The sequence below is a fragment of the Pteronotus mesoamericanus genome, unplaced genomic scaffold (genome assembly GCF_021234165.1).
Source record: "Pteronotus mesoamericanus isolate MK-2021 breed Mesoamerican mustached bat unplaced genomic scaffold, CSHL_Meso_final contig_20, whole genome shotgun sequence".
NCBI lineage: Eukaryota > Metazoa > Chordata > Mammalia > Chiroptera > Mormoopidae > Pteronotus > Pteronotus mesoamericanus.
Window position 1 is genome coordinate 62,633,228 of NW_026555085.1, and position 72,089 is coordinate 62,705,316.

At 39.8% G+C, this 72,089-nt stretch overlaps 1 protein-coding gene and 1 pseudogene across 1 annotated transcript; one reads left to right on the forward strand and one right to left on the reverse strand.

The window, feature by feature from the left end:
* Positions 1 to 3,495: 3,495 nt before the first annotated feature.
* Positions 3,496 to 41,469, reverse strand: OSTM1 (osteoclastogenesis associated transmembrane protein 1). The gene is made up of 6 exons (XM_054569793.1): positions 40,987 to 41,469; positions 33,573 to 33,687; positions 17,821 to 17,918; positions 15,507 to 15,674; positions 13,162 to 13,327; positions 3,496 to 5,813 (listed from the first exon to the last, which is right to left on the reverse strand). Exons 1-6 carry the CDS (start codon positions 41,386 to 41,388, stop codon positions 5,758 to 5,760), a joined length of 1,005 nt encoding a protein of 334 aa, XP_054425768.1. The 5' UTR covers positions 41,389 to 41,469; the 3' UTR covers positions 3,496 to 5,757.
* Positions 41,470 to 41,914: 445 nt separating this feature from the next.
* Positions 41,915 to 42,502, forward strand: LOC129067161 (MICOS complex subunit MIC26-like; annotated as a pseudogene).
* The last annotated feature ends 29,587 nt before the right edge of the window (positions 42,503 to 72,089 follow it).

The following is a 72,089-nucleotide window of genomic DNA, read 5'->3' on the forward strand; positions in this document are numbered from 1 at the left end:
TATATAAATATTCAGGGATCATAGGTTAGAGGTAAGAGGGCAGAGGGGATTCAATCTGGAGAGCTTCCTGTGCAACCCAAGCTCTTTACATCCTAATGCGAGCTGTTTGCCCATACCACAGTATTTAATTCTCCAAATCCATAGGAGAAAAGCATGAAAGTATGCACGTAAGTTGTTAGGAGGAATGTCAGATTTTGGCTGGTAAGTGTCCCTGTACGTTATTAGGTGGAGAACAGCCAGGTGTAAAGATTTTAAAAAGCCAAGGTCAAACCCTTTGTATCTCAGCTCCTATTATTACATTACTGACAATACACTACAAATATATGTAGAAAATGAGGTAGAAATAGGAGAAAAGGGAAGAAATAACTCTGGTCCCCTCTGGAAACAGGGATGACTGCAAGGCTTTCTGTTGTAGGTCCTTGCCCCTAAAGTGACACAATATAGGCCAGAAACCTTCTCCTAACTTATTGTTTACTCTTGTGTTTCAGAAGTGAAAATAGGATAAGGTGATAATTTTCAACCTTGCCTATCCACACTGTAGTTGTCTACAATTATTCCAAAAATTACAACTGTTGAAATGCTTTTCACTTCCAATGCTATTGGGCAAATCTTTTTGATACAACCCTGATATTTAAGTTAAGACAATGGAAGAATTGCTATAATAGCTAAAATGGACTCTTTTTAAAAAGGCTTGAAATATTTTAATTGCATCTGGGTACTACAATAGATTTAAAATACCTGTTTATCATAAGAAAAACATGTTTTAAAATCATATTGAAAAATTCCGTTTGTTTAGAAACATGAATCTGTCATACTGTCTTTTAAAAGACCTCTTAAGTTCCAAGGAAACGAAGAAAATCACTTGTCATTAAATGTGATACATACACTTCTGGCCAAGACGGGGGCATAGGTAAAGGCACAATTTACCTCCTTGCACCAACCATAAGGATCACAACTAACCTCCAAAGAAAAAGCAACCACAATTGCCAGAAAATTGAACTGTATGGAAGTCCAACAACCAAGGATTTAAAAAAGAAATATTCATCCAGATGGGTAGGAGGGGTGGAGACAAGGAATCAGGGCAGAGAGGAAGCAGTGGCAGCAGCAAGGTGGAAGTGGTTGGCAAGGCAGTGGTAGTAGCAGCCAGTGGAATGGGTGGTCCCACATTCACAGATAAAAACCGGAAGGGACACATAGGGAGAGAGCAATCCCATGCCCAGGCCGGACTGTGCAGTCCAGGGTTCCAGCACCAGGAAAATAAAGCCTCATAACCTCTGGCAGTAAAAACAAATGGGAGCTGGGGTGGTGGAAGAAATGCTGGTCTCTTAGGAGAGTCTGTTTAAAGGATCCACACGGTCCTAGAACATATGCAAACCCACCCACTCTGGGATCCAGCACCAGGGCAGCAGCTAGAAGGGCGCCAGTCCCACATAGGAATTGGGGCAAGTAACTGGAAATGGGACAAGAGCAGAGAAAGCAGCACTGTTACCTCTCCAGCCCCTCCCCCACGCAAAGCACCACAAAGCAGGGAAGCAAGTTGCCTCACCCTACAGAATACCTAAGGCTCCACCCCTTACATCATAGCAGGTATGCCAGAACAGGGAGTCAAAGCGGTTCTACATAATACACAGAAACAAACACAGGGAGGCTGCCAAGTTGAGGAAATGAAGAAACATCGCCCAAATGAAAGAACAGATCAAAACTCCAGAAAAAGAACTAAGCGAAATGGAGGTAGTCAACCTATCATATACAGAGTTCAAAACACTGCGTAAGGACGCTCAAAGAACTCATTGAGTACAGCAAACACATAAGGGAAGAAATGAAGACTACACTAAGAGAAATAAAGAAAAATCCACAGGGAACCAAGAGTGAAGGGAGGGAAGCCAGGGTTCAAATCAATGATTTGGAACATAAGAAAGAAATAAGTCAACCAGTACAGAATGAAGAAACAAGAATTCAAAGAGAAGAAAAGAGAATAAGAAGACTCTGAGACATCTCCAAATGCCAGAAAAAGAAGAGGAAGAAAATCCAAATGCCAGAAAGAGAAGAGGAAGAACAAGAAATTGAAAACTTATTTGAAAAATAATGAAAGAAGACTTCCCTAATGTGGCAAAGGAAATAGGCATACAAGTTTCCAAAGCACAAAAAGTCCCAAACAAGTTGGACCCAAAGAGGACCACACCAAGACACATCATAATTAAAATGCCAAAGGTTAAGGATAAAGAGAGAATCTTAAAAGCAGCAAGAGAAAAGCAGAGTGTTACCTACAAAGGAGTTCCAATATTACCAGCTGATTCCTCAAAAGAAACTTTGCAGGCAAGAGGAACTGGCAAAGACATATTCAAAGTGATGAAAAGCAATGACCTGCAACCCAGATTACTCCATCCGGCAAAGCTACCATTTAGAATGGAGGAGCAGATAAAGTGATTCCCAGACAAGGTAAAGCTAAAGGAGTTGATCACCACTAAGCCCTTATTATATGAAATGTGAAAGGGACTTAAGAAAAAGAAGATCAAAACTATTAACAGTAAAATGACAACAAACACAACTAACAACTGAATTTAAAAAACAACAAACTAAGCAAACAACTAAAACAGGAACAGAATCATAGAAATGGAGATCACGTGGAGAGGTATCAGCAGGGTGGGGGAAGAGGGAAGAATGGGGGAAAAGAGACAGGGATTGAGAAGCATAATTGGTAGGTACAAAATAGATTGGTAGGTACAGGGGAATGTTAAGAATAGTATAGGAAATGAAGAAGCCAAAGAACTTATATGCATGATCCATGGACATGAAGTAAGAGGGGTATCGCTGGAAAGAAGGAGGGTACTGGGTGGAGCGCTGCAAAAGGGAAAAAAACTGGGACAACTGTAATAATCAATCAAAATATACTTAAAAATTAAAAAATGATACATATGACTGATATTTATTATACCAAATGTAATAGTTTAGAATACGCAAACTTGGTAGAGTGGTCACTTTTATGTGCTACATATATAATTCAACATGGAGCAAAGCCCTTTTTATAATCAATAGAATCATCTTACAGCATTTTTATAAGATAAAACAGTGGAACAGTGGAAAAATATCTGATTAGGCATCTCAAGTCTCAATTTTAGAACTGTATATAAAACAATGGCTCAGTCATGAATATGGAGCTCTACAATGCTCTGCTTCCTTGGTTAAGAGGATAGGAAATAAGCGATCAACTTTTTAGAGGGAACCCATGCAGTAGAAAGAAGGTTGCAATAAGTGGTTTTTAGGGCTCCATTCAGCTCTAGGATTCCATGACCAGATGACCTCTAAGGTTTCTTCTATCTCAGAATAAATATATATATATATATTCAGGATATACATATATTTGGAACATAATTTTCCACTTTAAAATGTTACATAGGTTACTAGGATATTTTTGCTTTCACAATTCATTGCTGGTGATGTCTATTATTTATCTGATGTCAAGTCTTTGGTCAGAAATGCAACGCAACTACAATGTTGTTCTGGGAAAACACTTCATTTTAAGGAGTACATTGCAGTAAAAAGTACAGCCCATCCATAAAACACTGCAAAATACTGGTCCCATTAGAAGTAACATTTACCAACTAAACCCTGGTGTTATTCATTAATTTAGAGTTACACTTTAACATAGCTGATGCTATTCCTACCTCTTAAATCCAACAACAACAAAATCCAAAAGTATATTTTTATTTGCAACAAAATTATAAGATAGATGGTACCTTTAAAGTAGATATTCAAACTAAGCATCTGGAAAACTGAAATACGATGTTCACAGCTGAAGTTTTAAAAATGTATTTCAAATCAAATATGGTACTATTAATTTCCTTAAGCTAATTCCTTTATTTGAAACTGTCAAAAAACTAAAGATGTTCTTGTACACACATAGGCTATGCATCTAAGAATTCACAACTGTGCAAAGAATTCCCAGTGACTAAAAATGAAATGTTTACATACTTCAGTGTAGTACTTAATACTTATTTTTGAAATCTATTGCTGATGCTACTTCTAAAGAGCAACGACTCAACCAGAAAAATAGTAAAGGCTGCCTTTTTCTTTTTAAAAGTGCTTATTAGCAGCCATTTCCAAAGCAATGATTTTTAGAAATATGTAATATTCAAAGTGCTCAGAGTCACTACTTACAGAATCAAATATGCCATTTTATACCTTTGCACATGTAAACTGGTTTTACCTGCATTAATGAAAGATTGCTTTCAATGGCCCTCAACTATATGCTTCAAAGCATAATAGTGCTATTACTATCAGCAGCGGGAACAGTAAAAAAAGAACAAACCCTAACACATCTTTAATGGATCACAGCAGACCAGAAAAACTGCAACAGCTTGTGGATATGTTATATATCCAAGGATGAGCCTTTTCTTTCATCTGTCTATATGGTAAACATTAAAAAATAAAATAAAAATGCTTTCTTATCTCTCTCTAGAGTATTTTTACAGTACACTAAGATATTCAATTTTTTTAAAATATTTAACTCTTGTTTTTCAACATTTAATACAAAGCCTATTCACCAAGAAAGCAAGAAGAAATTAACAAATGAAATACTTTAAAAACCTGAGGGGAAAAATTGTAAACAATTCTGACATAAAGGTTTTTAAAAAATAAAGAGATTGATACGAACGTTCCAAAACAGAATGTTTTCTAAGAGTAAAATATTTGACTTCTTATCAATCATGGTTAACTGATTTAAATAATTTAGGAAAACATAAGCATCCTATTAACCTAAATGCTTTCTGTATCAGGCTCCCGTTCTCACTCGCACCTCCAGTATGAACCATTTAACAGCCTTACACTGGTCCCCTCAGGTCCCTGGCCATTTTCTAAACCTTAAGCTCTTCTTGCTACTCCTTTTTCTCTCCTTCAAAACCACTATATATCCTAAGAGAAAATCTCCATTAAAAAGTCACCACTTAAATACAGTGTGATAATGCTACATTTGATTTAAAATAGCAATAAATTATAAATTGCCAAATAACTTAATGTGATTCACAATGCAAATCCCTGGTATAAAAAGAATCATCTTGCCCTGAATATAATAAAGCAGTCCAATGATTTCAAATTACTTATGAAATAAAGGCAAAAATAAGGTGTAAAATTCTATTTATAAAAGTCAAGTAAGAAACCAGTTCTCATAAATCTTTTTACAAAGATAAATGTAATGTGCTTTCCCACTTCTAAAAATTGTTAGGGTGGCTTATAATTAGTGGTTTCAAAAATGACTCTAAGGAAACCAGAGATTGAATTACATATTATTTATAACATATGAGATATTAAGTATATAGTAACAATAATACTGTAATGGTAATTTAAATTAATTTTTGGACCTGTTACTTTTTGGCAAGTATATTTCTTTTTCAAAGTCTTTACTGTAACTGATTTTTAAATGTTAGTCTTCAAGAACTTTGCTACTTGAGATACTGTTAATAAAGATACCAGAAGTCTCAAATAGTAATAATGTGCCTATAAAAGAAAACAAAGATTGTTCTTGCATCTTTTGTTATTATAACAAATACACTTTAAAATAGACAACATTGTTATGGCTGTAAATTAAAAATACCCAAATGCTTAAAAAGGAGGTGGAAAAGGAAAGAAAAATTGAAAATTCTTCTTTAAAAATAAATATGAAGTCCTTGCATTTCTTAAGAACTTTATCTTCTTTTGGACCAAGCTGTATCTTCCATCACTCATCCATGGGATATGATGTTAATTCCCCATTTTCTGGCTTCAGTTAGAATTTTCTTGAAGGTTTGCAAAGCTGGTATTGGACTTGAGACGTTTGGCTATATAAATCAAAAATATTAAATTTTAACTTAAATTTAATTCTCTAAACATGATAATTCATTATTTTTATGTAAGCTATAGCATTAAAAAAAACTATACTATTCATCTATTACTTCTATATTTGAATCAGAATAGGTTCAATCTTCTGAGAATTAAGACCCAAGTCTGTTTTTATCTACCAATCTCTAAAACATAATTTTGCTGGAAGCTGCATTTGACTTTGTCAGAAGCAATACCAAGTAAAACAGATATAATTTATATCATATTGAACATCACAATCTTAAATATGTAATACAGGTGAAAGTACTCGCAAAATGGAAGTGTTATAAAGTATAATAAAATTACATATTCAAAAGTCTAAGTTAGAAGTCCAAATCTAAATCTCTCTTAAAAGAATTCAGTTCATAGACACAGACAACAATATGGGGATTAGCAGACGGAAACAAGGGGGAGGGAGGTAGAAGAGGGTAAAGGTGGGGTAAATACTAGCAGAAGGAGTCCTGATTTTGGGTGATGAACACACAATACAATACACAGATGATGTATCATAGGACTGTACACTTGAAACCCATATAATTTTATTAACCAATGTCACCCCAATAAATTCCATAAATTTTTTTTTGATTCAGTGAAATAATTCTGCAATGTAAAAAAAAAAAATTTCAGTGATTTACAAAGAAGAGTTGAAAGGAAAAAGTGAGTTGTATATTACACATGCACAAATACATATACAAACACATACAGCTGTTAATAAAACATTTACAATCAATTTTGATTATCATGCTAATGGGACTGAGCCACTAGGGTTAAAAAAAAAAAAAAGGTTATTTGACCTGGTAATATATTTTGTATTTACAGGTAAATATGAATGTTTCTCCTGTTCCAGAAATGAAAAAAAATCATGCCATGGTGAAAGTATCTTACACTGGACAAGTAGAAATCTACATACTTTAGAGGTTCTGAACACTAGAGTAGAGGTCATGATTTAGAAGGGACCTATGCATCTGGGTTTTTTGTTTGTCTTTGTTTTAAGCTTAGCAGATAACTCTGATACATGGTCAGGACTGAGAATCAGGGTGCTATCAGGGTTTCCGCTGACCATCACTCTAAGTGCAAGATGACAACATGACAACATGACTTCCTAGAACAGTGTCTTGCTTCAGCCTAAGCTAAAAGTATACTTAAGTCTTCAGGGGTGTGAGAGGTAAACTAAATCAAAAGGATTTTTATTCCAATTATCTTGTTGAAAATTACTAGAAGTAATCTAGTTTCTACTAAATACCAAATCTACTAAACTAATCAGGAATACCAATGAGTACTTTTACCTTCTTTGCCTGCTTCTTCTGACAAATCCCTATGTCCTTCAAAACTTTTACACCAAGAATTGTCTAACGGTGACTTCCGACACCACTTATGCAGAGTTAATCTTATCCTCATCTGTGGTCCAATCACACTATATAAAACTCTACTACATTTGTTGTAATAATTGGATTATGGTCAGTGTGTCCTTTGAGGGAATGTACAGTAGGTTCTGTGACTTAATTTAAGAGAAGCAATGTATAACAAAACCTAGTTTAACATAAGTTAATTATATAAAAAAGAGTTGAGTTCCTATGGCATCTCATCATTATTATAATAAAACAACAAAGTTATCTGAGGACCTGCTTTATTGTACCTTGTTTTTTTTTTTTATCCCTAATTCTTATCAGAGGACTTGATGAATGGGGACATATAAAGTGATGGCATAAATAAAAGTAAATTAAAATGTACACGAAGTAATAGCACAAGAACTGTTTGCTTATACTAACATTCCCTTACATTTATAATTTAATTCATAAACAGTGCTTCTGTGTAACATTAATAGCTATTACACAAAAGTTCTACTGTCAAATTTTGGGATTGTAATGAGTCTTTAATTTATATTCAGCTATATTATGAAGCTCATAAAAAATAATTTACAGGACTAGTATTTTGATAAATACCCTTTAGGAAATGGTAATATTAAATAAAAAGTTTTTACTCAACAAATATTTTTCAGCACCTAATATGGCAAAGTTAATTTGTAGATGCCGGTGATATACTAGTGAATAAGACAAACAAAATCTTTGTTCTTATGGGATTTACAGTTGCGTCAAGGGAGACAAACAAATAAGGTAGAAAATAAGTTAAGAATTTAATTTAAATAATCATTAAGTACCATTATAAGAAAGATGTTACAGAAGAATTAAAAGAAGGGTGTATTCTAAGGTTGGGGTGGGGCATAAAAGGTCTCTTTGAGTAAGCAACCTTTGCTCTAAGACCTGGACGAAAAGGCACTAGTCAAAACAAGTGGGGAGGACAAGTACTCATTGCCTTGGAAAGAGGTGCTGTGAATGAGTATTTGAGAGGCACAGAAAGAAGACCAGACTGTCTACATACAGTCTCTGCGCAAGGAGAGTAGTGGGCGCCATAGAAAGGTAGATAGGGGCAAGGTCACAAACAGCTTGGAGAGCGGAACCTGGAAATAAGTTTGGATTTTATTCTAGGGAAACATGAAGGGTTCAAGTTGGAGGGGAGCAAAATAAAATTTGTGTTTAAGGAAGTACTGTAGCCATTATATGGATAATGGGCTGTAGTGGGTCAAGGTGCAAGCAGGGATGCCAATTAAGAGATTCATACATTAGTGCAGACAAGAGAGGATGACCTGGGCTAAGAAAAAACATTTAAAATATATTTTTGGAAGTAGGGTTGGTAGTACTTGCTGATGAACTGAAAAGAGGTGGGGTGGGAAAAAAAGAGAGGAAAAATCTCATGAATACATACAACAGTGTGGTGATTGCCTGGTGGGCAGGAAGAAGTGGAGGAAAGTATAGAAGTGATAACTGGCAATGGAGAGTGACTTGACTTGGGGTGGTGAACACACACTACAGTGTACAGATGATGTGTTGTGGAATTGTGTGCCTGAAACCTGTATAATTTTGTTAACCAGTGTCACCCCAATAAATTCAATACAAAGGGAAAAAAAAAGAAGTGGGAAGAGAATGAGGAGATGGGGAAATAAAGAAAAAAAGTTAAGGAATTAAAAAAGAACATGATTTGTGGCTTATACAAGCAAGCAAGTGATAATGATTTTTACTGTGAGGACAACAACAACAAAAAAACCTGATGAGAAGCAGTAAATATTTTCATAGAGTTAAACAGATTTGCAAGGCAAATAAGATGCTAACTTAAAAATTACACCAAGCCAAGAATGAATTAAGATGTAAGAGGAGTGGAAGTCACACTGACCTCCTCCCAGGACCAATCTGGAATTACAACTAAATTGTGGAGAAATCACGTGGAACAAACAACTGGACAATAGTGAGAGAGGAGCCTTTTAACCTCGGACAGACAGAAGAATCAGCTTTAGCACAATCTAACTGGTAAGGAGTGCGGTAGAGACTTGAGAAGGTGGGCAGGATGCCCATGGACAGCAGCACTGGAAGGATATTGAAACGGCCAGTTGGATCCCCCTGAGAAGAGCAGGGTCTAAACCATTAGTGTGGATCTCCAGCCTACAGCACCAGAGTCCAAAAAGCACACAGATAACAGCCAGCTGCAAAAAGCAGCAGAGTTGCTCTCTGCCAAAGACTGGCGGCTGGAGATGCAAAGAGCCATTTAAAGGGCCAACACATACATTTTTATTTGCAGTCACTTACCCTGGTCTCTGGCAAAGGCGGGGGCAGAGTGGGCTGCAGACACCTGAGGAGAAACTGGGGAGGGAGGCTTTGGAAAGAAGACTGAGAGAGTGGACGGCAGGATCCCGGTGCTGACTCATCCCCCATAAGGCAGGAGCCATCTAGATCAGGCAGACCCTGAGTGGCAGCAGCATGAGAGGACCCAATAACCTTGCCCCCAGGAGGAACTCTGCCCTGCCCTGAGCTGTCTAAGCCTGACTCCTGAGTGCAGAGTGACTAGATTAACAGCTGAAGGAGACAGCCACAGACGGTAGATTCCTGGAAGTCTCAAACAGACTGCCTAAGGTCAGACAGGGTCAGCATCTGACATCATCAGAGACAGACCCAGAAAGAAAAAAAAAAGTCATCTACTACCACAGAAGTTCACACCACAAAGTCAGGAAATCAAGGCAGATCAATTTAAGAAGCAGAAGCAAAAAAGAAGAGTCTCACAAAAAATGAGAAGACAAAGAAACACCCCCCAATCAAAGGGAAAGGAGGAATCCCCAGAAAGGGAACCAAATGAAATAGAGGCAAGTAAACTATCAGATACTGAGTTCAAAACAATGGTTCTAAGGAAGCTCCATGAGTTCAGTGAGCTCAGAGAGAATTACAAAAAACTAGAGAGAAATTATGAGGACCTTACTGCAAACTACATCAGCATGAAAAAGGACATAAAAACTATCACAAGAGACAAGAGGAAATGAAGAATACAATTTCTGAATTGAAGAACACAGTAGAAGGAATCAAAAGCAGGCTCGATGAAGCAGAGGAATGAATCAGCAAGCTGGAGGATAAGGTAAAAAAAAGCTCCTGGAAAGAGCAAGAAAATGAAAAAAGACTCAAAAAGAATGAAGAGGCATTTAGGGAAATGCAGGACAACCTGAAACGTAATAATATCTGTATAATAGGGACACCAGAAGGAGAAGAAGAGGAGCAAGGGGTAAGAGAACCTGTTTGAAAAAGTAATGATGGAAAACTTTCCTAATTGGAGGAGAGAAAAAGTCATACAAGTCCAGGAAGCACAGAGTGTCCCATTCAAGAGAAACCCAGTGAGGCCCACTCCAAGACACATCCTAATTAAAATGGCAACTATCAAAGGCAAACAGAGAATCCTAAAGGCAGCAAGGGAGAAAGGGGTAGTAACATACAAGGGAGCCCTGATACGGCTAGCTGCTGACTTCTCAACAGAAACACTCCAAGCCAGAAGGGAATGGCAAGAAATATTCCAAGGAATGGAAAGCAAGGCCTGCAACCAGACTGCTCTACCCAGCAAGGCTCTCAATTGAAATGGAAGGCGAAATAGTTTCCCAGACAAAAGAAAGTGAGAAGAATACACCTCCACCAAACCACCACTGCAAGATATGCTAAAGGGACAGGGACTACATTAAGAAGATGAAGAAAAAGAGTCTATGAATACCCAGTTCCTTTCACAGTCACCAATACTTGATATTACCAATGTTTTAATCCTTATCAATCGAATAGTGGCAATGATGTGTTATTTTAGTTGTTACTTTATTATCTGTTGAAACGAAACCTGTTTTTGTATATTTCTTGCCTATTTCTATTATTTTTAAAAGCTTTAAATGACTTTTTAGTATTGTTTATCCATTTTTTGATTAAATATTTGTAGAATATTTTCCCTAAAAAAAAACACCCAAAAACTATTAACCCTTTTTTAGATGTGTTGAAAATACTTTCCTATTCTATTACTTGTCCTTTAACTTTTTTATATGTATATTACTGTATATATTTAAATGTTTAATATAGTCATATTGTCAATATTTTACCTTAACACTTCTGGGTTTGAATATTTTACTTCAGGGTAAGAAAAATATTATTTTGTATTTTCTCCTAAAACTCCTTAGATTTTACTTATTAATTTTTAACTCACCTGAATATATTTTTTGTATAATGTGGGAAATAGGGCTCTATATTTGTTTTGTTTCAAGTAATAGTGGTTCGTGCACTTTATTTGTTGAATAAGCCTTATTTTCCCCATTGATTTGACATATCAATTTAATTACATATTACATTGTTAGAGATATATGTTTGTTTCGAGAATGCTCATTTCATTGATCTACTTGATTATTTCTGTGCTGATGTCATGTTGTTTTAATTGCTGAGACTTTATAATGGATTTAAATTTTTTAATATTTTATAATGGAGTTTGACATTTAAAAAATAAATAAAATCAAAATAAAATAAAAATAAAAAGAGAGAAAGAAGGAACTCCTACCTTTGCGACAACATGGATGGAACTGGAGAATATTGTGCTAAGTGAAATAAGTCAGTTGGTGAAAGACAAATACCGTATGATCTCACCTACAAGTGGAAGCTATTCAACAAAATAAACCACAGGCATGGAAACATGGAGCAGACTGAAAGTGACCAGAGGGGATGGGGAAGGAGGACAATGGTGGAAAGAAGGAGAAGGGACTAGACAAAGAACATGTATGAATGACCCATAGACATGGAGAACAGTGTGGGAATTTACTGTGGGAGTGGCGGGCGGGGGGGTGGGATGGGTGGAGGAGGGCAAAGGGGGAAAAATTGAGATGACTGTAATAGAATAAACATGATTTAAAAGGAAAATCAAAGAAACAAAATAAAACAAAGACAGACTTATGGGAAAAAAAAAGTACACCAAGCCCTGTCAAATAAATTTTCTCAATAGCAAGGTCCCTGCAATATTACAGTATTATTCTAATTAAGTGTTTTAGGACTGAGATATTACATGTTTACTGAATGCTGGCAATCTTCAAAAAGGTTTACTAAATATACCCATGATAGAGACTCTCCCCTCCAGTAGCTAGTTTTTTAAGGTGATAAGACACTACAAATTTCTTTCAAACCAATGTACAAGTAACCTTTTTAAAAAAAAAATTAGACATATTAGAAACAAAGTTAGAAAAACCATGAAGTGCTAGAAAGAAATTTATAGATGAAAGAGTTTTTATGTCATAAGTTTCTAGACTACGAATAATACGTGAGAGAGGAAAAAAAGCCTTTTTTCTCAAAATAAAAATTCTTTTAAAAAACTAAAATTACTGAAAGATAAGCTAGTACTTTCATTCTGATAACAAGAAACTCAAGGGACTTAGAGTTGCTTTTCTTCCACTAGATGGGATCTTCTAGTTAGTGCTTTTCCTGCTCTGCTTTATTTGATGGGAACAAAGGAAAGGAATCTGTATCAAGCACATGCTGTATGTCAAGTAATATTCTTGCAACTGCAATGTCAATTCTTCATAAACAAACTGTGTGTAAGCTTTAGTTTATCCTCGCCTGCTGTACTTTTAGGTGCTTCTGCCATGGCTCCAATGGGCCCTAAGAGCTGTCTCTATCTCCCCAGTGTGGCCATTTCAGGTCTGGAAAGTCTTTGTTGCTTCTTATTCTCCTGCTGCCAATTTTTTTCCAGGGAATCTAGCTCTCTTAATTAAAGCATCTGAAAGACACTGCATGTTGACTTTTGATTATCTGCTCTTATAAACTTCTTACACATCTTTCATTAGTAAGCATAATTATAAAATTTGAAGTACAGAACTGTCTTAGGTGAATATAGTTTGAGTTCGTCCCATTTCTAAAACAGGCCTAAATTTTTAAAATACAAGTTTTTAGCTAAATAAATGAACAACCGCAAAAAGACACTTACGCAGAATGACTTTGCGTTTCTTTTGTTCCGAGTGAAGAAAGCTACTAAGGTAGAAGACAACAGGTAGAAAAAGAATGAACACCGAAACAGCAATTACAGGCACAGTGTCACTGCAAGGGACTGAACAGTTGAAAGTTCGACTCCAAAGTTTTCGAGTAATGTTCATCTGAAACAATAACAAATACTATTACTCCATTTTATATTTAATTTGTATTCAATTTCATACAATTATTTTGTTAATAACTAAACAGGCACTCAGAATTTAGACTAAATATACACCATAAAAATATCTATGGATAGTTAAGGACAATTTCTTTTGTCAGGAAAGAAAATGGTTCACAGTTAGTCATTGTATAAATTTATACCCAAACAAAAATTTCATATTCTAAATTCATAGTACTGTCCATCTAATGTCAATCTTTCACAGAATTCAGAGAAACTATCAATAAGAATATAGTTAGACCATGCTTCATTCATTGGAAAAGATTTTAAAAGGTAACTTATAGGATGTGATGGATGTGTTAACTTGACTGTGGGAATCCCTTCACAATATATACATATATCACATCATATTATATAACACTTTAATATTTATACCTCAATAAAGCAGGGGGAGGGGAAAGGCTCACAAAACAAACAAAATTTTCATGTTACATAATGTAATCTCTAAGTTTATTGCAATGTTTTTAGACAAAAATAAAAATACCAACTTTATAAGGCTTCTCTATGAAATGCTTAATATTTTATCTGAGATATCATGAAAGATTCATACTTGTGGCAAATAATTTTTAAGTACATAATACCTAATGACTCATGGAAGTTTTATTAGATAATATTAATATCTTATTTAGCAAAATACAGTAGATACAAGTTAGGGGCAACAGGACCTCACTTTCACTGAGTTCTTCGTTTCTGTCAAACAGGCTGACGTAAGGAAACTATCAAATCATATGCAGAAAGCTGTTCTCACCTGGATTTTGTTTAACTGAGATATGTTTTACATATCTAACTCTAAGTTTGCTTATTGCAAAACAGGTGGTCATGTTGATTTCCTGTGTAATCCCAGTTATGTCACAGAACCAATGTTCATTTTCCATCTTTATTTTAAAAACAGTAAAATAGACTATTATTTTAAATATATATTTATTATTTACTGAGAGCCTACGAGAAGCCAGGTACTATTCTAGACACTGGGAATAAAGCAGAAAAAGATAACAAAAATCCCCACAGTGCATTATTTTAAGTGCTTTTTGCCATCCTGAATATTACTGATCCACTATAGTTAACTCTGAGCTGCTATGATAATTCACACTCATCATTCTCAACCATTAAGTTTATCAAGTTAAACCTTAAGTTCTCTACTTTTAGCCAATAATTTCTCACTTTCCTATAATGAAGCAATTTTCAACCAGTGCATTCCAAGAATTTTGAAAACATGCAGTATCTGACTATTTAGTCATGGGCACTGACCTCTTTCCCTTAGATTACCAAATAAAAAAATGACAACAGGCAACACAACAGCTTCCTGGTGTGAATGAAAAAATTATACCTATTTTTTTCCTGCTCAGATCAGCCAAAAATATATATTTTTTTGGTGTGTCACAGAATTAGTTTTTAGTTTATGAGTACCACGAGATGAGAAAGGTTGAAAATCACTGCTCTAAAGCCTTGATACGCAGGCATCATACTCCCATAAAAAGGCATGATCGCCATCGTGTGGTAGCCTATGAAAAGGCAGGCTATACAATGGAGGAAAAGGCTTTTTTGTTGACCATCCCTTCAATCAATACATATAACTAATGGCCTGTTATATGCCAGGCACTGCTCTAAATACTGAACAGTGAACAAAAAAGGGCAGGAGGTCCTTATTCTCATGTGGCTTATATTTTAGACAGACTATAAACATACAAATAAAAAAATTTCAGATAGTAACAGATATAAAGAAATAAAGCAACAGAATAGGAAGTAATTGAGGAATGGCTTCAGAAACACATGATAGCAAAACTGAGAGAGTTCTTGAATTAGCAAAACAAACCTAAGAAACTAAAATGTAAGCATATTAACAAAGTTCACATCTTGGAAAATGACACACATTACTAAACTAAAAAAAACAAAATGTACCAAATTATCAACTCACTTATGAAAACTGATTAATTTCCATTTTAGTTTGACATATCAGCATATTCTAAAACTTTAGAGCTGATTATTTCTGGTTGAAGACATCAAATGAAGATTTCAATATCTCTGAAATGGGTAATAATACTGAAAGTACATTCAACAACATTGCGCGCTCTCTCTCTCTCTCTCTATATATATATCAATCACACTAGAAGCAAAGTACTTACTGCATCTTCCACGTCAATGCATAAATGTGTTCCAGGTTCAGCCTTATTTTCATGCTCATTCATTTTTTGCATTTCACTGAACATATTACTCAGATTTTTATATGCTTCGAGACAGTTTTTGCATACTTCTGAGTAATTTCTTAACTGCAGAGAACTGTGTATGCTCCCCTAAAATGTCAAAGACACATGTAATACACACAATAAACATTACATCTCTTTAATGTAAGCTGTTTGCCCTCCTAGAAAATAGGAAGCAACAGAGTATGATAAAGTGCTGAACTATGATGTTGGGCAGGTTGTAAACCACACTGAGCCTCAGTTTTATCATCTATAAAAGAGGCTACACTACCTGTATTAGATGTCCCAAGGATTAGAAACCTGGTATATAAAACACCTGACAAAATATTTGGCACTTCCCAGCTGCCCCTAAATTATGAAAACCACTGCACTAGCCACTGTTAACTGAGGACAATACTACCTCATCTTCCAAGTTACCGATACCTAAATACCCAAAATTTCCTAAATTATCTTGTCAGGTAATATATTTGCTCTTATCTATGCTACTTTCATCAAATAAATAAAATAGGCCCTTGCCTGTGCTGACTTCAACAGAGAGGACTTTGTTAATGGGAAAGGAAAAGGCACTGAAACTGTATCCCCACACACCCCTTGTACCCCAAGGCTTATAATCCAGGCCTTTCTACTCAACAAAAAAGGACTAACACCAAAGAGTTGTATAACCTAAAATGAGGATAATGGATATAACATATAATGTATTATGTTAGCAAATTTCAGCCTTCTCCCATTTCAGGACTGACACTTGTCATTCTAAGAACAAGTTTTCTAAAGAGTCAGTTCACTTTAGTCTTTACCTTGAAGCCTGGAGAAATGCTATGTTAACTGAATATCAGAATGAAAGAGAAAGGAAAATAAAAGGACTTAAAGTGATATAGCCCCCACAATGTTACCCGCACTATCTATTTCACAGAGAAACTAAGACTCCCTTTAGTTCTGCCACAAGAAATAGCCCATTGCTTGTCTTTCACAGAACAATCGAAAACTGAGCATAGACCCTTGGCGGGGGAGTGTAATTTGGCCATTTCTGTTAAAATTTAAAATGCATACATATTTTGACATAGCAATAAAAACCACAAAGGTACTAAAAGAAATCACACGGGAATTTAAAAGAATAATCTCAAAGTGGGAAAAGGCCTTCTAGTGTTTAACACAAAATCTGCAAGCCATTAAAAATTTTTTGCTAAATCTAACTACATGAAAATTAAAATTTCTTCATAGCAAAATGAAAAGCACAATAAAAAGACAAACAACGAACTAGGAAAAATATACGCAACTAACATCCCAAGGAAAGTGCTTATTTCCCTAAAATACACTTATCAGAATACTGATCTCTTAAACCAAAGAGTTTCTGGAAAAATAGGTTTAATAAATGCTGAATAGAAAAATTACCATTTAGAGTTTTACAACATACATTAGTCCATTAAAATTCTGAAGTCTTATAGTAAAGAATTTCCCAAACTTATTAGTACATGGGCCATCTATTAACATCTTGCAGAACATAGTTTAAGAAATGCTCATCTAATGGTTTTTATTATTGTCAGAGAAATACCTAATTTTTGTGTAATAAAGACGAAATCATGCGTATCTATATCCTAAACATGTTTACATCTATTTGTGGGGATTACTTACTTGTTAAGGAAGTTTCAAAACTATGATTTTACCAGAGTTCCAATCTCACCCCTCATCACCACCTGGAAACATCACCACCAACATTCAAGGATTAGAGGTGGCGAAACCAAAAATCACCAAGGTAGGTTTGTTGAAGGCTACCTTGGTGATTTATATTATAATTTAACACTCAAAGTTACTTACTAAAGATGTAAGCAAATATTGATGCAAAGAATAAGCTTCCTAAACAGAGAGAATCATTCTGGATTGCAAATACCTTTCCACATAAGCAAAGTCAAGGTAAATTACTGTCAGACAGAACACATTATGTTTTAGTTAAACAATCACATGCCTCAGTTAATGTGTTCATGCCCATTATCTCATTGGATCCTCACTACAAAATACTTGAAGGTAGGCCAGGTAGATCTTACTATCCCTGCCCTACAAAAAAGAAAACTGAAGTTTTTGTGATTTGCCTAAGGGCTAATAATGGAAGAACTTAGGTCTGCTAACTTCTCTACATTGTATGTACAGATAAATATCAACAATTAATGTCATAGAGTTGAAATTATTTATTATTCATTTGTACAAGGCAGCATTTAAATTTCAAGTAACATATATAAAATACCTGAAGATTATGCTCAAAGCAGGTCAAGGTGTTATTAAATTGATTGAGAAAGTGTAACGTGCTACTTGATAATTCTTCACTTTTGTTCGTTAAACAATCTGTCAAAAAATACCAAAAAAAGTATATTAATATATCTCTAACAACAATTATATCCTGTCAATTCTCTCTCAAGCTATCACCTTCTGTTTCATACAGTAGTACTTCTTTATCAAACAAGACTGACATGTTCTACATAAGAGAATTTTCTACATATATGAAGTTTACCCCATTTAGTTTCCAAAGGTTATTTTTCTATCATAAGCAGTTTCATGAGAATCTTAAAATAATCACACGTTCTCCTCCCTTTATAAAAACAATATACCAAATAAAATTTAAACTGACTTTTGACAGCACAGCATCTTAATCATGAACATCAGTTATCAAATGCTGCCTTTACTAAGCGTACTCTTAGTGCTGTTTAGGCATAATGCAGGATGTTTACCCTGTATTAATTTTACCTAAATTCATATGCTTTTTTGATCCTTTTTCTGTAGCAAACTTAGTAGTTCTGTGTCCCATCTTCACTAGTGCGTCACTTGTTGCATCTAACAGGGTAATGTTTTTTCATATGCTCTTTCTAATCTATTGCAAGTTGGGAGATCAGAGAAACAAGCTGGTGGGAATTTTGCCTGAAATACTGATACAGAGGCTTCAAGTAAAGTCTGGGGAAAAAACAGAACTGTTTTACATGTTTTTAAAAATCTTACATAAATGATATTCTGCCCTGAGTGGTGTGGCTCAGTGGATTGAGTGCCCGCCTGTGGGCAAAAGGTCACCAGTTCGATTCCCAGTCAGGGAATCCTGGGTGGCAGGCCAGGTTCCCAGCTGGGGGCATGTGAAAGGCACCCATGGATGTATTTCTCACACATAGATGTTTCTCTGCCTCTTCCTACCTTCCCATCTCTCTAAAATAAATAAAATCTTTTGGTTTTCTTTCCTAAAGAAAAAGCTATCCTAATGTCCACAATCCACTTCTGACAACAGTTTCAAAATTCTGTACAGAATACTTTGTTACATTTTCTTTACTTCTTAGCAGTCCAGTCATTCTCCACAAGAACTAGTTCCCACGTTATTACCTCATTACCTACCAATAATAATATCACTCAAAGACATAGGGAATCTAAAGATAAAAGAGAAGGGAGTAATACATGGTTCTACCCATTGTTTCTAATAACTGCAAAGACTTTGTGCCAACCCACAACAAGATCAAATAGTAAGAAAAGGTGGTTTGGGCAATATATTAATTTTAATATCCTTTAAAACAATATTTTAGCTTTAATACTTTACATTTTTAATAATATTTTTTTCAAATTCTAATAGCCACTTATTCATTTTAAAAGATTTTTACCTATATAATAAGATGAAAAACAAAGTCATTTTCTATCAAAAGATATATCTTACAAAATGGATCACATTGATTTAAGTCTCAGTTAAAAACAAATTTTTTTAATTTTATTTTTCTATTACAGTTTACATACAATATTATTTTGTATTAGTGTCAGGTGTACAGCATAGATAATCGTAGATTTTGCAAAGTGTTCCCTCCCACCACCAATATTTCCAGTACCCACCTGGCACCATACTTAGTGTATTACAGTACTATTGACTATATTCCCTATGACTATATTACTTTTCATCCCCGGGATTATTAGTAACTACCAATTTGTACTTATTAATCTTTTCACCTTTTCTACCCAGTCCCTCAACCCCTTGCTACTTTGACAACCAGCAGTCTATTCTCTGCATATATGAGTCTTTCAATTTGTTTGTTCATTTACTTTGTTCTTTAGATTCCGCATATAGGTAAAATCAAACTAAAAAGATTTTTGTACAGCAAAGAAAACCATCAACAAAATGAAAAGACAACCTACTAAATGGGAGAAAATATTCACCAATGATACATCCAATAAGGGGTTAATATCCAAAATGTATAAAGCATTCATACATCTCAACACCAAAAAAACCCAAAAAAACAATTGAAAAAAACCAATCCAATTAAAAAATGGGCAGAGGACCTGAGTAGACAATTCTCCAAAGAGGACACACAGATGGCCAATAGGCATATGAAAATATACTCAACATCACTAATCATCAGAGAAATGCAAATTAAAACCACAATGAGATACCATCTCACACCTGTCAGAATAGCTATCATCAATAAATCTACAAACAACAAGTGTTAGTGAAGATGTGAAGAAAAGGGATTCTCTGTATACTGCTGGTGGGAATGCAGATTGGTACAACCACTGTGCAAAGTAGTATGGAGAGACTTCAAAAATTAAAAATGGATCTGCCTTTTGACCTAGCCATCCCACTTCTAGGAATATATCCAAAGGAACCCAAAACACTAATTCAAAAGAATTATTCTATGCTCACTGCAGCATTTTTTACAATAGCTAAGATATGGAAGCAACCCAAGTGCTGATCAACAGACAAGTAAATAAAACACATGTGGGGCATATATACAATGGAATATTACTTGGTCATAATAAAGAATGAAATCTTACCATTTGCAACAGTATGGATGGACCTAGAGAGTATTATGGTAAATGAAATAAACCAGTCAGAGAAAGACAAAAACAAATTTTTAAAACACATCAGTAGTTTTTGTTCTTCCTTTGTAATTTTTTTCCTTCTCATTTTATCATTTATGTGTCAGACTGAATGGACTCCATATTGTTTAGTATTAAAGATCATTATTGTTGGCATCATTTAGCAGCTGTGTATTCGCAAATTTAATAAATAGATCATTGCAAAAAAGCAACTGAGACAAATGGGTTAGTGGCTTGTGTTTAACAGTATCACACAAATTCTCAGAACATTTATTTGTGTTTAAATAAAAAAACCAATAACCCCAAAAAATTACCTTAACATTTATATTTCAAGTAAAATGACAATATAAATATTAAGAGAATATTTATATATATAGTAGAGGAGAAATAATAATTTTCCCTCTAACCTTCTAAGTACTCAACTGGAGCCTCTGAAATAAAACACAAATTATGAGGACAAAAACAAACAAGTTTATTAACTTGCATATCTCATATACACATGGAAGATGCACACGTAAAATGAGCAACTCAGAGAGGTGACTTAGTATTCAGGCTTCAATCAAAGAAAGAGGGTGGGGAGGCCAGTTATAGGGAAATGACAAGGAAAAGCATGGTGAACAAGTGTGAAGTTTGTTATGCAAATTCACATCTCCGTCTTCTCCATTTAAGATTCTCTTGTGATTTAGAGCCATCCATCTTTTGCTGACACAGAGAGACCCTCTTACACATGAAGATTTTCTTCATAAATATAAATTTCCCTTACAAATATTACTACTTTTTTCAGAGCTTCTCCTATGCCTGATATTTCTCAAAATAATTAGCTCAAAATGATCCTTATGCAAAGAGGGTCATATTTTGGGGTGGTATATTCTGGTCTCTTATACCCATATTTTGGGTTAGTATATTTTGATTTCCTAATATACAAAATGACAACATCCTAAGCAAACCTTTTTTTTTTTTCCTTTTTATTCAGTTTATTGGGATGGCACTGGTTATCAAAATTATACAGGTTTTGGGTGCACAATTCCTTAACACATTATCTATACACTGTATTGTATGGTCATCACCCCAAGTCAAGCCTCCTTCCATCCCCATTTATCCCCTGTATATCATCCTTTGCCTTCCCCTCTAACCTCTTCCCCTGGCAATCCCCTCACTGTTGTGCCTGTCCATGAGATTTTTCTTTTTCAACCTCCCAGCTCAGCTCCCAAACACCCTGCCTCTGGACAGCTGTCAGCCTGCTCCCTGTCTATGGGTCGGTCTGTTTTGCTTGAAAGTTCATTCTGTTCTTTAGATTCCACATATGAGTGAAATCATATGGTACTTGCCTTTCTCTGTCTGGTTTATTTCACTTATGCTCTCCAGGTCCTTCTATGCTGTCGCAAAGGGTAAGATTTCCCTTTTTTACGGCAGAATATTACATTGCACAAGTGTACCACTGCTTTTATTTCTTAGAGAGGGAGAGGGAGAGAAAGAGAGAGACAGACACACAGACAGACATATATCAATGGGAGAAACACTGATCAGTTCCCGTATGTTCCCTGACCAGAATTCAAACCTGCAATGTTTTGGTGAACAGGATGATGCTAAAACCAGCAGAGGCACCTGGCCAGGGCACCATCACCATTTTTATCCACTCCTGTACTAATTTGAGCTCTTGGCTGCTTCCAAATGTTGGCTATTGTAAATAATGCAGCAATGAACATAGGGCTGCATAAATTCTTTTGAATGAGTGTTCTGAGTTTCTTCAGCTATATTCCCAGAAGTGGAACTGCTGGGTCATAAGGCAGTTTGATTTTGTAATTTTTTAAGGTAACTTCATACTGCTTTCCAAAGTGGCAGTACCAATCTGCATTCCTACCAACAGTGCATGACGGTTCCCTTTTCTCCACATCCTCACCAACATTCATTGTTTATTGATTTTTTGATGACAGACATTCTGACAGGTGTGAGGCGATACCTCAGTGTGGTTAATCATTTCCCTAATGGTTAGTGACACTGAGCATCTTTTCAGGTCTATGGGCCACCTGTGTGTCCTCTTTGGAGAAGTGTCTATTCAGGTCCTTTGCCCATTTCTCTTTTAATCCTTAACCAAGGATATGTTTATTGATTGCAGAAAGAGAGAAAAAAGAGAAGGAAAAAAACCACATCAATGTGAGAGAGAAACACAGGTTGCTTGCCTCCCATACCCACCTCAACTGGGGAGCGAACCTGCAGCCTTCTGATCCATGGAATGACGCTCCAACCATTGAACCAACTGACGAGGGCTGCTGCCCATTTTTAAATTGGATTGTTGTTTTGGTGTAGAATTTTTAAGTGCTTTATAAATTTTGGATGTTAACCTTTTATCAAATTTATCATTGGCAAATATGTTCTCCCATTCAGTGGGTTGCCTTTTCATTTTGTTGATGGTTTCCTTTGCTGTGCAAAACCTTTAGTTTGATGTAGTCCCATGTTTTTCTTTTGTGTACCTTGCCCGTGGTCACACATCAGAAAAATTGTTCCTATGAGATGTGTCCAAGATTTTACTGCCAATGTTTTCTACCAGCATTTTTATGGTTTTGAGTCTAACATTTAAGCCTTTAGTCTATTTTGAATTTATTCTGGTATAGTGTAAGATGGTCTGGTTTCATTTTTTTTGCACCTATCTGTCCAATTTTCCCAACACCAATTATTGAATAGACTATCTTTACCCCATTGTATGTTTTTCCCTTCTTTGTCAAACCCAACCCTTTATGGGCAAAGGTTTGGGAAAGGGTTGGGTTTATTTCTGGGCTCTCTATTTTATTCCATTGATGTACATCCCTGTTTTTATGCCAGTATCATGCTGTTCTGATTGCTACGGCCTTGCAGTATACTGTGGTATCACATGGCATGATTCCTCTAACTCTGTTCTTCTTTCTCACGACTGCTGTTGCCATTAAAGGTCTTTCATGGTTCCATGTAAATTTCTGGAATATTTTCTAGTTCTATGAAATATGTCATTGGTATCTTGAGAATTGCTTTGAATCTATAGATTGCTTTTAGTAGTATGGGCATTTTAATGATATTAACTTTCTATCCATGAACATGGCATATGCTCCCACTTATTGATATCTTCTTCAATTTCTATTTTCAGTGTCTTATATTTTTCCAAGCACAGGAGTTTTACATCTTTGGTTAAATTTATTTGTAGGTACTTTTTTTAAAGCAATTGTGGATGGGATTTTCTTAGTTTCCCTGACAGTTCACTGTTGGTGTATACAAATGCAACTGATCTCTGGATATTTATTTTGTATCCTGCTACTTTACTGACTTCATTTATCAGTTCTAGTAATTTTTTGGTGGAACCTATAGGGTTCTCTATATACCATATCATGTCATCTGCAAATAATGACAGTCTTACTTCTTCCTTTCCAATTTGGATGCCTTTTTCTTCTTGTCTGATAGCTGTGGTTAGGAGTTCCAGTACAATGTTGAAAAAGAGGGGTAAAAGAGGACATCCCTGTCTTGTTCCTGATCTTAAGGGAAATGTTTATAGTTTTTGCTCATTGAGTATGATGCTGGCTGTGGGTTTGTCGTGTACGGCCTTTATTATGTTGAGGTATGTTCCCTCTATTCCCACTTTGCTGAGAGTTTTATCAGAAAAGGGTGTCAGATTTTATTAATGCTTTTTCTGAATCTATTGCTCTAATAATGTGGCTTTTATCCTTCATTTTGTTTGTGATGTATCACATTTATTGATTTGCATATATTGTACCAACCTTTCATCCCTGGAATAATTCCCACTTGATCATATGTATTGATGGTTTCAGTTTGTTAATATTTTGTTGAGGATTTTAGCATTTGTGTTCATCAGGGATATTGGCCTACCATTTTCTTTCTTCATAGTGTCTTTATCTGGTTTTGGAATTAAGATATTGCTGGCTTCATAAAATGAGCTTGGGTGCCTTCTCACCTCTTGAATTTATGGAATAGTTTGAGAAGAATAGGTGTTAGCTCTTCTTTAAATATTTGGTAAAATTCACCTGTGAAGCCATCTGGTCCAGAACTTTTGTTTGTTAGGAGTTTTTTATTACTGCTTCAATTTCATTAGTTGTATTCAGAGTCTGATTCTTCCTGATTCACTTTGGGAAGACTGTACATTTCTAGGAATTTATCCATTTCTTCCAAATTGTCCAATTTGTTGGCATATAGTTGTTCATAGTATTTTCTTACAATCCTTTTATTTGTTTAATGTCAGTGGTCATTTCCTCTCTTTCATTTCTGATTTTATTTATTTGGGCCCTCTTTTTTTCTTGGTGAATCTGCTTAAAAGAATCAGCTCTTGGCTTCATTGATCTTCTGTATTGTTTTTCTAGTCTCTGTTTTATTTCTGCTCTGATCTTTATTATTTCCTTACTCCTACTCATTTTGGGCTTTGTTTGTTGTTCTTTTTCAAGTTCCTTCAAGTATACAGTTAGATTTTTTTCATTTGAGATTTGTTTCTTGAGATAGACCCACAATGTTATGAATTTCCCTATAGGAATGCTTTTGCTCTATCTCATAGATTTTGGGCTATTGTATTCTCATTTTCATTTGTTTCAAAGTATCTTTTGATTTGTTCCTTGATCTCATTGTTAATCCATTTTTAATAACATGCTATTTAGCCTCCATGTTTTTGTTTTTCAGTTTTTTTCTTGTGATTGATTTCTAGTTTCATACCATTATCAGAGAAGATGCTTGCTATGATTTCAATCTTACTAAATTTATTGAGACTTGTTTTATGTCTTAACATATAGTACAGCCTAGAAAATTTTCCATGGGCACTTGAAAAGAATGTATGCTTTGGAGTGAAATGCTCTGACTATATCAATTAAATTCATCTGATATAATGTTTCATATAAGGCCACCATCTCCTTGGTTTTTCTGTCTGGAAGATTCACCCATGGATGTCAATGGGGTGTTAAAATCCCCTCCTATGACTGTATTACTGTCAAGTCTCTCCCTTTATGTCCAGCAAGATTTGCTTTACATATTTAGGTGCCCCTTTGCTGGGTAAATATATGTTTCTATGTCCTCTTGTTGGATTGCTCCCATTATCATCATGTAGCATCCTCCTCTGTCTCTTAGAATAGCCTTTGTTTTAAAGTCCGTTTTGTCAGATGTAAGCGCTATTATGTCAGCTTTATTTCCCTTCCATTTTCATGAAATATCTTTTCCATGCCTTTACTTTATGTGTATCGTTCTTTCTGAGGCGGGCCTCTTGCAGACAGCACATACATGGGTCTGTTTTTCTTATCCATTCAGGTACCTTATGTCTTTTGATTGGAACATAAGCCTTTTACATTTACTGATAGGTACGTGCTGCCATTTTATTCTCTTAACTGTGTTCCCCTCTCCTTTTCCTTCTTCAAGGAGGCCCTTTAAGCATTTCTTATAATGCTGGTTTGGTGAATAAGCTCCTTTAGCTTTTTCTTGTCTGGGAAGCTCTTCATTTTTCCTCCAATTTTAAATGATGGCTTTGCTGCATAAAGTAGTCTTGTAAGTAGGTCCTTGCTTTTCATCACTTTGAATATTTCATGCCAATCTTTTCTGGCCTGAAATGTTTCTGTTGAGAAATCATCTGACCATCTTATGGGACCTCCCTGGTAGAGAACTGTCTTTCTGTTACGGCTTTTAAGATTCTGTCCTTTTCTTTAACTTTTGCTATTTTATTTATGATGTATGTGTCTTGGTGTAGATCTCTTTTGGAAATACTTGTTAGGAACTCTCTGACCTTCCTGGACTTATGTGACTTTTTCCTTCACAAAGTTAGGGAAGTTTTCAGTCACTGTTTCTTCAAATGGGTTTTTGATCCCTTGCTCTCATGTTGTCCCAAAGGTCCCTTAAACTATCCTCATTTTTTAAATTCTCTTTTTGCTGCTCTGATTGGATGTTTTCTTCTACCTTGTCTTCTGAATTGCTGATTTGATCCTTTACTTCATAAAACCTACTGTTTGTTCCTTCTACTGTATTCTTCATTTCGGGTATTATACTCTCCATTTCTGAGTGGTTCTTTTTTATGGTTTCTGTATCATTTTTCATGTTGTAGTTCCCGCTAAGTTTCTTGAGCAAGCTTAAAAGAATTTTTGAATTCTATATCTGACAAACTGCTTGCTTCTGTTTTATTTAGCTCTTTTTCTGGAGATTTCTCCTGGTCTTTCATTAAGGATTTTTGTCTTCCTAATTTCGCTGTCTCTTGGTGTTTGTTTCTATGAATTAGGTAAATCTGCTATGACTCCCAGTCTTGGTAGGGTGGCCTTATGTAGTAGGTGACCTGAAGGATCCAGTGGTGCAGTCTCCTTGATCACCTGAGCTGGGTGCTCCAGAAACGTCCTTTGTAGGGGTTATGTGGGTCTGCCTATTGTAATTGAGTCTTGGTTGCTATTGGTCCATTTGTGCATGGGGTCAACCCTCAGGCTGGCTGAGTGTGAGAATCAACCCCAACCACAGCGCATCAGCTGCTGTGGAAGTGCTGACCACACTAAGCTGAATTCACCTCAGCAAGATCTGATGCCTGCCGCAGTCTCCCTTTGGAGATGCCACTTATGAAGCTTCTTGGATCCTGCTCTGATGTTTTCTGAAGCTGGCCACTGCATGTGTTGTTCCCAGGGCCTCTTGGGAGGGACTCTGGACAACATCAAATGCTGTCTATGACTGGCTCTGAACAACCTATTTGGAGGTACAAATTGATCCACAATTTATGGCTGCCTCTGCTGGGCCTGGGTGCGCATTAGAAAGTCTAAGCTGTGCACCAAAGCTGGCTTTTACCAGTACCAAGCCGAGGGGGAGGCCACCAAAAGTCCTAAGGCCCCCTAACACCTGCCTCCACCTTTCTCCACATGCTGGCTGCCTGTTAGGCTCAGCTGCTCAAAACACCTCTGGTGGTACTGAGATAGGTTTTCAGTGAGTCACCAGGCAGAGGTGCACCAGACTGATTCAGGTTCAAATTCAGTGCCAGTGCTGGGTCTGAGGCCACTCAGTAAATGTCCCAGGGTATACCAAGTCTAGCTGCCACCCACTGGGTGCTTGCACTTTTGTGATGGAGTGGGGTCTCAGGGAGGCATCAGGGTGAGGCCAACAGAGTTTATCAGACCCAAATAGACCAAGAGTTGGTCACGTGAAGAGAGGGCTCTGCTGTTGTCTGATACAGGAAGGAAAAAAAAAATGGGCCCTGTTCTAGAGCCACACAGCTCAGTTTGCCCCAGATTCTGCCGGGAGGAGTCAGAGTTCAACAGGGCGTGGCTGCCAAGAGCTGGTAAGATGGAGATGGAGCTTGTAAATCTCCAGTGAGGGCGAGGTGCCAGTCAGGCTTCAGAGAAGGCAGCTGGGCAGTGGGGGGCGCGTGGCCCCCGCCTCAGAGCCACATCAGTTGGTCTGTCCCAGATTTTGCCCTGACCTTAGCAGGGTGGAGTCCCTAGGAGCAGGGTGGGGCCTCCAGAGCCAGAGCTGGAGCCCAAAGGCTGGTTCTAACAGATCTCCTGTGAGGTTCGTGGAAAAGTGGGCAGAATGGCCCCTGCCCCAAAGCCACACAACTCTGTCACTAACAATCTCTGAGTCTTTCCAGACCTCTACACCCTGACCAAAGCAGCTGACTCCTCAGCAGGGCACAAGCTCTGCAGGGTGAAGTAAGAAGGAGTCCAGAGGGTGGGTGTCCTGCTCACCCCAGGCTGATGCCTCTCAATGGGGACTGCTCCACCCAAGAAAGATGATACCTGTGGTGCTGGAGTGTAACTCAGCACACTTTCTCCCCAGAGCCGCACGCCCCAGGCTCTTCTCACACAACTCTAGTTGGCTATATCCTCCCTCTGCCAGGGCCCAGAGAGTGACTGTGAACAAAATTTTGTGTACTGGCCCTTTAAAGGGTGCCCAGCAGACTCCAGTCTCTCCCTCGTGGATAGGAACCCTGCTCTATTTCACAGCCAGATGTTATGTGGGCACCTCTTCCTGGCTCTAGTACTCTGGGCTGGGGACCCTGGGGTTTAGACCCTACACTTCTTAAGGAAAACCCCTCCAGCTGAGATATCTCCCTCCAGCTGAGATATCTCTCCATAGCCTTAGACGCAGTCCATGGGAGCAGTGTCAGATCCTTTCAGCTCTCCTCCCTTAATACCAGTCTCGATATGACTTCCTCTGGAAATTTGGTTTTTTTATTTTTATTTTTAATTTTTGTATTTATTTTTAGAGAAAGGGGAAGGGAAGGAGAAAGAGAAGGAAAGAAATATCAATGTGTGGTTGACTCTCACGCACTCCCTACTGGGGACCTGGTCTGGAACCCAGGCATGTGCCCTGACTGGATATCTAACTGGCGACCCTTTGGTTCGCAGGCCAGTAGTCAATCCACTGAGCCACACCAGCCAGGGTGCAAATCCTTGTTTTAAGACTTCTCTTCAGCTAGTCTTCAGCTGGTTATTCAGGATGGCTGCTCTGTATTTTAGTTGTAATTCCAGTTTGGTCCTGGGAGGAGGTGAGTGTAGCTTCTACCTATTCCACTGCCATCTTGGCTTCTCCTCTAGGTAAACTGTTTGGGCACACTTTGTTTAAAATTAGTGTGGCCCTGACTGATGGGGCTCAGTGAGTTAGGTGCCATTCCTGCAAACCAAAAGGTCGCCAGTACAATTCCAAGTCTGGACACATGCCTGAGTAGCAGGCCAAGTCCATGGTTGAAGGCATGTGAGAGGCAACCAATCAATGTCTCTCTCACACATCGATGTTTCTCTCCCTCTCTTTCTCCCTCCCAATCCCTCCCTCTAAAAATAAACGAACAAAATCTTTCTAAAACATAAAATAAAATTATGGTGTAACATGACTACCTTCTTTCATTTATTAAAAGAGTAAATATCCCTTGTATTTTTTTACATATTTCTATAGGCCAATGACTTAATAAACAATGACTAGATAGATAAGAAATGGATTTTCTTTTACATGCAAAGGTGAAAGAGAAAACTTCAGCATCATTCATTAATAAAATAAGAGTGAGGACCCCATGAAATTTGTGGTTTAAGAGATCTGGTTGCTAGAGATAAGAAAGCATCAGAAACTGATGTCTGATATATGACGACATCAGGGTTAACTTTAGAAAATATGCAACTCTATTAAAAATTCTTTCACATTATCTAGTTTTAATTTTATGTAGTACTAATTGGTCTTTAGGGGAAAAAATGAGTATTTTACACTTATATATTTAGAAAAAGATTAGGTTTTTCATAATATCAAACCTGTATAAAGCATAAATATTAAATTTTTGTAGGACTAATTAAAGTATATCTGTATGTCTTAAAATGGATACTGTACAATAAATCTGTCAAACAGAACTTTAAACAAAATTAGGCATTAACTCATGAACTCTACCTACTCAGATGAACAATCTCAAAGCTTTTTGAATGTTGTTCTAGACTGTTGATCTGCAGCTTACTTACACTCCCTGAGCCCTCATTCTGCCTCACAGGGCTTACTGTGAAACTCAAATGATACAAGGGTTATGAAATTAAGAAATACTGTTTAGTTCAGTTGATGGCTTGTTATTCACCTGCTTTGGCTCCTCATTTATTCCATCCTACAAATTTCTTTTCTCACTACCTTGTAAGAGATGACCATTTTCTCATGTAAGAATGCCTTATTAAATTTTAGTAAAAAATTTGAAGTTATTTGAAAAATTATTTAAATTTTTTTAAATGTTCACATTATCTTTAAGTTATTTTAGAATGCCCAAGAGAAAATAGCTAAGGAATACAAATTTATAGAATTATTTTATTTCTATTTAAAATTTAGAAATTATGGTGAAATTTTAAAGTGTAAATGAAACATATGGAAGATAATTTTTTTAATGCATAATCTTGGAAAAGAAGACAGCCAATCTCACTGACTACATCTAACATACACATACTCTCAATTTGGACATTCTGATGATTTTTTTTCAATTTTATATATTTTTGAATATGTATTAAATGCATACGGCATAAAATCCAAAGGGTAGCAATGTAAGTAGAATGAAAAATAAATCCTTTCTTTCCTGTCCACTCAGCTAAATAAATTCCCAAAAGGTGTCATACCTCTCTCTGCATCTCACTTCTTTCTTCGGACCATATGTCTTGGCCAAATTAATTTTAATTAGGAAGTACACATTTTACTTGTTCAGAAGTTCAATCAAGGAATATTTTCAAGACAGAATACATCACAGAAAAACAAAGGACTGTAAGAATTTATTCTCAAGAGTATTTACTCAATACTCTCGAATAAATATGCAGCAAAGTGTTTTCCTTTTTTTAACTAAAAAAGAAAACTACTTTGAATTAGTAAAGTCTTTGTTACAAAATATCTTTTAAAGAAAAGTTGCTTTACCCATCAAATATATAAATTAAGACACATCAGTCAAAAGAGGTGAACTCCCATACATATTCCACTTATTCTAATCAACTGATTTAAATTATTTGTAATTAACATATTTTTCTGTGTCAGTGGATTTTTCTAAAAGACTTAAGAATACTTAAAAACAGGTCTCCTATATAGGTTAGGCAAACTCTGTTTAATCATATTCATGTATTTTATTATATCATACATTTATACAGAAATTTTTACTCCAGAAAATAAAGGTTTTCCTTTTTTTAAAAAGTTAACTGTCAGCCAAGCTTCTATTTAATTAATAGAAAATTTGAACAGAGATAAAATTAAGAGAGTCAATGTTCAATATTCAATATACCATGGTACACTGCAAAGCAAATTTACCAAGGGGTCTTTTTCCCTTTACAGTTTTTCTTTTTTAAAAAATATTTATTTATTTCCCTGGGTGGTGTGGACTGAATGCCGGCAGGTGAATAGAAGGGTCACCAATTCGATTCCCAGTCAGGGCACATGCCTAAGTTGCTGGCCAGGTCCCCACTTGGGGGAGCTCAAGAGGCAACCACACATTGATATCTCCCTCTCTCCCTCTCTTCCTCTCTTCCCTTCTCTAAAAGATAAATAAGTAAAATATTTTTTAAAAATTTACTTATGTATTTATTTTTCAGAGAGAGGGGAAGGGAGAAAGCCAGTGAGAGAAACATTGATGTGAGAGAGAAACATCAACTGGTTGCCTCTCGTTCGCACACCAACCGGGGACTCAATCCGCAACCTCGGCCTATGCCCTAACCAGGAATTAAACCGGTGACCTTTTGCTTTGTGGGACAATCCTTTTATGAATTAAACAAAAAGACAAGTCTTTGGGAAAGTTAAACTACTTAAGGACTTACAGGTACAGAGATTTTTAATCCAGCCTGTTCTTTCTATTTCCACAGCACATGCCTTATTTCATGTTTTCTTTGCTTCTTACTAAAACTATTGTAACAACTTTGTCACTGGTCTCTCTCTTCCTCTTCCAATCGGATTTCATGAAAAAAGAGGTATTTGCAATTTAAAAAAAAAAAAGGCTTGAAAAAGCAATAGTTAAATGATGGTAAAAAGTTTTTTTTAAAAACTAGCAGTACTTCTCATTGCCTTTAATATTCCATATATATTGTAAATCCCCAAGATACTATTATATATAATTATTTCTTAATATATGCTGGTATTCTAAGCAGCATGAAAATGTTGGCATAAGAGATAAACTACTATATCAGTCACAGTCTTACTTTCCCTGGGAAACTTTTCCAACTTTATCCTTACTTTCCCTTTCCAACTTTATCTCCCATTATGCTTTCAGAGAACCCTGGGACATCTACTCTTTCATACCTCTGTGCTCTGGGCCTCTGTCCATGATACCTACCTCTCTATCTGCAATGTCCTTCCTTGCATCTCTACTTACTGAAATCATGTCCGTCCATACAGGATCAAAAGGTACCTCTTCCAGGAAGTCATTTCAAATTTTCCAAAATTCATATTTATTCTCTACTTCCCCCAAAGACTCCATAGCTTTATTAAAGCATTTATTTGTCTGCCTTAGGTTACACTGTAAATACAACTTTTACTCTCACTAAATTATAAGGCATGAAAAACAAAAACTGCCTAGAACATATTTTGTATTCAAAACACTTCTGAATTGAAAGTGATTTTAATTTTTCCAAAGAAAGCCTAAAAATAGATCTAATTTTATTGCACAAATACATACAGACCTGCAAAACTGGTAAAATTGATGTTATAAAATGGATCTTTCTTTTGACCTAGGGATCTCTCTTCTGGGAATACATCCGAAAGAACCCAAAACATTAATTTGAAAGAACATAAGCACCTCTGTGTTCATTGCAGCATTATTTACAATCACCAAGATATGGAAGCAGTTCAAGTGACCATCAATACATGAGTGGATAAAACAACTATGGGACATTTACACAATGGAATACTACTCAGCTGTAAAAAAGAGGGAAATTTTACGCTTTTTGACAGTATGGATACACCTGGAGAACATTATGCTAAGTAAGCCAGTCAGAGAAAAACAAATACCATATGATTTCACTCATATATGGAATCTAATGAACCAGCTGAGGTAACAAGGAAAATGGGGAGAGGCTCACTGATGGAGGGCAGGATGACAGCCAGAAGGGGACAGGGGTAGGTTAGGGGATAGAAGGACCGAGCAAAAAGGAAAAAGGACCCATGGACATGGGCAACAGTGTGGTGATTGCTGGGGGGAGGAGGGTATAAGGGAACTAAAAAATTAAAAAAAAAATACATTTTGCCTTTAAAAAAAAAATGTTTTCATCACCCCTAGCACCATTTGATAGATTATTATAAATATCATAATTGTTATTAAACAGTTAATATTATGTGCCAGATACTGAGTTAGGTGCTTTACACAATTTATCGCATTTAATCCTCAACACAATCAGGTAAGGTAGGTTCCATTATTACCACCAATTTACAGACGAGGAAACTGGAGCTCTAAGAGGCAAAGTTAGATGCCCAAAGGTCTGAGAGCTAGTATGTTAAGGCTGATAAACAGCAGAGTTTAGAATCAAACCTAAGTCCGTCTGATGGTAAAGCACATGCTATTAACTGCTACACTTTTCTGCCTTTCAATATTTGCCCACGTAGTTCCCACTAATATACCATGATGCTAATCACAGTTCATTTAAACATAATAATAAAAAGTATTCTATAAATTCAAAGATTTCAAAGTTCATTAAAATAAAATCTGACATCTATACTACTGAACCATAACTGCAACATGAAAATAAAAGAATTACTTACTTGCACAATTTGCCTTCTGCCATGTGGAATTAAAAAACTCAGACAGAATCAGAACTATTTGTATTCTATCTGCCATTAAGAGACTTCTGGCACAACTATGACTCTCTGAAGTATTCTGTAACCAAAAAAAAAAAAAAAAAAAAATTAAAAAAAAGAAAGAAAGAAAAGAAAAATATAACCTGAGTATTTTTAAGAGGTCCAAACAACAACTTAAGACCAAAAAAAAGCTTTTAAGATAATAAAAATATTCACTCTAGGCATTTTAACATTTTATTTGATACACTCACATAATGATTTCATTAATAATAACAATTGTAATAAAACAATAGCAGCTAACACTTATTGATACCAGGTTCATCTGCAAGGGAAAAAAATCTTTGCTTGTTAAATAAGTGACTACTTCTATAGTACAATCTAAACAACTTGGGCCCAAATTGTGCGCATGTTATATTTCTTACTTTTTGTGTAAAGGAAAATATTATGGGAAGTTATTCACAAAATGTAGCAGTAGTTATGTGTAAATAATGGAAATATGCTGATTTCTATTTTATTTTGCCTCTTTCACACTAAATTTTTCTACAATGAACATATACTATCTACTTGATTTTTAAAAATCTGGTGGATAAATTATCACAAAACATTTAGTTTCACCTTCTGGGTAATTTTTGTACACATCCAGTTTGTACCTAGATAAAACAATGTGCTTTCCACAGATCATTTTAATAATGAAACTCACACTATGGAAATAACAAATCGAAGTTTCTAAATTGTCTGGTCTTTATGTATTAACTTTTCCTTTTGCCCCAAGCAAGGAACTAAGTCCTGATGACCCTTCATTCTTTCAGTGTTAACTCCTACCACTTACCAGGCACCGTAGGAATCCCGGTGTTTGAAGGATACAAAAAAGTAAAAGGGAATGCCATCAACACTGGGGCTTCAAGAACCTCTCCAGACACACACACATAAGGAATAGTGGGATGAGTAATAAAAGACGATGACTGATGATTCTAGAAAAGAACTGGTCAGCCAGGTGGGGTGAAAAAAGAGGGAAAGAGGGCTTAATAGCAGAATTCTTGCTTTGAAATATCTCTGATGTTCATTTTAGAATGGTTACTCTCTCTGTGGCTTAGTTTTGTCATCTCATTAAAAGATGTATCCAAATGAACACTTGCTTTTAAAATAGTGAATTTAACAAAGCATCTTGAAAGCTTCTTTCCTGAAATTGTTTTCAAGTAATATCAGCCATAGCAGAAAATTTCCATGATCACTGCTTAAATATTAGAGCATAGCCTAAGGAGTCAGACAAGCCTCATTCACTAGCTGGCCATCTTGGAAAGCTGAAGTGACCTCTCTGAGGTTCAGTTTCATAGTCACAAGTCTTGCATAACAAAATCACTTAGCACAATGCCTGGCACCTAGTAAGTAACTGATAGATGCAACTTCACCTTGCGGGCTACCTTGCTGCCAACCTAAAGTGCTCTAAGTGGGTGTTGTACACTAAGTGTAATCAGTTACATGAGTTGAATCTTCATAAGCAGATGACTAGCTATTTAAAAAAATCAATGCAGTTCAGCCTGTATGAGTAATTAATGTGTGGAATAGTTCAGTTGAGGAAAACTTCAGTGTAGCTGGGAGAAATTAGGAAGAGTTCACAGAGTAAGTGGGAACTAAACTAAACCCTATACTGAGAAAGGGAAGAGGAATGATTACAGGTATTCACAGAGTATTCAGTAGGCTAATATAGCTAGAATGGAGAGTACCTCTGTGAAAGTAGAGGTATTAGAGGGACAATTTAGGGCAAGGTTATTAAGAGCCTCGAGGATCAAGAGATTCAGACAGTGGGTAACTTTTTAATCTTCACCTGAGGACACGTTATTGATTTTAGAGAGAGGAGAAGGGAGAAAGAGAAAGAAAGGGAGAGTAACGTTGATGTGAGAGAGAAACATCGATCAGTTGCCTCTTGTATGTGCACCAACTGGAGACTGAACCCTCAACCTAGGCCTGTGCCCTGACCAGGAACTGAACCCATGACTTTTCGGTTTACAGGATGATGCTCCAACCAACTAAGCCATACTGGCCAGGGCAACAGTGGGAATCTTTTAAAGAATTTTGAGGAGAGAGACATGAAAAGCAGAGTTTGGGGAACACAGGTCTCTAGGTTACAATTTGTAGGATGAGGAGGCAGAGAGACTAATTAGACCATTTCCATAGTTAAGATATGATGCAAAAATGGTGGCAACCATGGAAATGGAAGGGAAGAGATGAATAATCTCAATGAGGATGTACTTGAGTACCTAACAGTTCTAAATGCTCCAAATGTGTAACTCATTTAATCCTTGTAACAACTCTCTGAAATAGATAGTAGTGTGCTTCTGGATTCAAACCCAACCTCTTCCTCTACATGGTTTTGGCTAAGTTACTTACTCATTCTGAGGCTCAGTTGTTAAAGCCTCATACCCACCTATGTATGCCTAGGTTCCTCATCTGGACAGAAGTTCCTTCAGGATGGAAACTTTGCATTTTATCTTTGTGTTCCCAACACCTAGGATGTGATCAAAAAACACTTGCTCTTGGTTTATATTTAAATTCTTAACACTCAGATACTCATAACCACTTTGCAGAACCCTAACCACAATAAGCCCAACCATCCACTTTCATCGTGCCTGTATGACTAAAGGCAAACAACCAAGCAGACTATTTCTACAATAAATCCATAATCCCAAACTCCTCACTTTCCTGTCAGCTCATTCTCCTCTCTTTAAAACCACTATTCCAATCTTTCATACTCTCCCTGAAACTCCAACATCCCTCTCACCCATTACTCTCAAAAGAACATCTGGCCTCCTACCTGATAATGAAAAGAGAAGCTATGAAGCTGAAACTCTGAGCTGCCTACTTCTGCACCCAATCTCTCCCTCTACCGTCCTGTTACAGTGCAGAAAGTCAAAGGCTCATCTCTGTGTGGATTCCCTAGGTTCTCATCTACTCTGCCTTCTCAGGAAAACTGACCTTGTTTACTTTTTCCACTCTCTCCTGTATCTTCACCTTCTCTATAGGGTCGTTCCCTGGAGCATTTAAACATGCTCAGGTCTCGCCATCTTAAGAAAAGGAAGTAGGGGAGAAGAGACAGAGAATGGAGGGACAAAGTAACAGTAAGAAATTAAAGAAAATCACTGAGTCCCACATTCCTTTGCAGTGAACTACTGAAATATCTTATCTCCTCTTTAAGGATAAACTCTTCAACAGTTGTATAGGTTCACTCTTCCTACTTCCTCATCTTCCATTCACTATTTAACACACTTTACTTTTGCTTTCACCCTAAGCACTCCCTCAAAATCACTCTTGTTGTGGCACCAATAATGATAATATTGACACATGCACTTCCTTTCCAGTCCTCTCACCAGGATTTGACACAAATAAGCGACCTTCTGTTTTCCTTTATTTATAGGACCCCACACTCTCCTAATTTTTCTTAATATTTCCTAATTTCTCAGGCTCTTCTTTTTTTAGTCTCCTTCAAAACTTTATTCTCTACCCAAATCTTCAACTCTTAGCATGCCTTACTCATTTATCAACTATACCCATCATGCCATGGTTTCAAACACTACTTCTAAGCTGACTACTCCCAAACATATTATCTCAAATCCAGATCTCTAGACATATATATCCTACCACGTATGCATTTTCTCAACTTTACATATCATAAACACCTCAAAATCAACATTATTAAAATCAAGTTCATGATAGTCATCCCCCGCTACCAAACAGGTTCCTCCCTCATCTTGGTGAAATGGCAACCGTACACATTAAGCTGCTCTTATTAAAACATGGGAAATCATCATCTCCTTTCCCTCGCTCTCCCCTTTCAATTAACTATCAAGTCTTCTCAATTTTATCTCCTAAATTTCTCTGAAATCTACCCATTTCTTCCCATTACAATGGAGCCATGTAGCCGAGCCACCACCATTTTTCTTATCACTGCAGGAGTCTCAATTCATTTCCCCATACCTCCTCTTCCTCCACTCTCACCGGTCCCTGTCCCCTCCATTTTCACTCACATAGCCAGCCAGAACGGCCTCTTACAGCATAAAGCTGACCACGTCACTCTGCAGAATTATAACTTTCTGTAGCACTGCATTGCTTTACAATCAGGATCTAAAACACTTAACACGCCCTACAAGCCCACATGACCAGGCACCTGCCTACTTCTTCAGGCTCAGCTCCCTAGTCTCCTAGCTCACAGTGCTTTGCGTTCTTTCTAGTCCTCAGAGACACTAGACTCCCATCTCAGTCTTCACACCTACTATTTCTTTATATGCGTACCTTCTCTCCCCTGTCCCACATACTCTGAAATTTTAGGGTCAGCTTTAATCACTGTCTACTCTATCTACTCCCAAACCCAGTGAAAATCAGTACGGTTATATGCTTAGGTACCATCTGAGGTTTTTTCCTGCGCGTTTATCACAGCTAAGTAATTACTTGTATGCTAATATTTAATGTTTGTTTTCCGTACCACACTACAAGCTCTACTCATTCACAGCTACATTCCTAGTAGCTACCATTAGCCAGCACGTAATAGGTACTCAATAATTTTTTAATGAATATACAAGCATTACATTTTCTGATTTCTAATGAAAGACATAATTATTGTTATATTCCAATTTTGTCTATATTCCTAAGAATTTACTTATTAACCTACACTAAAAGTACATTAAACACTTCTAGGTACACATCTCTAATCACTGTGAGCACCTCCATGAATAAATATATATACATATCTGTATGTCTATCTATATAAATTTTAAACAAACCAGGTTGAAAAAGATAGAGCTTAGTAATTCAGAATTTATGAGGCCAAAGCATCCTGGCAACCACTCTGATGATGCTGAACAGCTCAATGAAACCACATTGCTATAAGTTTAAACTAAAAGTAGAAAGTATGACATCCATCAGTTCTACATTCAGGTTTCACAAATCACTATATTCTTTACCCTAAGATAATGAAACTATATGTGATCCTTGTTCCAGTAATTCAAAGAGGAAGTAACAAGAAAACAGAATTCTCATCGTATAATTCTATTACGGTTAAATTAATTAACTTGTTGTACCACAGAAATAGCCTAGTAATTTGTACCTTTGATTCTTTTTCTCACTGTTACACTCTCAATCAAGCCATGGACATGAATTCACTCTAAAGAGGTAAGAAAGTATGTTTTGTTCAAAATTCGGCTTGTAGATTTTCTTTGATTAACCCCACCTTGCTCTGTTCCCTTCTTTAATTCAGCATATCTTTCATCCTTTTGCTCTAAATTGCTATTGTACAATTTATACATTAATATTGATTATTTTTTTCCTACTTTCTCTTCCTTAATATAGGTTTATCTTCCCAACTACAAGGAAAGTTTGAGGCCTAAGCCTAATCTTCCGTTTCCCTTCTACATTCTTTTACCAGCCCAATATTTAAGAATAGCATGTGCTTACTGATTAATCTAACCTAAAGGAAAGACTAAGTCTATGTGAGCCAAAAAAAACCATATATTACTCTGCAGAAAAAACCACCCCCCCCCAACACAAAAAAACAACTGATTCCTTCAGGTTCACTCCTAAGAAACTCAGAGCACATTCTTCCATATATTCATTATAATACGTGATGGTTCAATTCTCAAATCAATTTTAAAAAGCCTATTAAATCCATGAAATACCTCAGAACTACAGAAATAATACTTTTGAGCTAATATACCACATCCAGCTCTAAGGAAAGGAAAGGAGAGAGACCAAAATCTAGAATGAGTTGGAGAAAAATATGCAGATTGGGGAAAGGGTTTTTCTACCCCTTTGTATCTCTTTATCCTCTTCTTTCACACAAAGACGAGGAGCTACGGGTAATGGCAGCTGTGGTATCTGACAGGCACAAAGGAGAAGGAAGTTTCTGCCACTTCCACTCTAGGAAGGGGAACCCATGTAGAAATTTTTACAAAGATTGGGTGATGTCCATAATACTATAATAGAGTTTGCAATGATTTTTTAACCTCTTAATTCCACAGTAAATACACAAATGAGAAAAGCTTTTGCTGCCTCAAAAAACCCAAGCTTTGCATCATAATCACAGTCATTCTGGCCACAAACAACTCACCTTTGCTCAAAACAGAATGTGATGCCATTTAATACCCTGCTATAGTTGACAGGGACAAGTCGTGGGGGCTTTATTCTTAAATCATAGTGGGGGGGGGGGTGTGTGTGTGTGTATGTGTGTGTGTGTCCCTTGCTATACCCAATAGAAGTATATCTGAAGAACATTGCAGATAAGCCTAAATGAACTTAAACTACATTGAAAACTAGCTCTTTACAGAAAGATTGACCATAGGAATTATTTAATGCAAATAAATCCCTTCTTCATGTAAAAAAATAGATTAATATAAGTAATATAAGACTGACTTTAAGCAAGATTTAACTATATAAAGCCTGTATTTTGTCCAATCAACTATAATTTTTAAAATAATTCCAACCACACTTTCATGAGACTGCTTTTGCTCTCAACACAAGAAAAACTTCCCCACTCCACAATCGCAAAGTTATTCATGTTTTCCCTTTTACAAGGCAAATCCCGCCCACACCTCATGACTCCCACCAGCCCTGACATTCTATTCCTTTCCTATTCTAGACTCTGTAAGGTTCTTAGGAGCAGGAACATATCTTTTTTTAAGTTCCTCATGGCACCCACCACATGACCAGAAAAGCTCTAAGGGTACCAAGAATGGGGGTGGGAGGCAGGTAAATTGACCATTTCCTAACATTTTAGCTCCCATTTACTAAGAACCATAACTATGTGCCAATTTTCTAAGAGTTCCTTTTATTCCCATCTTACAGGTGAGAAAACAAGCACAGAGTATGCAACCTGCTGAGGCTATACTGCTAATAAGAGCAGGAAATTAAGATAATCTAAGGTCAAACTTCTAGAAAGTGGTGGGTCTGAACATTTCTGGCTACAAAGCTCAGGACCCTAACCACTACCACACTACAGCTTCCCTACTCGACATGGAATTTCAGGAAATGGTCTTTCCTGGGAACTCCAGGTGGAATTAGGAAGAAGCTGTGGTGGAGTTTGGATGAGGAACTTAAGGGGAAGAAGAAAAGGAAAGGTAGGGTTAGGGATTCAAAGGCCCCAATAAAACTGGTCATATCTCTCTGCAAATAGAATGAACTCAGAGGATGCCCGACAGCGTCACGAAGGGAAATATTCAAACCCCAAGCCCTATAATGCCATCCACTTTTTCGATGCTCAAATTCTACAGTCCTAGCCCAACCCCTTTTTCTTACAGATGAGGAAACTGAGCTCCACCGCGAGCTAACCATCATTACGTTCTCCTTTCCCAACCCTCCACGCCAGAGGTACCGGGTGTGCTCCTCTACCCACCTGCACGGCTCGGCTGATGTTGTCCATCTTGCTGGCGATCTGTTGGAACAGAGGGTAGCAGGTCTGACAAAGGCGCACCGGCCGGGCGCCGCGCACCAGACACCCGGTCAGCTCTGCGCTGCTGTTTGCGAAGTCCAGCAGCAGCTCCCGGCACTCAGGATCCAGATCTGGCAGGTCAGAATGTAGCGACTGTGGTCCTATCCTTCCCCCCTGCAGGAGAGTAAGAGACAAGTCCTCCACCATCAGCAACTGCCGCTCCGACAGGAGGTCGTACAAGACCCTGTGGGGGGTGCTGCTGGAGGCGAGCGTGCCCAGAGCCAGCCCCGACCATAGTATGGGCACCAAAAGCAGCCGCGGCAGTTGCAACGACCTCCGCCGCGCGACTGTCGCGTCAGGATCCATCTTAGGGTGCTCACACCCGGAGGAGCTCACCCCCACCTTCCCACCCTAAGCCGGTGCCGCGGACGACCGCTGCTTCCGCCTTCCTAGACTGCAGGCCGCAAGTGGGATCACGAGGTGCGCGCGTCATTGCCCCGCCCCCGGCGCGCGGCGCCCCGCCCCATTGGCTACAGAGAAAGGCCCGTGGGCCGGCGCGCGTACGGGAGTGCGCACACTCAAGCGGCCTCGCGCACACAGCAGGTGTCAGGCGGATGACAGAGGGGCGCAAGAGACTCGGCGTGGTGTCCGGCTGTGGGGCATCGAACCGAGTTTCCCCTGTCCAGTGAAGATAGGCGTCCACCACTTCGAACAATTAAATCTCCGGGGTTTTGGCCCTCGATTGCCCACCGCTTTGGGAATTCCCTGCTTTCTAAAAATGACACCGCGGAAAGACGCGTGGGAATTACGAGTGGGTTCCCTAAGACTAATGGCAGGGAAAAACAAACAAACCAACTAACCAGGACCTGCAGGAGCCGCCTCAGTCAGAGCCATGTTCAAGACAATTCAGAGATCCCTGGGGCCGGCCAGCCTAAGTATGCTCACCTTCGAAGTCTGTGCATCACAGTATAAGGACTCACTTCACAAAACTTCTGTGAAGGTTAATGAACCTTTCACTCTACTTCGTTCCTAATTATGTGGAGGAGCCAAGGACTCAACCTGAAGAGAGCATCTCACATCTCCGACAGTATTGCGAGCATATAAACATATAAAAGTTGGTGTTAGGAACTGTACTCCCAAACTGAGCTCAAGATGAGAAGTTTGGTTCAGTGATGGTTATACAGGTGTGAATAGCACCCAAATGTACCTCCTGGATTTTTCCCAAGACTTGGTGTTACTGGTTTTGCTGGAGTTGTTGAACTCCTTTTGGCTAGAGGTTCAAAAACAAAGAAGCTGATGTATCCTGGTTTTGTGGGATTAAGCTGCCTCTCTTTATTATCCACAACAAGACATTATTGGGTTAGGTCAATGGAAAGAAATTATGACTGGGGTTTTACCAGGATATATAGTTGTAAAAGATTTGTGGGTGGAGAACTTACAAAAGCCAGGATATGTGAGGAATTCACCTGGAAATAAGTAGAATACCCCATGCTCTGCCCACTTTAATCAGTTATAGGTAAACATTGGAAACTCCCTGCAATAACCCAGTATATCTACAGAAAATGGCAAAGAAGTCAGTATTGAATATAGAAAAATGGCTCTCTTCTTCAGGAAAAAACAAAACAAAAAACAACACTCTAAACTGTCTACATCAGTGCTGTCCAATGACTTTGTGTAATGATATGAAGATTCTACATCTGCTTTGTCTAATACAGCAGCCACAAGCCACATCTGGCTGATGAGCACTTGTAGTTACTGCTACCAAGAAACTAAATATTTAATTTTATTTAATTAACTGTACATAGCCCCATCTATCTAGTAATGCTGTGTTGGACAGCGCAGGAATAAGTTCTCTCATTCTGTAGTCTGGTCCAAGGGGGCTCACCTCCAGGTTTGCTTGGGAAGAGGTTCCTGGGATATAGCACAAATTTCCATCCAGTGCAAAAACCTGGAAAATTCACTCACCTTCAAGTTCCCATGCAGTTTCTGACACGCTCAAGGCAATAATAGTAGGGGACATTCTAACAAACGTGCTGATACCACTGCTGGGCTGTAGAAAGAATTTAAGCTAATGACCTGGAAAACAGTTCTCTGACAAGTTTGATAGAAAATTATTTCTCAGCTGTTTTGTGTCATCCTGCTTGCATTTTTGTCTTGTAAATTGCAGAGTTACTATACTTTTATACAGCTTATGGTGCTAATTTATGTTTCCGAGGGGTCTTAGGGATATTTTTTACCCAATCTGTTTGGCTATTGTTTTGAGTTCCTAAATTTGCTTGTGATAGCTACGTTTTGTTTCATTTTTATTACCAAAAAGCTGAATTTGATTCTCAAATTGTCCCAGATTTGGCCAGTGGGGGCCTATTCAAGCTGGTTTCTGAATGTTCATGTTATGCTCCCATCATTCTTCAAGCACATCTTTACTTTCTGGCACAGGGTGACTCAGGCTCAACTTGCATTTTTCCTGCCCCAGTGGTGGAACCAGGCATTTCTTCAAGGATTCTTGGATTGTTTGTTTGTTTGTTTGTTTGTTTGTTTTTTAGTGAAGGATAATATTAAGAAGCCACCATTTGGACACAATGTGTGGTCATTATTGGGGGGCCTCTGCTATTAGGCTTTCTCAGTGGACAGAGCCAAGGAGAATACACATACACAAATACATGTGTATGTATGTACATATACGTAAATATATATACATATATTTACATTTATTTTTATATATGTATTTCCAGTCACTGTTACTGCTAGTTCTGATCTTAAACTACAGTGTTCATTCTATTTTTCTCCCCTTTGTTATTTGTAACTCCTTTCTCCAACAGTGGAAAAACCAGATTCCCATTATCCTTAATATATTTACTTGTTTAATCAACCCCTATGAATGAAAGCAAACTCCCAGTCACAGCTGCCCCCTCCCCTCTATGGAAACCTTACTTCACTCAGGATGCTCCCCCGCCCCCACCAATGTCCTCGTCTTGTTTTGTAGATGCTACAACTTCTTTTTACATCTTTCTTCTCCTTCCTCACAGTCTATTCCTCCAAGTAGCCTGATGCCATGGACATAGTAAGCAGTCAATACATTTGTTACATTGAGTTTATATGGTGCAAATGCGCGTACACTTTAAATGTTTTTTCCATTGATACATCAGTGGAAATTCTTTTTTATTTACTGATTTTTATAAAGAAAGAATAAGGAAGAGAGAGAAACATGGATCTGCTGTTCCACTTATTTATACATTCATTCGTTGCTTATTGTATGTACCCTGACTGGAGATTGAACCTGCAAACTTGGTGTATTGGGACACTGCTCTAAACAACTGAGCTACCTAGCCAGAGCCAAAACTTACACTTTCATTTTTCTAATTGTTTAATGGGCAAAAAGTGCAGTAAATTAATTTCTAATGCTTACAAACTTTGCATGCTTGACTAGAATGACCTGAACACATGGAATATGTAAATAATATTGTTCATTTATGACACTTTGCAGAGTCTCATGTATTCACTCCTATGTCCAATCTCATTTCCAAAGTTCTCATCCCCAAATAAAGCATTTTATAGCTTCTTCATTAGGAGATATTTTTAAAGCAATGACATTTAATCACATTTACCTGACAGACTATATAGTTATAAACATGTTTTTCATAGATGAATCTCATTATAACTTCAAGTTTGCATCAATATATTTTCAAGTAAATACTTGCTCAATAAAGAAATGAATATAAATGTACATGAACATGTGCACTTTAGTATTTGTATATTATCAGTAACCAAATTATGAATGCTGAATCCATTTCCTAATATAACAGAAAACGCTATTGCTAATTAGATACCTAATATATGCTGCTGTTTCTCCCATAGCCAGAATTCATTGGTACAGGAATCAAGAAGTGGAAATGGGAGTAGCACCACTCACTGTTACCCCTAATGATCCACTAGCAAAATTTTTGCTTCCTGTTCCGAGGACCTTTTGTTCTGCTGGCCCAAAAGCCTTATTTCCAAAAGGAGGCAGTGCTTCCACCAGGAAATACAACAACAATTCCATTGAACTGGAAGTTAAGACTGCCCCTGGGCCACTTTGGGCTCCTCATATATCTGAAACAACAGGCAAAGAAAAGGAGTAACTATGCTGGCTGGGGTGGCTGGTCTGACTACCAAGGGGAAATTGGACTACTGCTTCACAACTGAAGAAAGGAAAAGTATGTCTGGGAAACAGGAGATCTCTCAGGGCGTCTCTTGGTATTACTATGCCCTCTGATTAAGGCCAATGTAAAACTACAGCAACCTAATCCATGCAGGACCACTACTGGCCCAGACCCTAGAGGAAAGGAGGTTGGGTCACCCCACCAGGTAAAGATCCATGATCAGCTGAGGTGCTTGCTGAAGGCAAAGGGAATACAGAATAGATAGTTGAAGAAAGCAGTTATTAATACCAGCTTTGACCATGTGACCATTTACAGAGACAAGGACTGCAATTGTCATGAGTATTCCTCTTTTTTTTGTTACAAATGTGTGTATAAAATCTGTTTTCTTCCCTCTCTTATTCTCTTATTGTATAACATAAGGTATATTTACTTTCTGTCATAGTACTTAAGTATTGCTAATTTTACATCATAGAATTTAAGTTATGGGATGTCAAAGAGAAGAGTTAACAGCACTAAGGACTTTACCTCCTTTTCTGGGGAAGGGGTTAGTCTGTTTTTGGTTGTACACAGTAGTATCATGTTAGGTAGAATTATGACTTTATCATTGTCTTTATTTAGAGATTGTTTTCTTTTAGGAGATGCATAAGAGTGCCAAGTTAACAAGGGGTAGGCCCATGATAGTTAATTTTACATATCAACTTGACTGGTTCATGGGATACCCAGACATTTGGTCAGACATTATTCTGGGTGTGTCTGTGAGGATGTTTCTGGGTAAGCTAATAGTTGAATGAGTACTCTGAGTAAAGCAGATTGCCCTCCCTAATGTGGGTGGGCCTCATCCAATCAATTGAAGACCTAAATTGAATAAAAAGCCTGGGTAAGCGGGAACTCCTCCCACTTGACTGCTTTGAGCTGCAACATTGATTTTTTTTTCCCCCTGCCTCCATACTTGAACTGAAACATTAGCTCTTCTTGGGTTTTGAGGCTTCCAGCTTTTAAACTGAAATTTATACCATCAGCTCTCCTGGTCCTCAGACCTCCAGACTCAGACTATACTTACACATAAGCTCTCTTAAATCTCCAGCTTGCCAACTGCAGACCTTGGGATTTCTCAGCCTCCAAAATCACATGAGGCAATGCTTTATACTCTGTGTGTATGTAAATATATGTATATATGTGGTCTGTCGGGAAAAAGTCCAACCATTGTTAATGTAGCAAGAACAGTTTGTGCAACATCAATGTAACCTGGCAGCCAAGGCGAGTGGGCTGGGATGAGTATGCATGAACAAAGATGACTTCACTGTACTAGTCAGGGGGGGCAGTAACTGCCAATGAGTGAGCATTTGTACTGTGTAGCTATCGCATTCAAAATGAGTGAGTACAGCGACAAATTTACGTCAAATTTTGTGTTAAGCTTGAACGTTCCTCTATGGGAACTGTTTAGATGATTCAGAAGGCCACAGTTATGGGCAACTGGTGATTGGCAGCTTCATCATGACAATATGTCTGCCCCTGCATCATGTCTTGGCCAGAGTTTTTTGGTGAAATATCAAATCACCCAGGTGACTCAGCTCCGCTACAGCCCAGATTTGGTGCCCTGAGATTTCTGGGTTTTCCCAAAACTAAAATCACCTTTGAAAGGGAAGAGATTTTAGACCATTGGTGAGATTCAGGAAAATACAACAGAGTAGCTGATGGCAATTGGGAGAACTGTGTGAGATCCCAACGTGCCTACTTTGAAGGAGACTGAGGTGTCATTCTCCTATATACAATGTTTCTTGTATCTTGTGTCTTATTCAATGAGTGTATGTTTTTCATATTACATGACTGGATACCTTGTGGACAGACCATAACACACATATATGTATGTATATGTGTTTATATGCCCACATACACACATCCTGTTGGTTCTATTTCTCCGTAGAATCCTAATAATCACACCTTAATTATAAATAAAAAAGTAATTGCACTATTTAAAAATCTTGTTAATTGCTTAGTACAGTGGTCCTCAACTTTTTGGCACCAGGGGCTGTTTCTGTGGAAGACAATTTTTTCACGGGCCAGGGTTGGGGTGGGGGGTTTTGGATTTAACCTGCTATCAGATGCAGCTTAATTGTCATTTGCCACTCACTGATAGGGTTTTGATATGAGTCTGCAAGCAATTGATTTATTATGGACTCTGTGCAGTCAAACCTCTCTGCTAATGATAATCTGTATCTGTAGCTGCTCCATGGTGCTAGTATCACCACCTCGCCTCCACCTCAGATCATCAGGCATTAGATTCTCATAAGGAATGTGCAACCTAGATCCCTTACATGCTCAATTCTCCGTACAGTTTGTGCTCCTATGAGAATCTAATTCTGCTGCTGATCTGACAGGAGGTGGAGCTCAGGCAATAACACAGGTGATGGTGAGTGGCTGTAAATACAGATGAAGCTTCACTTGCTCACCTGCCGAGGCCAAGGACAGGTACTGGTCCTTGGCCTGTGGGTCAGGGACTCCTGGTTTAGTAGTTATTAATAACCACATATGGAACTTATATATCTCTTGACAGTTTCAGAGTATGATTTATTACTTATTGTTGGTTGTCCATTTAGTTTTCTGGGATATATAGATTGCTAGAGAAATCAGCAAGGTGCTATTTCTTTTTTTAATGTATATTATTGATTATACTATTACGGTTGTCCAAATTTTTCCCCCTTAGCCTCCCTCCACCCGATACCCCCCTCTTCCCTCTAGCAATCCCCCCTGCCTTATTCATGTCCATGGGTTGTGCATAGAAGTTCTTTGGCTTCTCCATTTCCTATACTATTCTTAACACCCCCTTGTCTATTTTGTACCTACCTATTATGCATCTGTATCCCTGCACTTTTTCCCCTTCCCCCTCCCAGCTGATAACCCTCCAAATGATCTCCATATCTATGATTCTGTTCCTGTTCTGGTTGTTTGCTTAGTTGTTGTTGTTTTTTTTTAATATATATATTCAGTTGTTGATAGCTGTGAATTTGGTGCCATTTTAATATTCATAGTTTTGATTTTCTTCTTTTTCTTAAATAAGTCCTTTCAACATTTCATGTAATGATGACTTAATGATCATGAACTCCTTTAGCATTACCTCACCTGGGAAGCACTTTATCAGCCCTTCTATTCTAAATAATAGCTTTGCTGGATAGAGTAATCTAGGTTGTAGGTCCTTGCTTTTCATCACTTTGAATACTTCTTGCCAATCCCTTCTTGTCTGCAAAGATTCTTTTGAGAAATCACCTGACAGTCTTCTGGGAACTTCTTTGTAGGTAACTCTCTGCTTTTCTCTTGCTGCTTTTAAGATTCTCTCTTTATCTTTAACCTTTGACATTTTAATTATGATGTGTCTTAGTGTGGTCCTGTTTGGGTCCAAATTCTTTGTGACTCTCTGTGCTTCCTGGACTTGTGTGTCTATTTCCTTCTCCAAATTAGAGAAATTTTCTTTCATTATTTTTTCAAATAAGTTTTCAATTTATTGCTCTTCCTCTTCTCCTTCTGGCATTCCTATGATTCAAATATTGGTACATTTGGAGATGTCCCAGAGGGGCTTTATACTATCCTTGTTTTTTTTAAATTAATTTTTCTTCTTGATGTTCTGGTTGAATGCTTATTTTTTCTTATGTTCCAAATCATTGATTTGAATCCTGGCTTCCTCCCCTCCACTGATGGTTCCCCGTAGGTTTTTCTTTATTTCCCTTAGTGTAGCCTTCATTTCTTCCTTTATGTTCTTGCCATACTCGATGAGTTCTTTGAGCATGCTGATCACCAGTATTTTGAGCTCTGCATCTGGTAGGTTGCTTATCTCCATTTTGTTTAGTTCTTTTTCTGTTGTCAAGGGGTTTTGTTCTGTTCTTTCATTTGGGTCATATTCCTTTATCTCCTCAATTTGGCAGCTTCCCTGTGTGTGTTGCTATGTATTAGGTAGAGCTGCTTTGACAACCTGTGTTATAGCATGGCCTATTGTGGAAAAGGCACTTTGTATGGGCTAGAGCCTTAGGTAGTCTCCAGGTCAGGGCAATCTGCTTCACCACTTTGTGGCTCTGTGTGGGGGCAAGGCTTGGAGAGTTGACAGTGCCACTGCCTGGGTTCTGGAGTATTGCCAGGCAGTTGCCCCATTTCAATCACTTCACCCACTTCCCCAATGCAATTGGCGCCCTTCCAGCTATTGCCCTGGTGGTGAGTCCCAAAGTGGGTATGTTTTGTTGAGAAACACCCTGTCTGATTTCAGGAACTATAGCTCTCCAACAGGCAGGAGGGCCCCAAGGCTGGAAATAATCAGGGAGGCCTTAGAGAAACAGGCCTCTGAGGAAACATAACCTGTCCCTCCTGGCAGGGGCATAGCTCCTGCCTCTCTCCTTGGCCCTGTGATGGTCGCTTGTTGATGACAGGTAAGTTTCTCTAATGTAGAGATAATGACCTAAGACAGACATCAACCAGTATGGGAAGCAGACAAGAAATTGGGGGACACGGAAAAAGGGCAAAAAGGCCCACACCCCTCAGCTCAGCTTGGACATGGCCGGAGTCCTCATTCTACCTGAAAGAAGCCTCCTTGTCTCTTGGCGGCTTCCCCTCCCCACCCCAGGTTGGCTCAGGCTCTAAACTATACCAGAGACAGCCCTAAACCAGATCTGGTGGTTCCCAGGGAATCAGGCCTAAAAGTAAATTCTTTAAAGTATGCTTGTTTTTCCCTCAGAAGCTATAGCCAGCTCATGCTGGGAAGGAAATTTACATTATTCACAGACCCTAACCCTATACCCTTGGGCACTCTTGTGTTTACAATGCTCTCATGTTTAGTGGTCTCTCTTGTTTACTAGTCTCCTCTTGAATCCATGTAAATCAGTGTCTTCCTGCCATTTGCCTTTTTCAAAACATCACCTATTCTCTGTAAACATTAACATGCTGATGTAATGAGATAATCTGTGCATTCTTGTTACCTAGCCCCCTTGATAACCTTTTCAATAAAAGCCTTTGAATAAAGGGACTCAGGGCCTTCCCCACTGGGGGAGGGGGGGATGTGCCACATCCCTTCTCTTGGCAAACAAAGAAATGTTTGTGAAGACTTGTGTTTATTCCCCCATCTGTGACACTCCTGGGACCAGCTCTGCGGGACTCAGAGTCTCTGCTCCCATCTCAGCTGGCCCTGGACAGTAACCCTCAGGTCCCAGAGCGCCGCGCTCCCTGCAACATGCTGGAACCCCAGTCTCTGCAATCTGGCCTGGGGCTGGGATCACTCGCTCCCAAGGTATTCATCCTGATTTTTACCTATCATATGTGAATCTGGGATCATCTGATCTACCACCGCCAACTGCCACACCACATCTCCATGCCTCTACACCCATCTCCATGACTCCACCGCCCTCCTACCTCTCTGGGTGAATGTGGCTTCTTTAAATCCTTGGTTGTCAGACTAACATACAATTCAATATTCTGATGGTTCTGTGTGTTATTTGTTTTGAGATCTAGTTGCAATTTTTCTATGGTTGCATGAGGAGGTGAAACATGTCTACCTATGCCTCCATCTTGACCAAAAGTCCAAGATGCTATTTCTGTACAGCATTCCTTTTTAATATCAAATTTTAAATATTCTTTGTTATATTCACTGTGTGCGTGATATCAGAAGCAGAAGGAAGCAATTGTTACAAATAAAGTGTATGAATGTCCATGTCTCAGAAAAGTGGATGTCCCTCAATTCTCCTATGGCAGGCAACATTTGGAGTAAATATCACTTGTTGTCATCTTTCCACTGTGCTTAGTTGAAGACCGAGCCAATGATAAATTGTTTGCTTTGCTTCTTTTCCAAACTGTTCTATTTTCCTTCCAATTCTAGTTCTGCCCAAATGCTCAATTCAAGTAAAGTCATTTCGTTTCCTCTGATCTGATTAACATTGTAATTATCCCACTCTTTCCAGCTGTGTCCACCCCAGCTTAACATAGAGAATGGAGAGCTATGCTTTCTGTATTTGAATGATAAAACTATGGACAGGTCATTTTTTGCCTCCTAAAAGTTAGAGAAATAAATTGCCCACCAGAAAAACTATTCTGCTGCTCTCAGTACCATGGGGGAGATATTTGCCTCTCCATTCCCTCCTATTAGTCTGCTAACATTTTAAATACTATGACAATTATTTAATTACTTGATTACACACACACATATTCGTATTTACATATAAATCTTGGACCTGTCAGATGTAACCAAGATTTCATTTGACTTTCCTGGGGTACCATGATTGTGCATCTAGATCTCCAGAGACTATATTCTCTGCACCTTGAAGAATAACTCCTGGTTGATCTAGTAGAAGCAATAATGTGACTGTGGGACTTGACAATAGGCTTCCATCAAGACAGTCCTTCTGTTGAATCTTTTTTTGTTTCAAGAAACAGAAACCTATTTAAGTTAACTTAAACAAAAAGTGGAAAGTGTAAGGATGAAACCAAGGCCATGTGTCAGGATGGGACTGGAACTATGTACCAGACATTATCTCTGTCTTTGTCTCACCCTGTGTATCTCTTTAACTACCCAGTCTTTGTGGTAAAAAATATGACTGTACAAACTCCATTTTTATGTCTCCTGTATTGAAGATTTCAACGTAGACAAAGACTAGATCTTACTCCTGATTACAAATTTTCCAAGGCTGAGTCTCTGTTCAGTCCAAACCATAGCCAGTACAGGAGTTAGGCAGTCATGATAATTTATAACCATGGCTGCTCAGAGGCCATGCTGTGATCACGTGGATAAGGGGAGAAGGGAGAAGTTTGCAGAGAAGGGAGGCTAGATAACAACATTAATAGGTGTCCACTGCAAAGTCCTTCTCTTCCCTCCTAATGGAAAATTGGTCATAAATAGTAGCCTATTGGAATCCATGCTGCAAAAAAGGAAGTGGATGGTATTAGGGTAGGTTGGGTAAAGGGAGGAATTTTGAGGATATTGCGCCTTTGGATGGGGCCCTCTTCATTTAATTTTTATGTATTTTTTAAAATATAGCTCATTCTCTGGGCCATTCCTACACAAAAAGTATTAATTAATTGTGACAAATATATTCCCAGATTTTGAGCCATTTCCAATACAAATGAATGTTAATAATCCAGATCAGCTTTGCAGAGACTCAACTCAGTTATAATAGTGCCTGAAATGATCATAATATTTAGAAAAGCAGTGACTCAGTTTTTTCTGTCCTTTAAACCAGGTTGCAGCCTGAGATTCCTAGACATCTAGGAGTCTATACAGGAAAAACATAAAATCTGTCAGCTTATTTCCAATATTTTATGAAGTCTAAAGGAAATAATAAATTTACCTAACACAAAGCTACCTAACATCAAATCTCTCTGCTTTAGAATGGAATGGTATCAAGTCAGGGAACCCAGCCTATTATTTCAGGCTGATCTTAAGTTCAAGTTACACACATGCACACATGCATGAATGTGTGCACATATAAAGTCCAGCACAAATAATTCCCCTTTTTTTACTTTAAAAATCATAAGCATGTAATTCTGTAATATAACAATATCACACTCAAGCACAGCATATGGCATTGTAGGTGAAATTTTCAAATTAAAACTATAAATTATTACACCCATATTATTACCCTACCAACCACACTCAAACAGGTGTTACTTCTGCTGGACCCTGTATATATAGTAATTGGTTATATTCTGGGTAAATAAATTCCATCCTTGGAGAAATGTGATTTTAATAAATTGATATGTGGCCAGTATTACTCCTTTTATATTCTAAAGACTGCAGAAAGAAAATTTAAGGCTTAAGGTTACTGAAGTCATCTTTCCTAGAGATCTATAGGCATGAGATAATTAACCATCTCTCTAAAATAATGACTTACAGATAATCCTTCTCTTCTCCTCTTAAAATATATTAAAATATCACCTTCCCCATTATTAGAAGATGTATTCATTAGGATAATATACTAGATTGCCTTAATGACAGAGACGTGTGCATGATAAGTTTGTTCCAGAAATGTTCTGCATTTAAAACACAAATTCTGGATCATCCTGTGAATGTCAAGACCTCGTATGTTTAGGATTTCCTGCAAGTCCTCATTTCCATGATAATCACAAGCACTTGTTTATTTCTCTGCTTTTTTCCATGATCAGGCCCTCTGGACCTAGATGTAAAGAACAAGATGGATAGGAAAGCGTTCGGAGACCCTAATTCTCAGCTTTCAAGCCAAGATGTCAGAAACTTTTCAAACCCTAGGCATTTGTATAGGTAATTGCCTGAAATCCAGTTTGGAGTAAAGATACTCCTCTTCCTGTATAACAAAGATAGGTCAGTAGTTCATTTTCAGCAGGTTTGAGCTCTCTCACCACAAACCTTTAAGTTGATATACCATTCTACCTTTAAGGAACTAATCTCAATTCAAATGAGAAAGCCTTTAATTGCATTAATTTAAATGTACCCTCTAATTCAGTCTTGAAAATGATAAATCTAAATTTGAAAAAAAATTATGGTATTAGAAGCAATACTGAAGGCAAATTATAATGGGAAGTATCAATATTAGTTTTTTAAAGCATTGTTTTAAATATAAAGCAAAACATTTATTCAAAATTGGTTCATATGTGATGGATAAATCACTTCCCAAATGTGCTTCTTTGTGGAGAGAAGAAGGTAGAACATGCATTAATGAGAGTAAAGTCTTCTCACCCTTAAATACTTCTACAGAATGTTTTTTTCTGTAAGAATTCTCTTACAGAAAGGAAATGTAGTGAAAATTTCCCTTTTTTTCCTTGAAGCATCTGTTTTTCTTTAGATAAAATGAGTTTTGGTAGGCTCATGGTAAAGAAGAGGTTAAGCATAACAAGCAATCATGTTATTTTTAAAAGCTGCATCTCAAATTAAGTTTACATGTGGTAGCTTTTTAGAGAAGGTGGGTTGCAACATGTGAGCAATTGAAAAGTGTAACATTTCATTTACAGGTTCAGAGTAGCTTTTAATTCCCTTACTAGTGTACTTCTAATTAAATCTTAATTGTACCATTCATTACAAAGTGAAAGAAACACTGTTATACTGGATTTTCCATAAGAGGAACTCAAGATAGCCTCCATAAAATGGCTAACCCAAAGAAAAGGAATAAAATGTGAAAATGAGCCATATAATTAAAGCCTAACATTTGAAGTTGCATAATTACTAAGTTATCACAAGTAATATCTTTTTTGATAGATCCAAATGATCTAAATATATAAAACGTGGGGCAAAAGTAGGTTCAAAGTTGTTCATATGGAAAATAATATAATAATTAATAAATAAAATACAAGAATAAACTGTTTCATGTACTCACAACTGTAAACCGATTTTTGCCCCACTCTGTGTGATTAGTTATAGTAAATCACCAGAATGCAGAAGGAGCAGCAATTAGGTGACAAAATGTAATGAAAATGACATATCCAATCATTTAAGTTGCTACTTAAATTTCAAAGATTTTTACCTCTCCCCAACTTTCATGCCTGCACTTAATTAGTGATACATGGTCTCTCATGGTTTTGCATGTTTTTTCCCTTATTATCTATAAGGTTAAGCATCTTTTCACATGTTGATAAATAACATGAGCTTCCTAGACCCTTCAGGCTCTCTTTACATTTACTGATTTTTTTTTGTGCTTTTCATCACAATCTGATTACATGTATTTTTCTTACAAAAAAAGTTTAATGTAGTTAAATATCAGTTCTTTGCTTTTATGATTTGTACTTTTTCTATCTAGTTTAAGAAACCTTTTGTGATTAAAGATATTCCTTATATTTTCTTCAAACAATTTTAAAGTTTTGTTTTTTATACTTCAAGTTTTAATCTATCTGAAATTTGCTTTTGTGTTTTGTGTGAAATGGAGATCTTAATTTTATTTTTCCATAGAAAGTAACCTGTTCCAACATTATTTATCGACTCATCCATCCTATCACCCCTCATTTAAATATCACCTTCATTATAGATCAGGAGCCCCTAAATGCATGAGTCCTTTTCTGGGCTTTCTATTCCACTCAGCCGATCTCTTTGAACATTCCTGAACTAGAACCAAATTATTTTCATTGCTAAAACTTTGTAATGACTTGATATTTTAAAGAGAAATTCCCACATCCTCATTCTTTTCCTCCCCCACCCCAGAACTGTTTGGCATATTTTTAGATATTTGCTCTTACATTTGTATTTTAATCAGTTTCTCATATTGCATAAAAAATCCAGGTGAGATTTTTTTTGGAATTATATTAAATTGCTACATCAAATTAGACAAGAGAGAAGGATTAAATAGATGAAGTACAAAGAATTTGGGGGTGGGATCATTGAACTATTCTGTAAGGTATTATAATTGTATATACATGATATTGTGCATTTGTCAAAACTTCAAATTTTCCAACTAAATCTTGAGAGTAGTAGTTTTTCAACTGTGAGTTAAGAGTCTTCAAATACTGTCATGGGTTGAATTTTGTCCCTCCAAAATTCATATATTGAAATCCTATTCTCAATACCTCAGAACGTGACCTTATTTGGAGATAGAGCCTTTACAGAGGTAACCGAGTTAAAATGAAGTCATGACTAATGACTAATTATTATGCAATATGACTAGTGTCCTTATAAAGAGGGGCTCACAGACATGCACAGAGAGAAGACAATGCATGGGGAGAAGCTGGCCATATACCAGTCAATAAGAGAAGCCTGGAAACGATCTTTCTCTCACAGCCCTCAGAGAAAACTAACACTGCCAACGCCTGGACCTCAGACTTCTAGCCTCCAGAGCTGTGAGACCATAAATTTCTATTGTTTAAGCCCTACCCCCACCCCCACCACAGGTTGTAGTATTTTTGTTACAGCAACTTAGCAAACTAATACAAACACCCCTTTAGTCACTTTTGAAGGAAGGATAGAAGTGGAAACCCAATTTCCTTTGTATGTTAGATTACTAAGTCAGATTTCTTTAAATGAAGCATCCCAAACTAATGTGAAAAACCATTGTGCAAAAACGATTTTAGCATAAATGATTAAATGATTTTGAACTCATTTCCAATCAACTGGTTCAGTTGCTTCTTGAGGGTATTCTTTAATAGTAAATTTCTGTCACTGTCTTAGTGTCTCGATGCCTCCAGAAACCAGAGTCTGAGCTAAAAACTTGTATTTGGGGAGTTATTTAGGAGGTGATTCCAGGGTATAGCAGATGCTTCTCCATCTAATCTATGCATTATTCTCCTTGTAAGTAAATATCATTGTCCTTTTGGGTAAACCATTGCCATCTGTCAGCTATCATTTTTGCCCAATGCTTTTATTCATAGGTATTAAAAAGTTAGATTTCAACATAACATATGAGCAATTAAAATTCTACATTAATAAAATCCTAAATTAGAGAAATCTAAGTTAATTTGCAACATACATAATGTTTAAAATTACTCTGATCAGTAAAGCAGGTTATATCAATTAGGGTCCTCCAGAGAACCAGAACCACTAGGATATATACTATGTGTATAAAGAGATTCGTTTATGGAATAAAGGAACAGGCTTGTGCAATTGTCGGGGCTGACAAGACTGAAATCCTAGGGCAGATAGGCAGTCTGGAAACTAAGGCAGGAGCTGATGTTGCAGTCTTTCTTTCTTCTCAAGACACTTGTTTTTGCTTTTAAGGTCCACAGAAATTATTGAAAGTAATCTGCTTTTCTTAAAGTCAACTGAAGGGAGATGTTAGCTTCACAGCAACACTTGGATTAGCATGTGATTAAATATCTGAGTACCGTAGCCTACCCAAGTTGACACAAAACTAACCACCACACAGGTCAAGAAGCAAAAATCTAGGGATGTGCATTTCCTTCCCTATGCCACCCTGTAAAAGTCAGAAAATGCTCTGGTTCCGCTTCATTTAAGGAGCAGCCACAGTGACACCGTCAAGGTAATAATATCATGGAAAAAAGAATAAGGAGTTAGTGATACAAGTATATTCTTGCAGAGAAAGAACGCTACCTTACATAGAAACAATGTTTATGACTATGGTTTGAATGTCTGTGTACCCCTAGAATTCGCACGTCAGATTCCTAATACCCAATTTTGATAGTGTTAGGAGGCAGGACCTTTGTGGATGGATTAGTGCTCTTATAGGAAAGATCCCTTGCCCCTTCCACTGTGTGAGGATATGAGAAGCCTGAGCCCAATGAGAAGGTCCTTGCTCAACCATGTTGGCACCCTGAGCTGGGTGCCAACTTTCAGCCTCCAGAACTGTGAGCAGTCAATTTATGTTGTTTATTAGCCACCCGATCTGTGGCGCAGTATTTTGTTATGGCAGCCTGAAGGGACTAAGAGAGTAAAACAGCTTGATCGTGCATTATTCCTCAACTATCCCAACAATGCGTGAATATAGAGCCAAATAATCTATAGGCCTACAGATTGTCAGCTCTTCAAGTAAACCCCAGTAGAAATAATCTATTCCACCCTCTGTGTTTATAAGTGAGGAAGCTGAGAAAAGGAGGAGTTGAGCAACTTGACTGTGATCTCACCACAAATTAGCAGCACACCTCCAAACGGAACCCAGGTGTCCTCACCCTAGTGCTATTAACAACCCCAAGCCACCCTTGTGGATGATAAAGATGAATATCAGTGGCTAAAGAATGGATTTTTTCCCCACTTAATGTTCATAATTCCATTTGCTCATGAAGTGATAATATGAAGTTTATAGATATTAGGTAACATTAGAAAGTACTTACTAATCTTTTAGGTGTGATAAAGGCACTGAGGTTATGAAGACAAATGATTCTTAATTTTTAGGGATGTGCACTGCATACATTTTCTTCAAAATACTTCAGCAAAAAATAAGAAGCAAATATGGCAAAATATTAACAATTATTACATATAAGCAATGGGCATATGGGTGTTTGTTATATTATTCTCTCCACCATTTGTTATGTTTAAATTTTTTGTAATAAAAAGAAAACAGCCCTGGTTGGTGCGGCTCAGCGGATTGAATGTCAGCCTGCGAGTGAAAGGGTCGCTGGTTCAATTCCAAAGTCAGGGCACATGCCTGGGTTGCAGGCCAGGTCCCCAGTAGGGGACATGCAAGAGACAACCATACATTGATGTTCCTCTTCATTTCTCCCTCCCTTCCCCTTTCTAAAAGTAAATAAATAAAACATTTTTTTTTAAAAGAAAGAACACAGAAAAAGTTTACTTTCTGTTCCTAGATGTGTTGGCCAGTATTAATTTTTTCATATGTCCAGCATTCAGTCTCCTTGCATTCATTGTCACTGAGTCAACAAACCTACAAACTATGTCCCCAGGCCTATGCACATTCATTACTCTAGACTTGGAAATCTAATCTCAGGAGATCCCAAATTGACCCTATGTAGGCATATGTCCATTCCCTCTTGATACTTGATCTAATACTTATGGGCTGAAAAATTATCGCACCTTTATATTTCTTAAAAAGGCACAAAGCCTCCTTATCCCTCTCTTCATAGATCAAATAGCTTAATGTGTCAGTGTTTACAAAAAAAAAGAAAGACCTAAAATAAATTGATGGTTGAGAAAGGGATTTAATGCTTATAGTAATCTCATAACATTTTCATTTAGGCTGTAATTACACAACATATAGTGAAGGTTTTATAATTATTAGTACTTTACGTGTGAAAAAAATTTGAAGGAGTGTATCATCCTTCCCAAATGTTAGGTATCACCCTCGTCACTGAGCATTCATTAAGCATCCACTTTGTACCTCTGCTAAAAACTAGAAAAATTAATTAACATGAGAAAATCTAGGCCTTGAGCTCTGAGTTACCCAGGTAAGTTATCAAACAGTTCCAACGAACAAAATAATTGTGAATCTCTGCTTCATTGATTATTATTTGGCTATAGCAATTTCTGTGTTTCAAAGTCTCACATCCAGGACTCACATTCCAGAGACACCTGATAAAATACAATAAACTGTATAAGCTTGTATATAAACCATAGAAGTGAGGTATTGAATTCATGTTGTCTGCTAGAGTAAAATTGGAAGCACTCCATTTCTTTGTGGTTATCATTTTCTTGACCTTTAAAGAAAATATATTTTTTGACCCAGCTGGAAAACCTAGTGCTGATTTGTAAAGGGTTAGAGGTAGGAGAGAAATGTTCAAACTTGAAATCAGTTGTTTGTCATTGATAGTTAACAACTAAAACTCAAGGTAACTAACAACAAAACGTTCTTCACTTCTTCAAAATGGAACATGTGAATGGATGATACAGATATGCAAATTCCATACATATATTTCACTTTGTAACCAGTTTTACCTAATTTAGCCCTTTCACTAATCAACTGTAGTGATGTAATCTTTCTGAGCCTCAGTTTATTTATCCAAATAAGACAGTCAAATGCTTTTAAGGCAATTTCAAAATACAATGTTCTATAGGTTCTATAATTTTTTTGACTCATTGATAGTCTTAAAACTTTTTAAATGAATTGCTGTTTCTTACACACAGTTTTGATAAGTATTTTCATACTATTTCACCTATTGTTTTTTTCTTTCATTTTTATATGTATTTTTTACGTGTATGGCACTATATTTTTCAGGCTTAGTATTAACCTTTTCTGGGGACCTTTTTGGTAGCAGAGAAATACAAAAAGTATTGAGAATGCAGCTCATAATATAAAAAGATGAGAGTACATGAAGTCTTTAAAATTGAGATGGGTCTCGGTCTGAGGAGAGGACCCTGTGCCAAAGCGTGGTCACCACAGCCCTGCCTCTGGCACCAAGGGTGGCCACAGGAATAATTCGTTTGCGAGGGCTTCTTTTATTGACTTGGTAACCCTGAATGCAAGCCTAATTCATCATTTGAGTCGTATGTAGTTCGAGGCTCTACAAAGCAGACAAACTCCGAAAGGGGCCTATATTGTCACTGACAAAACTCAGTGGGACATAATGCTTTCTACTCTCTCCAGAACATGGACTTACCTTATTAATATTTACTGCAGCCCGTATCTTTGGTAAATGTGTGCTATAACTTGTTCATTAATTTCTATCAAGAGAAGCTATTTGCCTTCTACCCAGGACACCAAACAGATCCTCCTAAACTGCTTCTCTCCAAGCAGGTTTTAGAACACCCGTGTTCTCTACATTCCGCCTGCCCTACATCTGCCTCCTCCATCTTTTGCCTTGGAGAGTCACAAGCACAGCATGTAGGTTTTCTTTTCTATTATACACTCAAACACTACCTCCTGTAACAACAAACATTGTTCTTAGGTGCCAAAGAGTGGCTATACCAGGTTCACACCAGAATCCAGAAAGACCAACCCAGAAGTTCCCTGTTCGTAGTCCTGGTTTTCTAAGCCCAAACTCTGAATCTCAGAGATAGTCAACAACTCAACAAATATTTCCTGAGAACTGACCCAGGAGAGAGTTCTGGATAAATGGATAATGGAAGAGGGGGATTTCTGGGAAAAGAAAATGCCTACATGTCATAGGTGCAGGAGAGATAAGATGTGTGAAGGAAACTCCTGTGTAATATCAAGACACACAGAAGAGTATGGAGGAAGTAACAAAGAGGCACATCTTGATAGTGGATCCAAGAAAGGCTTCAAAAAGAGCTGAAGGCCATAAATGCCACCTTTTGCACTTCCTTGATTAACCTGAAGTGCTCACTCCAAGTAAACAATGATTTGCTCATTAGTGAGACCTATATCTTTGATGTCACCTTGCCTTTCTTCTTTTATTTTTAACTGTTTGACTCTGGACAAAAATGAGACTTCAGTACCGTGGTTTTCCCATCACTGACGTCCCGTAGTGCCTGAGATACCACCATCCCTTGGGCACACAACCTTATGTCCCAGGTATTCTCCGTTAAAATTCAGCATTTGATAAATATGAGAGAGGAATGGGGCTTGCGTTCTCAGTCTTTCTCCCTCTTGGTAGGCTGGATTTTTGCCTTCCTTCCTATCACCTAGCTAAGACTGAGAGATCATGATGGTAGGAGACAGAAGAGGTGTCCAAACTTTTGGCATCTCTGGGCCACACTGGAAGAAGAAGAGTTGTATTTGGCCACACATTAAATACACTGAAACACATAATCACACCCACACACACAAAATCTCATGTTTTAAGTAAATTTACAATTTTGTGTTGGGATGCATTCATAGCCATCCTGAGCCTCATGTAGCCGGTGGGCCACACGTTGGGCTCCCCTGGTAGGGGAAAGAGAAGGAATGTCGCAGAACCTGGATGCTTTCTAGGTCAGGCAATCGGTGGCTGCAAGTGTTCAAGGGGAACCTCCATCTGTCCTCTGTAATCACAGAACTTCCAGATTTCCACTGGGGAGAAAGAGAAGAAGTCATTTGTCCCTGCTTGACCCTTCATACTGGCCAGGCCACAAGCCCTGATGCATACTTGGCCCAAACCAAGGGCCCAAAAGCATGGGCTCTCTGAGTCTCATTCTTCCCAGCTGTCTCCACCTGAATTCTGCCTGCTGCTATGTGATCTCTCCTGTTTCTGCCACTTCTAATTTTCCTTTTCTTTATTTATTCTTTCCCGCCCTCTCTTCCTTCCTTTTACCATCCCTCTCCAGTGCACAGACGTTTGGACACAAGCGCCTCCGCCAAACCTTCCTCATCTTCTTAAAATTTCATTTTCTTCCACCAGGGGTCGACTTTGTTTCCTTTTTTTTTTCCTCAGGCGGCTGCGGCTCCCACCGGGCGACAGTTCTTAGTCCAGGCACTGCCTTTTTGGGGGAATTGTGGTGGGGCCAAAGGCGAGACGCGCCCCCCACCCACCGGGGTCGGAGTCACCCGACTGAAGAAACTTGTCTAAGGAAAGGCTGGAGTCCTCTCTGCCACCAAAAATGTCCGTTCCTTGCCCTTTTTGAGGCATTTGAGTTGGATCAAGATCCCCGGGGTTGGGGATACCAAGTGTTGGGGGACCATGGTCACGACCGGAGACTGCAGTGCAAATACCTGGGGGTTGCGAAAGGCGGCTGCGGCTGCGGTTGTGGGTCAGGGTCCTGCCTTTACCTTTGGGCCCGGGGAGTGGACGGGCAGCTCCGTATGCGTCGCAGCACAGGAAATCGGGGTGTAGGGGGCTTGGGCTGAACGCCTTGGCCCAGACAACCTCCGCCAGGCGCTGGGACCAAGACTTGGCGGCCCAGGGCGGGCACGCTGCTGTCAGACAGCTCTGTGCCTTCGAAGCCCCCAAGACGGCCTGAGTAGTAGGCGTGAGCAGCCAAAGACCAATTCTCTTCGAAACCAGCATTGGACATTCATGTTCAAAAGCTTTTTCTTCTTGTTCTTCCTCCTGTTTCTTCCTTTCCATTTGTATCCCTCTGGCTGCAAACCAAGAGAGGCTCCCAAATATAAAACGTCAAGCCGAATTAAAAGCATACGGCTTGTGCGCTCCCGGCCTCCTCCCCACCCCCCACCCCCGCCCCTAAATTGTGTTTCAAAACAACATGGTGACTTTTGGACAAGATTCTTCCATTTCATCCACACCACAATAGAGATGCAATGAATGCGGCTGGTGAAATGTTTGGCTGTGTCAAATTCAGTCCCGCAGGCTGGCTTGGGCCAGCACTGGGGCTTCGCTTTGTGTTATGTTCACGGAGAAGATATTAATTAAAAGAAATACATTATTAAAAAGTAATGAGTTGAATAAAAATTATCTCAGCTCATTTTCTGATTATGTTAATTGTTAAAAACCCTTCAATCACGTCGTTGCAGTCAATGGGCTTTAATGTGAAATTAGTGGGCTCTTGATAACTTACAGTCCAGAATAATCCTGGCGGTTTAGTCATCATTCCTAATAACAAGGATGTTGCTAAGAACAGAAATTTTACATGATTTTGATACATTCAGCCCTTCCCCCCACGTGTCAGTTAAAAAAAAAAAAAAAGGTTTAGCCTGCCCGCAATTTCCAACTTCTCCTTCCACGGACCCACCGCGGGCTTGGCGGACTTGAGTTTGTGTTCCGACCCTTCTCGCTGCCCGCGCGCTGCCTCCCGCCGGCACGTCCGCCGGTTGCGGGTTTTTGGTTCCAACTCGGCGGCCCCGTGCGCCCTTGGAAGGCTGAGCGCGCAGCTTACCCCGTCCCCAGGGGGGCCGAGCCGTTCCGAACCCAGGGCTGTGCCCTGTGCCAGGCGGTAGGGGAGCGGCGGGGGTCAGAACTCGCAGCTACCGGAGCTGGAGGGGCCGCACGTCGCCAAGCCGGCGCAAACGCTTCTAGAGGGTGGTGGTCCGCCCCAGGGCTCGCTGACGTGCAGGGCAGGGCAGGCGGGGTTGTGGCGAGTGTGTGTATGTGTGCGCGCGCCTCCTGCTTGCCAGTCTTCGGAGCCTCGGAAGCGTCCATGTTAACAACCTACCGGTAGCGCGGAGGGGGAGGGGGCGGAAGGTCAAGCGAGATGGAGAAAGATTCCCCCCGACTAGACTGGGGTAGAATAAGCTCTCAATAGATTTCATCGGCTCTCACGAAAGCTAGTAAATTAGTACATGTTTCTGATGAATGATGACGACCAGCCTTCTTGCGCACCTGGACCGCCCGGGACGCCCAGAAAGCTCTTGCCGGGACCGCGACCTCACTCAGAGCCCGGACTGGGGGCGAGGGGCGTGCGAAGCTAGTCAAGGGCGAGAAGGGATGTTACACATACACCGTAACACTTCACTCTCGAGGAGCCAAGGAAACAAATGCTCCGCACCCTCTTTTTGGCATCTTGGGAAACAGACTGCTTCGCAAACTTGGCCTGTGAGGGAGATGCGAGCTGTAGAGGAGTGGGGTCCTGGACCTTGGAGGGATGTGGGTGACGGTTTGCCTGTGGCGGGAGGGACGGGCTGTCGGTCTCAACCCATCTGGTCCTGGACGCCTAGGAACCCAAAAACTTCTCATTTGAGGTGTTTTGACGCCTTGGTCAATCATCACCCAACATTCAGCTAGAGTTGAAGGTATCACCTGCAGACTTCCAGGAAGGGATTCAATCTCCATATTTCTTTCAAGAGAACTAAGTGGAGGAAATTGCATTTTCTGTCTGAAATTATACATACATGTATAAATGTCTGTAGACATTGATATGCAAAAGTATGTGAGCAAAGGGGATGGAGGTCAGTGAGGTGAGTGTGTGTGTCTTACAGACTGGATTCATTTCCAGGACCCGAGGCCCTGTGTCTCAGTGCTTTTTCAAAGCTTCTACCTTTAAGACTATCTGTCTGTATGGGATCGGGAAATTGGTGTTTCTTAATTTGTTTGTTTATGTGTGTGTTTCTTTTGCGCCTTGAAAAAAGCAATTTTCTTTTTAGAATAAATACGTTTTCACTTTCTCAAGCCCAAACACCAAGAATCTTCCTTGGGGAGTGCTGGGGCGAAGGTGTCAGGGACTGACTGGAATGACTCCCAAGGCTAATTCTTGTTCACCTCTTATTTGCATCCGCTGTTAGGCAGAGGATCATTTCAATAAATAACAATGAACGGGAATGGCGTCTAGAGGGCTTGTCGGCAACATTTAAAAGCCAATAGAGTTTATACTTCTACTCTATCATTTCTTATTGATTAGAGTAATCAAGATAAAAAGCTAGTCGGGCTCAGAGAACTTCAGCAGCATATCATTAAAGATAAGAGTCAGTTAATTCTGGAGCTGGGGTAATGTGGCTGAAATGAAGGGTTCATTTGCATGAGATGCTGAGCCCAGTAACAAGGGGACAAAAATCACTAATTAGGATTGCAGGATGTCGCCCTGTCTGCAAGCACCCTTTCCAGTTCGCGGACAGAGAGGAGATCCACATTTATGTAAATCTGGGCAGGCTTGCTTTGTTGAAGGCGATTATCACCGGGCTCGCTAAGCCATCCTTCCAGGCCCTGCTGCCCGACCTGGGTGGGAATGCGGGTCAGTAAGGTCGGATCCTCCCCTTCCCTACCCATTCCACTCCCAGCCCCCGCGACCACAGGGGGATGGCCGGCTGGCCCACTCCCTGTGGACGCTCCTAGGCATGTGTCTGGTGCTGCAGGGAGTCCCACTGTCTAGTCTTCGCAGCAGGCTCTGGCCTGATCGGCGTGGAAGCCTGGGGCGTGCAGGTTGAGGCGTGAGAGCACGGCACTGGGTCAGGTCACATGCCCCACAGGAAGCTCAGGGCATCTTCCGGGATGAGGATCCCAACGGAGACCCGGGTCTCAGGGCCAAAGTCCTTGCCCCCAACCCGATAGCTCCCTCCTGTCCATTCTGGACAGGCAGTGCAAGCGTGCATGCACGTGTCATGTGTGCCTGTCTGTGTGTCTATGTACATGCAGTGAGTCAGGTCTTGTGTAACTGGAAATATGTTTCATAAGCCTGTTACTTGCATGAATGTTTTTCTGCATAAGTGTATACAAATGTGAGAATGTTCTTGTAGATGGTATGCAGTGTATGTCATGTACACACTTGTGACGTGTTTGTGGCGTGAAGGTGCCAGGGGTGGGGACAGTGGCTGCCTGAAGAGGTTCCCCAGAGGCACAAGGCCTCCAGGCTTCACGGGTTTGGGTGCCCAGGGGTGAGATGGGAGCTGGGCCCTGCCTCTGGAGGTCCTGGGATGCCCCGGGAGACGGCGGCACGAGGCCGAGGAAGGAGCAGGAGCGCCGGCAGAAGCGGTGCCTCTGAGGCCTGGCCGAGATAGAGGTGGGGGGACAACTTTGTGCTGCACGTCGCCCCCTACTCTCCGTCCCGCGAGCAATTGGGCAAAACAACCTCACCTCAACCATGGGAGGCTTCCTCGACCCACCTAAGAAAAATGAAAGTAGCCAAAAAGGCACCCCCAAGACCTGTTTTGTAACTTAATGGGAGAAGAGGACGGGTGAAGCCCGCTGGACGAGCAGAGACTGCACGTTCTCACCCAAGCCTCAGTCCTTTCTCCGCCCCAGGTAGTTCGGGATTCAGGTCCTCCGCGGCCCTTCCAGATCCGATGCTGGGGGAAACTCGGGTTTCCAGAGCAGTTCCCGACCTCGAGGTTCCTTCGTGGGTGGGAGGGAGAGGGGCGCGCGGCTGCCAGGGCAACTCCTCCCGAAGACACGGCGGCCACGCCTGGGATCCCACCCCGCGTCCTGCTTTATACATCGGGCCTCTTTAGAACTAACTTTGCCCCTCACTTGGCTGTGGCAGAAAGGAATCAAAGCCTGTGTCAGATAATTGTAGGTGTCAGCGTGGAAAGTGGCAGTGTTTGCACACTCTCACAGGTCGCACTGTGTCTGCTCCCCAGGCACAGCAGTCCTCTCACACCCCACCCCCAGCCCCCAGCTCGGGGGCCGCGGTGTCCCTGCGGGAGACCCGCGGCTGCGCGGAGCAGGAGGCTCAGGGACCCGGTGTGCGCGCGCGCGCGCACCAAGCACCTGTGCCCGCGCGGAGATCAAACCGCCAAGGCCGCGCGCCCGCAGGGTTGCGGAGGCTGAGGGAGCAGGGGACACCCCGTACTCTGGCTGGATCCCGATGGGCGCGGTTCAGGGGACCGTGGGTCCAGGGGCGGGAGGTGCCCGCGAGGGGAGCATTTCTTTAGTATCAATACCCTGCCCCCCTGGGAATTTTTTTGGTATCCATGCACGGCTGGGGGCTCCCTCACCACCCACCCCTGGGCCTCTCTCTACAGAATAAAGTCAGTCTGTATTTAATGGTTAGGGTGGATGTGAGGGGGATTTGGCAGAGGCAGAAGAGAGGCCTTTCGCTCTCGAATATCGGTCCTTACGTCGTGTGAGCCTACCAACCCACCACGACCCCATATTCTTGTGCCGGTGTCTGACTCGAATGACAAGCAAGCTGATTTTTTCAGTACATAGCTGGGAAATGTAGTGAGTGATAATAGAGATTTCTCTTTCATTTTTTACGCTTGACTTGGTTATTGTTGCTTTTCTTTTCCCGTGATTCCTTCTGAGGATTAGCTCTGACTTCCCCACTATTGGCGGTCAAAGTGGCCCCGACTCGGGATGACAATTGACGGGGATCAAGGGATTGCCCATTCTGTGCCTGTAAGAACGGATTCGTGCCAGAGAAACTCATCAAGTGGAGGCGGAGAATAAAGACCGTTCGGGGGTAAATGTATTCATTGAGAAGGGTTCTCCCAAATTGCTTCTAAGTTTTTTTAATGAAAAGTAACGACTGCAGCAATCAGCGGCTTTTTGGCGGATTACAAACCTGGAGGGAGCTGCGGCCCCTGCATTGAAAATCGCCGCGGCCTTCGCCTGGTTCACAGGAGCGGCTCGAGGGGCGGGGGTCCGGTCACCAGACAAAGGCGGGAGAGGGCGAGCCGAGGAGGGTGCCCCCGAGGGCGCCTGGGCGTAAGGTGTGACAGGGAGCTCCCCACGGAGGAAGGCGAGGGGCAAGGTGCAGAGGTGGGTGATGGGAGAGATCGACCCCCACCCCCACCAACCACCACTACTGGGTAAAGTCCGGGCATGCGGAGCGCGGAAGGTGCGCGGGGGCAACCGAGCAGGTGACTATGGAAGGCGGAAGGTGCGACCCAGTCCCCCACCTCCGCCCTGGACCTTCGCGGGCTTGTTTCTAATTTTAGGAAAACCTTATTTTGCAAGCTGGAACTGAAGCGTGGACAGCTGCTCGGCCTGGGTAGGGTCTCCCCAGGGGTTTACTGGCACGAGGAAGGAAAGCTAGATCCCCTCCCCGGGGCGGGGGCGGGACAGCCTCAAGCTCAAGCAGGACCGGACTGAGCTGGACCCGCGCTGGCGCAGATCCCTACTCCCACAGGCTTTGGCTGGCTCGCACCAGCCTCCTCTGCCACCAGGGCCCTGGAACGCACGCCCCCCGCCCAACCCCCGTCACGGAATCCAGGTCCACAGCCTCCAGGGCCGCAGTGCTCCCAGCCCCGGGACGCGGGGAGCCGCCTTAGAAAACAAGAGGGCAGAGACACAACGCTCTTCCCACAGAGGCTGAGATCGACCGCGGAGGCCTCAAGCAGCCGCATTCAGCCTGACTTTTTTATACATGTATTTTTCTTAATAGTGTATCTTAGCAGGGGGGTGGGGGGTATGTTTTTCACGCCGACTTCTTTAAGGCACTCTGAAGTAAATAAGGGGAGCAGAGAGACAAGGGTGGGGAAGAGGAGAAGAAAAAGAAAGGCTCTCCCCTCTCCTGCCCTCACTCCTCCTCAAGTTTAAAAAGAAGAAATCCAGCAGGCAAGTCCGCAGTCCTGAAGGTTTAACTTTTTTTCTTTGCAGCTTGTCAATGCGACCATTGCTTTGATGGGAGGCTCCTCAAGGTGACACATTTCTGAACTTCACCCCTTTTCAAACTAACTCCCTACCTCCTTGTTAGTGGCCAGCTCTGAACTTCTGCAGAGTGTTTTTGTGTGAGTCAAGGCTCATTCACAGGCGCTTTTGTGGGCCTCTCCTCCTTTCAGGCTTCAGCGTGTTACACCAATTAAAGGGCGACGTGCTGTAAATGTAATGGGCCGGGCAGCGATTGTTTCTGACAAGCAACAAAACACATAGATCCACCCCTTAGATTAGGCCGTTGAAGGGGAGGTTGAGGCCGGTCAGTTTACTGAATAGTTTGTGAACTGTAATTCTGAGGACTCATGTGAAAAAAAAAGTCTCTTCCCACCTCCCTCGCCTTGCTCCCCCTCTCCAAAAGCTCCAAAAAAAAAAAAAAAAGAAGAAGAAGAAGAAGAAGAAAAAGAAGAAGAAAGAAAGAAAAGAAAAAAGAAAAAAGGAAAGAAAGAGAGGGAGAGAAACAAGTGACATCCATGGAGCAGAATAGGGTCACTGGAGAAAAAACCTGGGTTAGGGGCTTGTCCTGTCATTAGGACTGTCCATGAAGCCCCTTCAGTTTCCCCCGCCTTCCTTACTCTTTGAAGCTGACCCCCAGTTTTATCTACACAGCAGCCTTCTCCCCTGATGGTGGGCCTGGTTCTCCCCACATTAGACTTGAGATCAGGGTAGAAGTGAGGAAAAGTCAGGTTGTCTTAGAAAATTTCTTTGTGGTTTGATCTGGTGCTGGTGGGGCACTGAAGAGTCATAGGCAGCGCCTCTCCCACCTGCCCCTCCCCCAGCCTCCCCCCAGGCCTCTCCAGTCCTCCCGCAGAGCCCTGCCTGCTGAGGAGGCCCGGGATGCCAGCACTCTGCCTGGGCTCTCTCTGTCCTTCTGCGATTTCCTCCTCTTCTTCAGTGTCTAGCATCCATCCTACTCTCTGCAATTCTCTGTCATTAGCTGAACTTTAAAGAGCACATTTCACCTGGAAAGGAGAGGTTAGAGACTCATCTTCCTCACAAGTTCTGAGGCCCAGACAAGAGAAGTGGGTTGTCCAAGGTCACAAAGCAAGTAGCTGAGCTACAAGTGGAGTTCAGATCTCCCAATCCATCCCACAAAGCACCCACCCTCCCGCAAATCACTGCCCTACCTCCTCAAACTGCTTCTCAGGTGGCTTCTTTGCCCCTGGGCATACTCAGCTGAGGCTTTGCCTCTGGGATCCTACCCTCATTCTCCTGCTGTCCCCTCCTGCCACACTGCCCATCCCCCACCTTCCCAGCCCAGCTCTGTTCAACAGAGAGTTATTGAATACAAGTTATATACAAAGAATGTTTTGCCTTTTCTATGAAACTTCCCAGCCACTCATTCACTCAGTCCCCTCCCAATTCAAACGCCTCTACCTGGAATTCCACCGCCTCCCCCATCACTTTCTGCCTGGGAATCTCCTATGCATTCTCCAATACCCTGTTCAAATGACGCTGCTGAGAAACCATCTCAGGGTACAAAGACCCCAAGGAAGGAAGCAGGTTTAGCTTGATGGAGGAATTCAACAAAGCCCAGTGTGGTGGAGCAGAGTAAGGCTGGGGAGGAGCCTCATCTCCTACAACCTTCTGGGCCATGTTAGGAATTTGAGATTCTACTGTAGAAGCAACAGGAAGCCGCCAAAAAGTTATGAGCAGTGAAAGTCTCTTGTCTTGAAAATAGAGATTGTGTCCTTTTCATCTTTGTGTCCTATTCCTATCCCAATGCCTGGCACATAATTCTCAAGAACCAAGTGCTGAGAGCACACACAAACCAGTAACTCACTAAACGCATACTACCTGGCCCTTCCTTACCTGAAAATCCTGGATAACCAGGTTGTACTTACGTGCCAGGGTGGCAGGAACAAAGTCACAGTGTCTTTGAATTCTCAGCAGAACCTAACTGATACTAGTTCCATGCTAGGAATACAATACACACTTGTTCATTGATTAAAGGTATGCAAGAGAAAGAACTTAAAATCAGGGGGCCTGACGCTTTGCCAGTACTAACAGCCTTACCTTGGGGAACACATTCTGTCAGCCACTCTGAATCTTTGGTTTCTTTATCAATAAAATGGGGGCAATGTCACTTAATTCCTGATTTATGACAAATAAACAATACCATTTGTAGGAGAATGACTTGATTGCCAAGGAATACATTCATACATTAATGAATGAAGATTAGTGCATGCCCTGGGGCCAGGATAAGAGCAACGGTGAGGGGGTCACTTGAAGCAAACAGGATCCTGGAAGAACTCCTCTGACTCTCAGCAGCCTCTCTTGCTGTTGGCTCAGAGCCCAGCTGGTCCCACATCTTCCCCCAGGGCGTGTCACTGCTGCTGACACCCTTCACACTTGGCTCTCTAAGCCCATGCTCTAAGAATCCTGTTTCAAAGAAGCCTGCACTCTCTTGTTGCACGCAGAAGCCTGTGCTTGGAGACAGGACAACTAGGGCGCCATGGCAGAAATAACAGACTCTGATTCCTACTAAACCAGGCTAAAGGAGCCCTCATGGCAAGAACAGATGGGGCCCACCAGCCCCCTGGCTGCTCACCACACTCTACTGCCCAGTGACTGTGAGGCTCTTGTGCCGGAGGCCCTTTCTTCCGTGGGGATGAAATGTGAGTACCAGAGACTGCTGACATGTTGTGGTGCGTGCGTGCGCGCTTGTATGCGTGAGTGAGTGTGTATGTTCCAAAGCACCTTAGTTAGCCTCTGACAGTGGGAAAAGACCCCCGAAGAGGAGAGGGGAACTCTTTTTATTTCGGTTGCTACATCTAAATCAAATTCTTTTTTTAAATACAGAAAGGAGAGACACACGGGCTTCTGATGTTTCCTTGCCCTGCCTACATCTGAACATTTTTTAACCTCAAAGAGCAAGCGTAGGAGCTACTATTTGTCAAATTCTGAAGCCAAGTCAGCCAGCCAACCTGCCAGGGAGAACTCCAGGAGCAGGAGGGGGCCTCCAGGCAGCGGTGGGAATCGTTTGGCATGCCACGTCTTCCCCGTGGAGATGGCTTTCATGTGTGTATGTGTGCGTGTACCCCAAGTAGATGCCAAGCCAGAGGGCTGCCCTCATGGAAGCTAATGCGGGAATGAATGCGTCCTTAGATACCTTCACTCCAACCTGGTGTGTGTACTGCTAAATCCTCACCCCAGGCTGAAACAACAGAAGTGACCTTTCCTGGTTCTCCTGATGCACGAACCCCTTAGCCACAAGGAGCCCATGTTGCTTCAGCTCAGTGTCAGCTTGTGCAGTCTTAAGTCATGTCAGCCAAGGATTCTACACCTTTCTTCATATTTTCTCACAGTGATTCCTCCCAGAGGATATTTTTCAGCTGACTGCCTCCCCAGCTCAGGAAGTCGTTCATTTTCATTGGAGAGTAACTTTGAGGGCCGGAAGCGCAGAGCAGCGGAGGGGGGCGTTGGTGAGTGGCACCAGGGTAGTGAAGGGTCTGGAGGAACTGCTCCGGATGTACAGTAGCTGAGGATGAACTAAAAGCCATGGATCCCTGGAGAAGAGACAAGCAAACGCGGTAAACAGACCATGCTGGTGCCTTGTGAGAGCTGAGCATCACTCTTGTGCCACCGGGAGGGAAGGTGGGGGAGACAGAAACCTAAACAAGCGAATTGAATTACATCTGAAAAAGAATAGGCTAAATTAGGATTCCATCCTTGGGTCTGTTCCAGGAAATATTTGTGAAAAGTTGGTTGAAAGAATGCCACCATCCAAACCCTAATTTC

What these genes read in the sequence shown, in the direction of transcription:
- OSTM1 (XM_054569793.1), bottom strand. Translation starts at nt 41,388, where the DNA reads ATGGATCCTGACGCGACAGTCGCGCGGCGGAGGTCGTTGCAACTGCCG. An exon ending in ACATCAGCCGAGCCGTGCAG is followed by an intron (nt 33,688 to 40,986) that starts GTGGGTAGAGGA and finishes TTTTGGTTACAG; the next exon opens with AATACTTCAGAGAGTCATAG. An exon ending in GAAACGCAAAGTCATTCTGC is followed by an intron (nt 5,814 to 13,161) that starts GTAAGTGTCTTT and finishes TGATTTATATAG; the next exon opens with CCAAACGTCTCAAGTCCAAT.